Raw genomic sequence first — 72,089 nt, 5'->3', positions numbered from 1 at the left:
CAAGGGAATACATTTTTCCTGAGCTTAAAGGAGGTAATGTTTGAATATTAACCAGCTCTCTTGGGCTCCCCTTCCCCTCCAGGGTTGAAATTTTACTCATCAACCTGCTTTTTTTTCAGTTTATATTAGACTCTAACATGTTTTGGTCGCTACAGCCAATATTACTCCTAACCTTAACATCTACAACCAGTCATTCTTTGTTAATACCAGGTCCAGCACCACACTCCTCCCTGTTGGTTCTCCAACCACCTGCAGCAGAAAGGTGTCATCAATGCACTGCAGGAACCTTTTGGACTGTTTATGTTTCGCTGTGTGGTTTTTCCAACTAATATCAGAGTGACTGAAGTCACCCACAAGCACCGGGGCACTTCATCTTGAGGCTACTTCCAGCTGCCTGTAGAAAGCCTCATTTACAATGTCTTGTTTGGTCTGTAGTAAACACCCACAACCATAACACCCATGTTTCTACATCCCTTCACTCTTACCCATATGCTTTCAATGCTTTTGTCACCTCCCCCTGGGTTAAGCTCAGTGCATTCTAGTTGCTTATTCACATAAAGAGCAACTCCACCACCTCGCCTTGTCAGTCTGTCCTTCCTGAAAAGAACATAGTCTTCCATAACCACGTTCCAGTCATGGGAGCTGTCCCACCATGGCTGTGTAATTGCAACAAGATCATAACCCTGCGACTGCACCCAGGTTTCTACTTCATCCTGCTTATTTCTCATGCTTCTTGTGTTGGTATACAGACACTTCAGAGACTTAGAAGAGAAACATCTGTTACCATTGTGGGTGTCACAATATCCGCCATCCCCTACAGCCTCAACCCACAACAAAGTACGCTGTGTAAGTAAGAGGCTGCAGTTTTATAAGGACAGAACATTTGTCCACTCTTTTATCAGCATCCTCCAAAAACTGTCACTTTCAAGAGCTCTGCCTCTGAGTGGATTGCCCTACAGGGAGGGGGAAGAAAGTTCAAGAAAAGTTTAATCAAAACACTTTTCCCAGTGCTCGGCAAACCTTTGTGAAAGCTTCCTGTGCACAGGCAGATCAGTGATTAATTTTTCAGGTATGTACTTTTCTCCTATGTGAAATAATGTGCTATGAGGTTAAGTGCTCACTGAAGAACCAAGAATCTGAGCTTTCAGTTTTCACATTGGACTATGGGAAGATATGCTCTGACTGTGACAAGCATCATTGTACACAGTTTATACTGCTATTCTTTAACGCTCTCCAGTGTCATTAGCTTTCCAGCCATGTAGTCTGTGAGTAATAGGCTGCAATAGCAGCTAAAATTGACAAGTGCTTAGCCCAGAGCATGGATAGCATGTAATTCATAGGGTTCCTGAGTTAATTTCCAATACCTGTTTCATCAAGGCATACTGATAGATAGCTGCCAGCATCTTCTGGCTTTATCTGCAAATCCCTGTGTCTTTTACTGCCATCATTCTGGAGCTGCTGTCATCTTTATCTTTTTCTTTTCTCTTTTCTTTTTCTTCCATTCTGCCAGCTCCCCTTTCCTTTCCACTCTTCTTATTTTTCCTTTATTTTTTTCCCTTCTTTTTTTTTTTTTTCCTTTCCAGCATTCTTTCTCATACATTTACTCCTCCTTATTTCCATAACTTTAAATGAAGCTTACTCTCTAGGCATATCATTCATTTAGATTAGTGGCCCTTGCAGCTAAACGCAAGACCTTCAGATGTTATTGAAGTGCATTTTTCCATGTGGCCCTGTTTAAAGTGATGCTTCTTTAGGGACTGCAGGGTGAAATATGAAGTTATCTGGGAGAGTAAATCTGAGATGTTGGACAGATGGTGAAGCATCAGTGCATTCACAGAAATGCATTTCATTTTTATATAGAGGATGCTTTCAATCAGTTTCAGCCTGAGAAAACAGTTGCTCCTACTGCATCACTAGCATTTCATGTGTTGCTTTTTTTTGGTGGTGGTGGTGCTTTTTTCTTTGGTTGTTTTTGGGTTTTAGATCAATAGTTAAGTCAATAAAACCATAATTCATTTGAAATATATTTTTGAATTATTAGCATGTGTAGGGGAAAAGAAGCACAATTCAGGATCTTTACATAGACAGGAAAAAAAAAAGAAATAAAAATGTGGAAAAGAAAGAAATGTTGCCCGATGAGGACACAAAAGAACTTTTTGGTAAAAGAACTGTTTGGTAAAAAAATGTAACATTTTACTGTGGATTATGAAAACTAAATTCTCACATCAGCTATATTTCAGAAACATGAACTGATAAAAAAAAATGTTATTTATACTGTGCAGAATAACACTCATTCTCAAATATCTCTGGGTGTACTATCAATTTTAAAAGTGCTTTTGGAGTATATCCTTCCATAAAGGAGAAACTATTTTTTGAACATTTGAAAATCTTTTAAAACGATGGCTTCAGATAGGATTACAAAGACAGTATGTGAAGCTTCATTCTATCTTACCACAATTACTTTTGCTATGTGGCCAGCTAAGGTCTTGTGTTTGGTAAAGGAAATGTCTAACTTGCACAGCAAGTTTCTTCCTTTTCCTTTTTTTTTTGTTGTTGTTAACTTTTAATTAATCTATAGACAGTCCTCTCTTTCCTGCTTAGTTTTTGAAGACACAAAATCATATGGGTGAATGTTCTAAACCATTTTTGAAAAAACTTGAGAGTCAGGAGCATACAGTCTTTGCTTTCCATTGTGTTTTAACCTAGCTGATATAAATGTTTTTCCTATAGATCACAGTAATTTGCTGCTTTTTGTTTTATTGATGTGGTGGTTTGGCCCTGACTAGGAGCTAAATGCCCACCAAAACTTCTCTGTACCCCCCTTCTTAGATAGACGGGGAGAGGGAAAATATAACAAGAGGCCCATGGGTCAAGGTAGAGCAGTTTAATGAGGCCAAAGAGAAATAAAAGGCCCCATGTGCAAGCATGTTCAGCTGCTCTGTGGGAAGCAAGGCTTCAATATGTCTAATGGTTGCTCCATGGGATAAATGCCATTAGTCGATGCCCCCTACACTTCCTTCTTTCTCTTAGCTTTTATGTCTGAGCTGACATCATATGGTATGGAATACTCCCTTTGATCAGTTTGGGTTAGCTGGCCCACCTGTGTCCCGTCCCAAGATCTTGCCCATCCTTCAGCCTGCTATTGTGGGAGTGAAAGTTTGAAAAAGCACTGTCTTAGTTCTGTCTGAGCACTGCTCAGCGGTAATCAGAACACTGGTGTGTTATTAACACCCAGCTACCACTGCAAAACACAGCACTAGGAGAGATGCTGCAGGGAGGACTAACTCCATCTCAGCCAAACACAACACAGTGGTTTAGGGGGTTTTGTGGGTTTTTGTTTTGTTTTGTTTTGTTTTTTTTCTTGATTGGTTTTGGAATTTGTCGTCATTGTTGTGTTTGGGGGATTTTTTGGTCTATTTGTTTGTTTGGGTTTTTTTCCAATGAAAAGGATGGAGGTGTCCCATCATGTTTCTTTTCTGTGTTGCCACAACTACAGCATCTAAAGCTTTCAGTGTCTGTTATTGCAAGTCTGAGTGATATACCAGATTTTTCTGCTCTCCTGGAGAAATCAATACTTACAGGACTCTTTTGACAGTCATGTCTACAAATAAAGAGTTGTAAGAAGGATAAAAAAAGCCTGTAGAATTAGTAATGCGAAGGGCATAAACAGGAAGAGTGCTAGCTTCTAAGGGTGATCACCATTGCTGGACAGGTAGCTGCTAGCAGTCATGGGGTAAATGTGTCATTAAAATTTTTTTACCAGCAATACAAGCCATATTGACATTGAGGAGTTCTTAAAATAGAAATACATTTCAGGACTTTTATTATTTTTCAGTTTCCATAAGTCTGCCTGACTTTTAGCTAAATCCTTCCCTGCGGAACCTGTTAGGTTTTGTTCAGTGTTTCTAAGAAATAGCAGCATGCTTTATGATTATTTTGCCACTAGTTCTTAACCTGTATTTTTTTTTTTTACAATAAAAAGTTTTTCTTTTCACTATCAGGTTGTTTTTTTTTTTTTTTTGGCAGGGCCAGATATCACTGGTTTCAGTACTTGATACATGATAGAAATGGACTAAACTTAGATCACTAACCTATTTATCACATTCTGTGATTCTGTGATTTAGGACATTTTATTCTGAGTTTAAAGAATTTTGATTACATTTTAGGATAGCTCACCCAATGTCAAAGAATTTAGGTTTTTTCCATCAAGTGAACAGTGATGAGAAAAACACAGCCTGAAAGGTTTCCCATTCCTTATTTGGGTTGAGTCTTCTCATTAAATTTGTACTTACAGTTGGTGTGTTCAAAACAATTCCATAAACAAATACTGTTGATATTTCAATTGTTTATGAATAATTAAAAAAGGGGAAACACACCTGAATACACACATATACAGAGTGCACCCGGAGGACATTGGCTAAGTGAAAGTTCCTTGAATAAGTTCTTGTTCTTTTCAATTGTCATCGGTATGGAAAACAGAAGTGTTTGTGAATCTGAGCAGCCACATAAAATTATTTAATGGAAAACATTGAATCAATGAACCCAAAATAATTTCAGCTGCAGATGCTTAATGAATTTGCCCTTGGCTGTTCTGTAACTTGCCCCAAATACACAAATTTCATTCAAAGTCGTTGCATGACATATGGTAAAAGCAAACACAGACAGTCTAGTCTAGAATTATTTTTGTTTTAATCTAGTTATAGGGAAGCTCCCAGACCAGCACAGGGCAGTAGTAGCTATTCTAAGCCCTACAGAGATATAATATAGTTTGAGGTACTATGGAAGTCAGTGCATATCAATTCTGACTTGCAACCTGACAAACTAACCCATGAACAGCAGGTGGTGGGTAGCTATTTCATGCCCTGGAAGGCAGGAAAAATGATGGAACTTAGTATTTGAAGGATGGCTGTTCATATAGTTACATTTCACTGGATGTAACCTGACATCAAATGGTGGAGAAAGTAGAATGTCAGAAAACAACAGTTTTATAAAATGTATTATGTAAGCTATTTACAAGGTCACCTTAAGTTTCACTACATATCTACTGAGATTTCCTGCTTTGTCAAGTCATCATTAAAATTTCCTGTAGCTTCTGAAATATTTCAGCAATGCAATCCCTCCAAGTAGTGTTTATGTCACAGGTTACTATTTAAAGCCATCTGGATAAACTTCAAGGTGTCATTTTATTAGCTTATACTTAATTGATAATCAGTCTTTGTCAAGATAAGCAGTTTGATATAACTTAGCAGGGTAACAAAATCAGTTGCAAAGAGAACAAAGTTATTTTACTTGTGAACTAAGGTGTAGATATTACTTCCATTAGCATTTAGTTCTGTTTTGGCTAAATAAATTTCCCAGGTTTCCTCAAACCAGTTGTGGATAGACCACTTCTCCTTCAGGCTTTCATAGTGATGTTACACTAATCAGACTGCTGCCCCCTGTAAACTGCCCATTGAGTTCTAATGTAGATGTGAAGCAGTGTTTGGGTGAAGCAATATACATAATCTGAAAAAAAAAAAACAAATCCCCTGTGAAGTAAATCAATTGCACTTTCATTAAAGATTTGTGAAGATTTGTGACTATAAATTAGCATCTTTAATTTTCTGAATAACTCCTGGATAAAATTTTACATTTCTTTGAAACTTTCTACTGAGTGAATGTTTCAGAACAAATACTAAAATATGTTCAAGACTGATGTAAGTTTAGGAGTGGGTTGTTGGATTAGGATAGGGGTTAATAGAGGTCACCGCGTTATGGAAGAAGGCAAAAGACCGAGACTGCACTAAAAATTAAATTTTAACAGTTCTGATAACTAGACTTCAAGGTTGTGTTTGGAGTTGGTTAGGGATGGAGACTTGCTTTTTTGGAGGAAATGTGTTGGGAATGAGTTCACTGTGGACCATCAGGTCATGGTAAGGGATAGCAGAAGCAGCTGCATGGAAACAGATCTGAGTCTGAAAAGGAATTATGAGAATACAATCAAGATTTGGATTCCATCCTCTGGGGAACAAAGTACAAGTGTTAATTTTAAGTATGGGAGGGATACAAGGGTTTGATTTTGTTCCTATCATCCATGTAGTATGTGGTATCGATTTGGGACCACCTTTTACACCTACCTATTTACATTTACTATTTAGTGAATCAGAAGTGACAGAACATCAAGTACAGATCTGATCAGCAAAATCTACTCAACAGCACTAGTTTCTCAGTACTGTTAAATTTTGTCTAACAAGGGATTGATGGGTTAGGAATAATCTATGTAGCTAAATAGAAAACAACAAAGCTTATGAACCAGTTTATGAATCAGATTGCTGACTGTCCACACTAATTATGCCTCTCATGTTCTTCTGTTGTTGGGGATCTCAATAGGAAATTTCATGGTATTATTGGTGTATGACTCTCTGTGTTTGAATATGCAAAGGAGGTTTAAGAAAAAGTTATCATACAAAGTAAGAAGAATGCATACCATTGATTTTCAAGAAAATCATAGAATCATAGAATCAGTCAGGGTTGGAAAGGACCACAAGGATCATCTAGTTCCAACCCCCCTGCTATGGGCAGGGACACCTCACACTACATCAGGCTGACCAGAGCCTCATCCAGCCTGGACTTAAACACCTCCAGGGATGGGGCCCCAACCACCTCCCTGGACAACCCATTCCAGGCTCTCATCACTCTCATGGTGAAGAACTTCTTCCTCATGTCCAGCCTGAATCTCCCCACTTCCAGCTTTATTCCATTCCCTCTAGTCCTATCACTACCTGATATCCTAAAAAGTCCCTCCCCAGCTTTCATGTAGGCCCCCTTCAGATACTGGAAGGCCACAATAAGGTCACCTCGGAGCCTTTTTTTCTCCAGACTGAACAGCCCCAAATACTAACAAGGTGTCAATATTAAATGTCATATGTTTAATAACAGGAAAGTATGACCATTACCTTGTAGGTAGTTTTGCTGCTGTTTCCTACACACTACTTATTGGGCATGGCCTGAGCTGCCATATGCCCATTTCCAAGACTGTTGTAATAAGCAGAACAAGCTTCACTCAGAGGTTCTGCATGTGTATATTTTAAAATACAGTTGTTGAATTCAGTATCACAGAAGCCTGGATTTAAGCCAGAAAGCATGGATTTAAACCAGAGAATGCTGCTTAGCCTTGGGGATCAAAAACTAATACTTTCCATTCTTTGATTTAGTACATGTGATTTAGTACACGACATAACCTAAGATACCACTTGGAAAAGGTCAGGGTGGGACCCGGCAGCATTTCTTCCCACTCCCTGCTCCCTTCCTCTGAGGGTTAAATTAGAAGCATCCAGGGTCTGAATGGGTTACAGTGAGGGCTGTGGTCAGATTTTGAAAAGGGTTGCATTTACTGTACCCTTGTCAGAGGTCATTTGGTTAAGTTTGAGCCTTGGGCTGGCGGGGGTCGTGCAGATCATGCATATGTTTGGGTTGGGATCCATGTCAGCATGCCTAATAACCAACAGCTCAGACTACATATATTATCCACAGTCTTCTGGTCAGTTTTCCCTCCTAGCTTATTTTTATGCACAGCCATGCAACCTCACACAAGTTTATATTGGAGAAGTCCCATCCCTTCCTCTTATCTTTCAGTGTAACATCAAAGATGGCATAGCTTCAAAAGAAGAAAGTAGCATTTAAGGTCATTTTCTTCTCCACTGTCTGAAGATAGTGTTAAAGAGTGGAATTCTTAAACAGAAATATCTACTTTTGAAAAGTTTCTGTTCATGAATAGCTCAATGTTTATGGAAAGAAAATCACATTCTAAAAGGAATATAAGTTTTTCGAAAATCAAAGGTCTTTGTACATGCCTTTAAATTGGCATAAAGAGATTGAGATAGAGATCCACATGTACTATTAACCAATAATATACAGTATCATAGGAAAAGTAAATACATAAACCCCCAAAATTCTGATTGCCAGAGACACATTTCAGTAGACAACACCAGAGACTGATCCAGACAAAATGTTTTCTCAGATACACAAATGCAGATTTTCTGAACCGATCAATTGGCCAACTACAAATTAATGGATTTTTTTTTTTAATCTGCAACAACAACTGTAATTTTCTGCTTTAAAATTTCATTGTAGGAAATACAGTAACACTTCATCTGTATGGTTTCTATATCACAGGTATTGCTCCATGAAAGCATTATTTCTGTCCCAGTATTGGGAAAATATTAAGGAGTAATGTGTGATGTTCCTATGTAATATAACTTTTACTTCTGCTAGTGGAAAGAGGACAATATTGCATACAAATTAATATGGGCTCCCAATCTTTACTACTTCTCACCCAGTCCATTAAAATGATTCTTTCTTGGTTGCTTACAGAAGGCTTTTTTGCTTTTCTTTTTTCTTATATCTTTGCTAGTGTTGTAAGACTCAGTTCCTACTGCTCTGAGTTTATATTTTATTTTATTTATATAAATATAAATATATTTATTTTATTTATATTTATTTTTATATAACTATTTATTTTGTTTTATTTATATTTTATTTATGCATTAGACATGTTACCTGTGATTTTCCACTTGTTTTATCTATGGAAAGAGAGACATCATGGCAATGTAAGTATAACTGCTGTCCTGATCAGATACAGTTGTAGATATATTTCATAGCAATGTGGAAGTTCATGAAGCTTAAGTATTATGAACCAGGTTTGACTGGGAAGAGCTCTGATCAGGGATCCTAGCCAGAGGTAAGCAGAGCTGTAAGGATTTATCTTATTTCAAAAATGAGTGAGTACACTGAAATTAAGTCCAAATTTTAGTCTGTTTTGTTTTATTCTGGGCTTCTGTCTCTATTTTCAATAAGAACTTTGAATATTCCTTCAGAATAGGAGAGATGGTTTTCAGTTCTGAGGCAATAATATGCTTAACATCTGTAAAAATCACATCAAGCAGATATTCATATTCAGTACAAGCCAGCTGTATATAGAGAGATAGTATCAAGGTTTATGTTGCCTAAAAAGAGTAATTAAATTTTTTGATAGTCAGGTGAAGCTAACTAGCTACCCTCTGAAACCAATAAAGAGAGTTAGACTCTGTCATAAGGTGATTTATCCAAACAGTTTTAGACAGCTTACCTAGGCTAGAATGAACTGTCTTCTGAAGGTGTCTATCTGCCCATTTACTTTATAGAAAGCACAGATGACTAATTTAATCTCTCAAAGTCACTGCTCTGCAAGCTTGACTAAAGTTCAATAAAGTCTCTGAGCCTTTCCCTCACTTCTATTACAGGAATTGCACAGCAAACTAATTAAATATGTAAGAGCTTTGCAATATACACTTTTTAGCTATGAATTGACACTAACCAAACTTCTAAATACTCCAGGTGTTTGAAAAACTCCAGGGAAGATTTAAAGCTGTGTAGTACAGGCTGAAGTCCTTAAGCATTCTTTCTGTGCTGTGCATTCTCCCTCACGGTCCTCACATTTCATCGCTTTGACTGCGCAGTCATGTCAGCTTCCCCAGGTAAAACTAATTCAGCAACCACCTCTTTATGTGACCAGTCCTTTTGGATATATTCAAATAAATTCCTTTGACCAGATTTTTTTATACTGGATCTCAGCAGGATACTTTCTCAGAAATCTGTCTATTTTTCTGAAAATTAATTTGCCTTTTTCAAATATCTACCCTTGTCAAGACAAAAATATCCCTCCTTCTATCCTCTATGTCACATCTCCTTATGAGGCTACTGAGTAGTGGCTGCTTTCCTTTGTTGTTGCTTTCAGAAGTTTAACAAAACCCTCTTGCAGCAGTTGTAATGGAAACTTTTTAAAGCAACTTTCCTTCACAAGTGTGTGCTTCCTGATTTGTGAAGTATTCTGAAAATGTGAATGTCTGTCTCTCATTTTTAATTGTTAATGAATGCTTCATTTCCCTTCTATACTTTGATCTAGTGAGTGCTTAAGCATATATGGTATGGACTATCAAAGCCCTGCTCTGGAAGTTTTTCTCACAGGCAGATATTAAACTTCACAGATTAAACTCACAAAACACATCCATTTTTTGCACCCCTCTCACCACCTCTTTCAGCAAGCTCAAGCATCACATGAATCTGCTCTATCCTCAACTCCTTTTTTTTTTTTTTTTTTTTGGTGTTATTACTGTAGAGAGAGACCAGAGAAGCCAAATAATCTGGTATATGCTGTGATTTTGCTTACTCATGAGCACTATGAGGACCATAGGTATATGCCAGAGAGTTGAGTTAGATGCTGTCTTTTGAATGGGAAGGACTCAAATATCAATAAAATCATAGGAAGATTTGGATTGGAAGAGACCTTAAAGATCATGTACTTCCAGCCCCTCTGTGAGGGGGATGGGCACCTCTCATTAGATCTGGTTGCTCAAAGCCATATCCAACCAGGCCTTGAACATTTCCAAGAAGGGGACATCCACAGTTTTTCTGGGCAATATGTTCCAGTGTCTCAACACCTCAATAGTAAATAATTTCTTCCTTAGATCTAATCTAAGTCTACCCTCTTTCAACTGAAGCCATTACTCCTAGTCTTATCACTACACTCCTTGATAAAAAGTCCCTCTCCATCATTCCTGTAGGCCTCCTGTAGGTACTGGAACACTGATTTAATGTCTCCTTGGAGCCTTCTCTTCACTGGGCTAAAAAACTTCAACTCTCTCAACCTCATATGAGAAGTGCTCCAGCCCTGTGTTCATCTTTGTGGCACTCCTCTGGACTCGCTTCAAGAAGTCCATGTCTTCCTTATTCTGGGGGGGCCAGAGCTGAACAGAGTGTTTCAGGTAGGGTCTCACAGGAGTGGAGTAGAAGGGAAGAATCACATCCCTTGACTTGCTAGTCATACTTTTGATGCAGCCCAGGATACAATTGACATCAAACTGGTAAGAGTGAGATGGAGTTTCCCCTCCCCTTGCAATTTTAAAATGCTTTTCCTCAAGTTTGGCAAGCCTATAATCAAAGATGTTCTTCCCTTTCTCTGACAGATGGACCTTATCAGCCACCAGTAGACCAAGTTTCTCAAAGCTAGTCTCATAGTCCAAGTAGCTGAACCCCAGGCTGTGGCACCAATCCCATAAGCAATTATGGATTGTCAGTTTCAACTGGCCCTTTCAAACCCTTTCCCTTTGACCAGGACTGATGAAAAATACTCCCTGTGATCTGGATTCCCTTACCACTGCCCCTAGGACTCTGTAATCCTTCTTCATATAACTCAGAATACTCTTGTCTGTATCCCCTGTACTCACACGAAATGACAGCCATTGATAATAATCAGTGAATTGTAGTCTTGGTAGTCTCTTGGTGACATCCTTGATATGAACCCCTGGTAACCCACACACCTCTTTAGAGAGCATGTAAGGTTAGCAGATGGGTGCCTTTGTACCTCTTAAAAGAGAGTCACCTGCTACTATCACCTTCTCATTACCTCCTTCAGCTCAACCACATGTTGCAGGAGGTCCTTCAACAACTTTTGCAGACAGGTCTACTGCTTGTCCCAGTCCCTGGAGAAAAGTCTAGGCAATTCTTGCAGTCTCTGATCTTCACTGCACCCTGTCCTTTCAGCATCTTCATCTGGGTGGAAGCATTGGCCACTGCTGGGGCAAATAGGGCAGGCCCACTAAGTGGAACAGCAGCCTTTGCTCTCAGACTAGTGCCCACCATTCTGCCTTGAGGGTCAGGTAGGATGAGTACCCTTGAAACACGCCCGACTGCTGGTTTATGTATACTTCAAGCCTCCCCAGTCAGACAGTGGAATGTCCATCCTTCAAAGAGGTGCCTTTTTTGTGTGCCATTCCATGTGAACTGAAGCACTATGTCCTGGCTGTTACACCATGCCCTGTTTGTAGCTCTTGGTCACAGCACTCCTGGTTGGTTGTGCTCCCCACCTTTGTGGGGGGAGATGGGGCAGTCACCGTTACTCTTGGTCTCACCATACTTCATCAGCCACTCTCTCAAACAGTTAGAATAATTGCTGAGAAATTATTTGCTTGTCATGCAGTCTTTTCAAAAGTAGATCTCATGTTCATGCCTCTTTTATCTCAGGCAAACTCTTTCCTTTCTTGAATGTTAAAATTGTAGATTTCCTCCCTCCCTGATGTTTTTTTTCCTATTTTTCAAGGTATTACAATATTATCAGAAAATATAATTCCTGTTATGTCCCATGTTAAGCATGATGAAAAAAGAGAGAGCCCTGTCCTAAAGATCTACAGGCCAAGCTTAAGACAGAGGATGAGATTCACTAGGAGTCTTTGTGGATGTGTTGGCATGCAGTATCAGCAGCTTGAGAATTTACTTGACTTTCAAGAGCTACTAAGTTGATTAATTCAGATGTGCACGTCTGAAGTTGTCTCAGACAAATCCCATTTCAAATATCTGCATAAGGTGCTATACATTCTAGTTTTCCAGATTTTTCTTAAATCTATGGGTTTTTTAAATACATATATTAGTAAGGAACTATCTTTGTAATTTTTGCATTTTCATTTAACAGCTTATCTAAGTATGACCTCTCCCATCACTTCCATACTCTTTATTGTAGCTCAGCAGTTTTAATTTACAGAAAGCACAAGGACAGCAGAATTGCTCACATTTGGAAAACTAGGTTAAAAGAATCACATCTATAAATGATGTCTGCCAATGTCAGAAGTGGACTGGCTAACAGAAGAAGTTACTGCCTTTAGCTGTATTACAGCTGCTAAGATGCAGAAACTGTCCATGTAATCACCCCATATCTACACATTGTGAAGTAAACCAAGCAGAATGGAAGTGACTGGATCAAGAATTTTTCATTCATTTATATCAAGTTCTCTTTGTTTGGGGGCTCATTATTCTGAGAATCCACGTTAATTCTGATGTTTCTTTCCCAGTTGTTTAGTCTTGGCCTGAAACCTTAGATAGTGGTTTGTTTGTTTGTTTGTTTTGTAGTTTTTATTCCCCCTCAATAATCATAGAATCATAGAATGTTAGGGGATGGAAGGGACCTTTAGAGATCTAGAGTCCAACCTCCCTGCCAAAGCAAGATCACCTAGGGCAGGTCACACAGGAATGCATCCAGACAGGTTTTGAAAGTCTCCAGAGAAAGAAACTCCACAACGTCTCAGGGTAGCCTGTTCCAGTGCTCTGTCATCCTCACAGTAAAGAAGTTTTTCCTCATGCTGACATGGAACTTTCTGTGTTTCAGCTTATACTCATTGTCCTCTGTCCTATTACTGGGTACCAACAAAAAGAGACTGTCACCTTTGTCACCCACCCCTCAGATATTTATAGACATTAATAAGATACCCTCTCAGTCTTCTTTTCTCAAGACTGAACAGCCCCAGTTTTCAGTCTTTCTTCATAGCAGAGATGTTCAAATCATATATAACTGTGATGCAAAAATAAAATGGATGTGAAGTGAAATATCTAAAAAGTTTAAAACTGATCAGATCAAACAGTAAATGGAACCAAATATGTTGACTTTCTGTATATGCCTATCTTTGACACTGCATTTTATTTTAGCTGTTTTTTGAAAACAATTCTCTATAAATTATTCCCTTTTATACAAGAGAACATAGCATCCTGTGATGTTTATAATATCTTCTTCTAACCACATTTTAACATATTTTGATGGATCCAAAACAATCAGTCTTTGTCTATTCATTTTGTTGTTGCTGTTGCTTTTTCTTCTATTCTATTACTCAGTCTAATAGAAATATGAATATCAAAAAATCACAGAGTTGTCCAGGTTGTCAAGGATCATATAGCTTCCAATCCCCCTGCCATGGGTAGGGACACCTTCATTAGATCAGGTTGCCCAGAGCCACATCCAGCCTGACCTTAAAAACATCCAGGGATGTGGTTTCCAGCGGCTCCCTGGGCAACCTGTTCCAGTATCTCACCACCCTCATGGTGTAGAGCTTCTTCCAGACATCTAATCTAAATCTACCCTCTTCTAGCTTTGGATCCATCCCCCCCTAGGGCTATCACTACCTGACACCCTAGAAAAGAGTTCTTCACCAGCTTTCTTGTAGGCCTCCTTCAGATACTGGAAGGCCACAATAAGGTCTCCTTGGAGCCTTCTTTTCTCCAGACTGAACAACCCCACCTCTCTCAGCCTGCCCTCATAGGAGAAGTGCTCCAGCCCTCTGATCACCCTCGTGACCCTTCTTTGGCCACATTCCAGCACATCCATATCTTTCTTGTAATAGGGATTCCAAAACTGGACACAGTACTCCAGGTGGGGATTCATGACCTGACATAAAATACTGAAGAGATGTTTTAGTCCTCTGAGGAAATTTTTCCCCTTCTGCTGTTGTTTGGTGGAAACAGAGGTTATCAAATCTGTATAGGTTGTGCAGTACCAAAAAACTTTATAAATCTCAATGGAAATGTTAAATTGCATTACCTATTAACCCCTATTTGTGTCAGGCATATATACATATAAAAAAATACTTTAAAAGGATTGACCTGTACATTTAATTTCATTAGAAAATAAAGAATACACTTAATGTTATGTAGTTATTTTCTAATATTTAGGAATTTAGTTCAGTTGGATTTGGAGTGGTTGCAGATTCTAATATTCAACATACTGCCTTTTACTTTCTTGAAATTTACACCAATTTTCTAATACAATGTTAGTTTTAATTACTGAAATCTCAGGAAATGCCAGCTATGATCAGAACTCCACTCATAAACCTGATAAATAGGGTTCAGATGTTACACCAGTGCTCAAACATTTATAATTGCATGTTATACATCAAAGATTATTTTTCTGAATGTAAACATACTACTATATTCAATTGCAAGAGGTTTTATTATATATCTGAATGAGCTTCAGAGTTATAAATACTTGATTACATCACAAAGTGGAGTAAATGTTAGTATTATTTGACATGACATGGGCCAGAACAAAATTACTCTGGCTGGCTGTAATATTTATGTGTTTCTAGGAAAAGATCTAATTTCCTCAAGTGAAAAGACATTTTTGTCATTAATATGCATTAATAGTCCACTGATCTTAAATAAGATTTGCCTTGCTTTACCTAGAAAACTAGAAACTGTTCTGAACTTGTTTATCCAATGTCTGTTTGATGTCAACACACAAATGCTCCTGAGGGCAGGAATCAGATTGCAATTTTTCTATCACCCAGTTGAGCAACCAAGCTATTGGACTAGAAAGACATGTTCACTCCAAAAATCTCTTGTTTGGTTATAAAAGTAGAATATGATAAGTTACTTGGTTGAGGTTGAAGCTACAGATTTAATTTAATTTCAATACACACTAGCATCCTCACAGAAAAATCACTGAAGTGTGTCCTGGATGGGCAGAGTGTGAGGTTGACTACAATCTGTCTGAACAGTTGGGCCCAAAGAGTGGTCATCTGTGAAACAAAGTCTAGTTGGAGGCCAGCAATTAATTGTGTACCTCAGGGAACGATACTGGGTCCAATTTTGTTCAACTTCTTTATTAATGATTGGGATGATGACAAAGGATGTACCTTCCAGAAAGTTTGCTGATGACACAAAACTGAGAGAACCTTTGAGGGTCATACTACCATCCCGAGGGACTCTGACAGACTGAAAAAATGGGCTGACAGGAGCCTCATGTAGTTTAGTAAGGATAAGTGTAAAGTGCTCTGCGTTATGGGGTAATACCAAGAGATTTGAAAATGTCACCATCTCTTTAAGAATAAGAGATATAAAACACTGCCATGTCATTATGATAAGTGTTTTGAAAATAAGACAATAAATTTCCAGGTCATGAGTACAGGAGTTTTGTAACTGCTATTGTGGCCTGTGTACCATCTGTTTGGGCACATTTTAAAGGAGGGCAAAAGGGGGCTGAAATCATAGAACTTTAGGTGTGCTATAAGAAAATTAACTAATTTTAGCTTCTTAGGAAAAGAAAGTGCAATCAAGCCTTTCACAAAACTGACTACAGAACAGGATCACTTGCAAGAGTAACTACAACTGAATTACTAAACAACAGTGATCATCACTGTATACTTAGAACTGAAATAGAATTTAAACTGACTTTGGTAACTGATGTCTAAAAACTGATGTCTAAAAGTGAGGAAGTGAAGAACTCCAGAGAAAAAGGATTTAGACGATAGGAGGTAAATGAAGAACATAGATTTTCAGATAGCAGTAACTATCTAGTGTGCAATAATGTATTAAGAAGTCAATGCTTCTAGTCATACTCAGTCTAAATCCAGACTCTTAAAACATCATATCTAAGCAAAAAAAGAAAAAAAAAGAATTTGTTAAAGAATCATGTTTTTAATAAACATTTTGTTTGAACTGCAAAAATGTAATAAAAATATTTCAATTATTTAAAGTGATTTAATAAAATGTTTCAACATAATTAACTTGTTGCATCTTGTTTAAGATTAGAGATTTACTCTTCCAAATATTATGTTGCTATAAATCACGTCAGAGAATATGGATTAAATGCAAACAAAAATTAGAAAAAATTCCTGAGTAAGGATACTTTCCTTCAATCTCCTGCAGTATCCTGTCAGAAAATTTTTTGTCTTCACAGAAGTATTCCACAAAAATACAACCAAGATTCACATTTTCCCCAGAACTAATTGCAGAGCAGGGGTGTTTTCAGAAAATACTGAGTCCAAACAGAACATACTTTAACTAAACTGCTGAACACCACGCCACAAATATCAAACATTTTAAAGAATTTTCAGATTACTTAATAATAAATCTTTTTTTCTACACACAGTGTTTCTCTTTAAAAGAGCAAATTTTAATCCTTTTTGATATCTGAAATACTGGGCTTGACTTCAGTGTTGAAAAGAGATGAGAGAAATGTAATGTTGATAGTTCTGCTTTTTTGCTTCATATGGAGTAAATATTGATAGGATGACTCACTACCTCTTTTAGTGCTTGCAAGCAAAAGATGGAGCATCTTTATGTATTTCATGAAAATGATAAGCCTATGCAGCACAGCTGATTGATTTGCAGAAGGATTGCATGAGAAATAGTTGAAGGAGATTGACAAAAAAGAGTTTTAACGTCCTGGTTTTAACCCAGCCAGCAACTGAGCTCTAGCAGTCTGCTCACAACTTCCACAGCACTACTGCAACAGTTCCCCTCCCAACTCCCTCCCCTCTGGGTGGGCAAGGAGGAAACAGACCTAAGAGGCAGAGCTGAGATAAGGAAGATTTACTAGGGCAGGGATATCAGATATACAAAAAAAAAAAAACCAAAGTATGTAGCTGCAGGGGAACAGACAAACCTGCATATAGCCACAAACCAAAGCCAAAGGACAGCACCCTCACCTGAAAGTGGGAAAAAAGACAGAAAAACCCCTCAACAGGAAACTTTACAAACTATTCACTTCCAAACCCTTAAACTTCTTCAGCACTAGCCAGCCTTTTCATAGAATCATAGAATGGCTTAAGTTGGAAGGGACCTCAGAGATCATCTACTCTAACCTCCTTGTCGTGGGCAGGGATGTCTCTCAGATGCTCAAGGTCTCATCCAGACTGGCCTTGAACACCCCCAGGGAGGAGGCATCCACAACCTCCCACTACCCTCATACTGAAGATCCAGTCTAAACCTACTCTCCCTCATCTTAAAACCATTCCCTCTTGTCCTGTTGCTAGACACTCTTATGGAAGGTCAGCGTGGTATGGAATCTGCTCTCCCAAATTTCACTACACTACTGAGGGCATGGGGAGAGGGAACTCTGTATGTACCCTCCCTGTCCCTTCTAGTGAGGCCAGCCAGCTGAAACTGACACAGTTCTCAAAACCAAAAGCAAAGATTTTAGAAGCCTTAGATTAGAATGCATCTCAGGCACACCCTTGATATTTAAAAGTTTGATGCTCCATTCAGAATAGTTTTAGGCTCTTTCACACATCTCCAGACAATAATTCTTCAAGGCAAGTTACAAAGACACACAGGAAGAGTTGTGATTTGGAAATTCTGTCTCTCTCCATTGACCATATAAGAAACCTAATTATGTGGTTTAGATTAGGAATCTGACTTTCTGATGAGTAAGGTTGAGATGGATGCATCCTGCTGTTTGGATACAGAATTACCTCTGCCTTTTAGGAATGAAGTATTTTTGAAACCTACAGAGCATAACAAATATTATTTGTAAATGTAATAGAGAATTTGAATAGAAAATTTTATTTGATTTAGAATTATACTGTAGAATTCTAATACTCAAATATTGTTCCCTAATTAATTTAGTCTGGGATAAGCACAGACAGCCTGCAGCTTGCCATCTTTTGTTAAAATAAGCAGATGTATTACATAGCTTGATAATTTTCACTATATATATTTCAACACATTTTGTTATTTTCTAATATTTTTGTTTTTATTTATTCTTATGTTTTGAACATGAATCTAAATAATTTTTAAGATTACATCCTCAATTGACTGCATTTTTTAAAATATAATATGTCTCCTGATTATTTGATTTTTATTATTCTATGTCACCCTCAGGCAAACTAGGCATTGGTCTTCCTTTGTGTCTCAAACAGGCATTTTTATTTGTGGTGAGTTGAAAATTACACCCCAACATAAAGCTGACAGACTAGATTGGTTAGAAAGCAAATGAAGCCATGTTTACAAGCACAACTACAATCTAGAAATATAGATTGTGATGAATATGTACAAAATATACAATATTTACATTTATATACTATTTATAAACAACACAAGGACCCCCCTGGACAAAACCAGTGGGATACTAATAGCTTCCCCCTCCCTGTTCCCTTCCCTCCCCTCTGTTCATGGGACAAGAGAAAAGCAGAGAGAGCTGTTTGTTAAGTAACTTAGCCACAACAAAACAATGCAGCCAAGGTCAGCAAAGCCAGCAGAAGCCAGAAGCTAATATCTGCTAGAGCGAAGGAATGAAAAAGAGAGAAAGTTAGTTTATACACACTTTGTTAGATATCTGTCCAACGGGATTATTTAGACCTTATCATTACTTTCCTTTTTACACCAAGTGGTGAGTTATTTACATTCTACTACTTTCTGTTCAAGATCTGTGGAAAATTTTCTAGGCAGAGCCTAAAACTATCACATTAGTAGGATATATTTTCTCTGCTTTTCTCGGGATGCCTGTTATAATTCCTTAATGCTGCAATGAACAAATAATAGCTCAAAGTGCTGTCTCCAAAACTCAAGAAAGTTAGTCAGCCACTTGGCTCTTCAGACTGTTTGTTTTTTTTTTTCTTCAGTATGCTAATTTACAGAAATGGGTTAATGGTTTCACTGCTAATGCTGAAATTAGAATAAGTTGCTGCTCTTATTGCATTGAGTGACAGACGCCCCTCTGCAAAGAACAAGTTTGCGTGCCTTTTCTTTTTCTGTGGAATCCAGCTATTGGCTCTGCTGCTAAATGCCTGTATCAGCAAAGAACTTCAAAAAAAGCAGAGAGTGTATTCTGTCTTTAATCCCCAGAACAGAGTACTTCCATCTATCAACAAGAAAAATACACTGTGTAAAACCTAGAGATATCCTTGAAAGAACAAAAGATGTGGCTGTGGTTATTACTCTTGAATGAGTTTCAAATGTTTCTCTATCAAGAAAAGTTGAAGGTATCAAAGAATTTCAGAGAACTTAAAAGGTTGTCCTAGTGAAGTATTTGTGGTAGACAATGCCCTCTTTCAGGTTAGCTGAAAGGACAGGAGAAAGCCATTTACACTGCATTGGTATGTATCTACCTAAGTACTTAAACTATACCAAGTGGTTTGTTATCAGCTGAGATAAATAAAAGAAAATCAATAAATTGCTTTTCGGAGAATCTCAGATTCTTAGAATGAAGTTTACTTTATTTCAGAACAAAAGAAGCATTTCAATCTCTGATAACTTTTAAGAAACCTAGAAATGCAAAGATGACTGTTTCTATTTAATGTACCATGTAAGGAAAATGGTTCACCAATTATACTAAAACTGGCTGAAAGAAAGAGATGGTAGACAGGAAGACAATAGATGAAGGAGATAATAGAAGGAGGACAATAAACAAAGGAATAAGGATATATAATATGGAGGAACACTATTTCAGAGAAATAAGTACGACATTTCTCACGGGCTGTAATCCCAAAAAGCGTCACATGGTCATTTACTGCTTCTTGAGCTCTGTGTCTCTGTCCTCTTGTTAATTTTCACAAGAAGCGGGCCACAGTCAGGATAGCCAAATCAAACCAGCCAATGGGATATTTGATTTATAATGACATTATGTCATCATGCACAGATTGATTAGGCAGAGTGGGAGGCAGCAGGTTCTGGATGGTGAGAAACTGCATTGTATATCACTATTTTATATGTTATTTCATTAGAATTACCATTATTATTACCATTGTTTCTTCTGGTTTTGTGTTCTATTAAATTCTCCTTATCTCACCCATTGGGCTTTATCATTTTCTCTGGATTCTCCTTCCCATCACTCCATGGGATGTGGTCAATGATGCTTAGGTCCAAGACTACATCCCAAATAGTTCTAGGACATGTCCCTACATGTTCACCTTGAACACCCTCTTCCCTCTCCCTTCTGGAGAGGGGGAGAAGTCTGGGCGCCACCTAGTCAGGGCAAACAATCTCCCTGGGCCTGTTGTGGTAAACAAAGCTCAGGTGACATACTCATGTTTGCTTTGTTTAAGGTGAGTGCTCATACTGCATTTGGTACAACATCATTTCATTGGTTAATTACACTGTTTACAAGGGATGATCACTGGCAAATGTTAAATAGGGGTTGTTTTGGTAAACAAGTGCTCCATGCTTGTACCTGTGCCTGTTCACGTGTGTGTGCCTGTGTTTGCCTCGCACCTGCGTTGCTGAAGGGTCCAGTTTTGGCTGGTACTCGAACCGGCGTGTCCAAGTGCATCGCTGCAGATCACCACCGTTGCCTGACCGATCACCAAGCGAGGGAACAGTGGTAACCCCTGTGCACTGCCTGTCCTGGACTGCTACAGCCCTTCTGGAGTGGGGAGATTGCTTCGGCCAGTCCGGCATCTCCCCAGCCAATCCCCGTGGATTGCAGAAAAGGTCGCCCCAGCCTTGCAGAGAAGCCACTTTGCTGTGCCTTGCGACCCTGGTGACAAGGCTTCTCCTGTAGAGCAGGAAGCTCTTATGCAGCACACTCCGTGAACTGAGTTGCAAAAGCCTCCCAGGCTCCCCGGAAAACTCCCAGGATGTTTTTGTTCTGGGAGAAGCAGCAACCATGCAGCACAGCACCACGTGGTCGGTGCCATTTTAAATTTCTTTATTACGGCATATCCACACCAAAATTCCAGGAATACAAACGCAGTATCAAAGAAAGATCTCTCAAAGTTCTTTAGTTCATGAGTAAGCCAAATATTTCTTCATAGAGTTTCTGTGGAGGTTTGTGCCAAACCGCCTGTTTGTGGGCTTGCCGGTCCTCGACAAGCACTCACCCCTCTCTCTCTCTACCTCTTTCAAAATTGGTTTCTCTTTCTAAACTTCTTGAGCCTCTCAAGCTGTTCAAAGCACCCATGTAAATATATATACCGCAGAATTGGTTCTTCCAGCTGAATACTAGGACCTGTAAATATCGACCGTAAATAACTTGTAATATAGTATGTAAATAAATATTTATAAAATCTCTATATATATCTGCCGTTCATTTCTGGGCGAGAATTTACATTTCACATCATGGGGGTAAGGCAAGTGTGAGCAAACAGCTACATGGTGCTCAGATTCCAGCTGGGCCTCAGGCACAATCAGCTCTGAAATTTTGCAGAAGAACATAAGGAACAATTTGTAAAACCACCTATTCAGAGTGAACAGTGTTTCAGGACAGAGAAACCACCTACTCTGAGTGAACAGTGTTTCAGGACACAATCATATAAAATGATCCTGGTGGCACAGGAGTGATTTGTCATTCTTACATACAACATTGTTAAGAAAACAAACAAACAAATGAAGCAAACAACTTCCTCAAACAAAAAACAACAAAAACTAATAAAAACGAACACACAAACCAAACACACACACAAAAAAATCCAGCTAAATTATTGCAACTCATAGCAATTTTTAATACTACTGAAAGATTTGTCTACAGAGATATTTCTTGGAATATCTGTAATCTATGCTGTTACAGCTGTATGAACATTCTGTTTCAAATAATAGTAATTTTATTTGTAATTTTGTGCAATACATCAGCTTTGGCATACAGGATGTCCAATTGGGAACTAAGACTGATAAATCTATGTCAGAATAATTAGATCAGTATATCTATGCCAGGAAATATTTGTATGTATACAAGCTATCAATGCCAATAATTATATTTTAATGACATTCCCTAGATATTTTCTGCTGGATGTTTATATTGCACATGATCTTTCTTCTTGTTTAGAGGGCCATTATAAAATGGTCCACTTGAAGGTCTGCAGCTATGAAAGAGGATCAATGCCCTGGTAGCTGATGAGGAGTTGTGAACAGTCTTCAGCAAAGCACACAAGCAGGCTGAGATTGAGCCATACCACAGCACCAGTAGGAAGGAGTGACTGATAGCAGAGGGAGGCAGCTGTTGCAGGAGATGGGGACACCATACACCCACTTGATTTGCTTCCTTGGACAGCTACCCGCTTGCCAGGTGCTTGGGATGTGGTAGAGAAGTTACTGAGGCTTTTCTAGGCCTTGGATTGTCATCCCTTCCTGCTTTTCTTCATAGGCACCAACAATACTGTCAGGGAGATGTGGAGCATGTTTTAAGCGTGAATGTGTGACTCAGAGGGGTGACTGTGAAGGACATGGAGGCTGGAATCCCAAATGGTTTTCTTCTCAGTCTTGGCGAGAGTTTAAGGAGTAGATGCATCTTGTGGATTAGCAGCTGTTTATGTTGCTGGTGTCAAACAACAGGGATTTGATTTTTACGACCAGTGGACACTTTCTTAGGATCAGGAACTGCTAGGAAGAGGCAGGATACACTTGACAAAGTATGGCAAAAGCATTTTGATCAGCAGGCTGGCTAACCTTCTGAGAAGAACTTTGAATTAAAATGATGGAGATAATGATCCCCCCGATCAAGTAAGAAAGCAGTGGGCAGGAATGGAAAGCAAAAGAGTGCAGAATGGTCAGCACAGAGATGTGGTCAGACAGTTGACACAACTGGAGCTCTGCAGTGGATAGATATAGGCTCTTTGCTAAAAAGTGCCTTGGTGGTGAGAAGAAGGAGCTGCACATTATGTGAGAGAGAAGTGGGAATGCATGAAGTTCTGCCTAGGGCTGAATGATGAGTTAGATGAGAGTTGAGGCTGGGGATGCCATGGTTTAAGCCCAGCCACTTTCTCCTCAAGTGTGATGGGGGAAAGAATCAGAAGAGTGAAAATGTGAAAAATTATGGATTATAGAAATAACACATACAATGTAAGATTATACAGTTATACTTGCTCATGCAAAGAAGAATCCAATCATCACCTGGGCATTTTAATGAAATTTCATTTAAATTGAGTATTTGTAAGGATGAGCAAAATATGCATTGTTTGGGCCTAAAATTTGGTCATTTTAATTCCAAATTACTTTCATTTATATAAAGGAGAGATGCAACAAACTGTAGTGCTAAAAAATGAATACAATCTTGAAACTTAGTGATGGTGTCACTCTTTACTCCACACAGGTCTTGTAAAACCTCCCTCTTGTTAACTGTTATCCTCTAGTACAGACTTGACAGTGGCTACAGCTAATAAAAAGGGCCAGTAACCTTTCGGGAACCTGCAATGGAAAAGTCAAAATCCAACTGGGAGATTTTTTTTCTCAGTATCTCATAAAGAATGAATGTACTAAATGTCAAGATTTTAGCTCAATAAGAATTTAAAATTCATTGTCAGTCATTCAAAAAATGACCTGTGAATAGCATCAAGAAGGCTAAACTAAAGGAAAGCACAGTTCCCCGTGTCCTCACATTTTGTCTGACAAATGCCAATGAACAATTTAATGAAGTAACTTAGGTTCACATTTTCCAGATTTCAGTGGGTGGGCTTTGCTTTCTGCCATTATTGTCAAGGGACTTTTGGTGGAAAGAAAAGGAAAGTGGTGTTCTATTTCAGTTTTTTTTTTTTTTTTTTTTTTTTTTTTTTTTTGTTGTTGTAGCTCTTTGTATAGCTTGCTGAAGGATAAAGCTTGTGTTCTTCTAAAATTAACCCCTGTGGAAGATGACTTGTTTATGGGTGACCTTGAGGGAGATATGTTTTGTCCTTGAATTGTAGCGTGAGTGCTTTGATGGAAGGAGTAAAGGGGGATATGGTTTAATGTTTCAGAAAGTTCTTGTGTAACTTGTTAGCCAATAATACGCTTAGCCTGAGTGCATGATAGTAAGGAAGCAGCCGACTGAATTGATGACCATGCCTTGACTGTTTCGTGTGGACAACCTGGAAACATATTAAAGGAAAGTTGTACAGTTCAATAAATGTCTTCATTTGGAATACCTGCAGAGTCCATAATTATCTGTCATCACAAATCTCAGTGACTGGAAAGGAAGAAGCAAAATCATGTTGCCAAGAAAAGTCTCTATCACACATTCTGATCATGTATCTTTGGTAGATGAGAACATGATATTGGTTAGAAACTCTTCGTGTTGGAGCTCTAGCAATTTTCTTTGTTTTTTATAATTTTATCTTCTGATATTCATCTCTCCAAATATAATGAGGTAATGTTACGATATTGCCATGGTTTAAGCCCAGCCAACAACTAAGCACCACACAGCTGCTTGCTCACTGACCTCATGGAACTGGAGAGAGTATCAGAATTGTGAAAGTAGGAAAATATATAGGTTGAGATAAAGGCAGTTTAATAGGCAAAGTATATCCGAGCAAACCAAGGAATTAATTCAGCACTTCCCATCAGCAGGCAGGCATTTAGCCACCACCAGGAAAGCAGGGATTCATCACACATAACAATTAATTGGGAGGGCAAATGCCATCACTCTGAATGTCCCTACTTTCTTCCACCAGATTTTATTGATGAACCTGGCATCATATGGTATGGAATATCCCTTTGGCCATTTGGGGTCAGCTGTCCCACCTGTGTCCCCTCTCAAATTCTGGAGCACTCCAGCTTACTCACTTTTGTGGTGTTATGAGAAGCATGAGAACCTTGGAATCCGTGTAAGCATTGCTCATCAGTAACTAAAACAGTAGCACTGTTAGTAGCACTGGTTTCAGCACAAATCCAAAACATACTAGCTATGCGCCAGCTGGTATAAAGAAACTTAACTCTATCCCAGTTGAAATCAGCACAAACATTAATGAATATAACATTAATACTTGACTTTTTTACTTGTTGCAAATATGCATCCCTAGTAAAGAACTTATTTTACGTGTGCTGGTTTGGGGCCAGACAGATCCTCTCTTGCCCCGGGAGGGACAAAAGAATGAGACTCACACAAATGGATTGAAGAGTGATGGAAACTTTAAATGGAAAAGCAATTGCTGAAACTACAAAAAACTAGAAGCATCCCAAAGCATACAGAGTCCCTTACATAACACCCAAAAGCCTCCCAACTCTTCCCTTCTCCCCACCTGAGGGTCCACCCAAGCCCACAGGGCTCCTTCTTCCCCCTCCCACTGCTAGTCTAGTCTCAGGCTGGCCAGGTCTGAGACTGAGCCCCCCCCGCCACCTTTTCCTCCTGGCATTAGGCCTAGACAGGCCTGAGAGGCCTTCAGATACTCCCCCACCATTATTACCCAATAAGAGATCATCTCCCATGGGAGCAGAGAGGGAAGAAAGAGAGGGGGAATGACTTTGCAGATGGATTTATAGGGCACAGGATTTAGGTGTAGAAATACTCTGCTTCCTGTGTCCACCTTATTGGGTTGGACACTGGGGACACCGGAGGTGTAACTTATGTGGCAGTAACAGGAGGCACCCAGCCTGAACTGCCACATTACCACAGACTAGAATGGTTTGTCTGAGATAGACTTTCAAATCCAGTTCTTACTGGCAAAACACAAATCCATGAAATCCTTATAGCATTTAATATTGATAGTCTCAATATACATTGGTATTGAGAAATACATGTTGTATGACCTATTGACTTTAGGGTTTGTGCCTGCTCCCAGGAACTACTGGTTTCTTTTTCTAGTTCTGCTCATATCTTGGACAAGATACCATAACTTCTAGTACTTACTTACAACACCAAGTGACCAGGATGATTAGTTAATTAATGTGCCACATAATTAATGGTGTAATTCCATTTGCTCCAAGGAATCACATCAGGGACTAATTTGGTCCAGTGTTTCTACAATACTTTGAAAATATTGTATTTAGTGCTTGATATTAAATGTGAAGTGAATACTAGTATCTGTGATTTGATATTCAGTCAAATAATAAAGTCAACCATTCTCTGTGTATTTTCACTTGCAAATTTCTTAGTTTTACTGTGAAAAATTGGTTGAGGTTAGGAAAGAGGATGAATTGTTAAAGGAAGATGGAAACTACAAAGAAAAAATAACAATGGGTAGAAAATTTGAGATACATGGTAAGATAGTGAATGTAGGAAGAGAGGTATTCTTCCTATATTATTTTTCATACAGAACAGAGAAAAAACATCTTTGTTTTATAAACCTTAATGAAAAAAGATTTATAAAACCTGTTAGGATATCAAAGTGTAAATAACCAAGTACAGAAAGGAAAGAATGATGACAATAGAAATGATGTTCATGAAAACAAGTAGCTAGAAAAAGTAGTATAAGAACTAAGACAGTTTCTATAGTTGATAACTATCTATAGTTGATAAAATTCTGTAAGGAAGGAAGTTGTAAAGTACACTTAATTGGAAAAAGAGGGGCAAAGAAGGCAGGGTTGGAGATGTGTGTCTGTGTATTTATGTGTAAGTTTATGACAGCAAGAGAGGTGTAAAACCACCTAAAAGGATAAGTATTAGATAATGCTTTACCTCTACAAGGATTCAGAGTAACTTTTTTCTCTTCTCTCAAACTTTTTGAAGCGACAAAGCAGGGCAGTTTCTGAAGAGACATGGACAATGTAAACCACTTGCTGTTAAAAATCAATTTACTAAAGGATATGCTGGAACAAATCCAAAGCTGATTTGAAAATTAAAGGGGATATGATTGTGGCAACAGTGGCACCCTACAAAACTGGAGTGTTTGAAGAGGAACAGTATTGCTGTATTGATTGTTTGACCTGTATTGAAAAGGAAACATGAAAGTCAATGCTCTGTTAGGTACAAACATTGATAGCTGGAGAAGAGTCCTTGTAGTTGAAGTAAAAGCATGCTAGGGAACACCTTGTGCAACTCCACCTCCAGCTGCTATTTCTCCTTGAACAGGTCAATAATGGTAATGTGTATCCCTTAGGAAATAGGGCCTAAAGTTTTCCAGTTTCTTCCCTGCTGCTTGGCCTTTTCAAAGTCAGAGATTAAATCAGTGAAACAAGTGACTTAAAAAAAAAAAAAACAACCTTCAGCACTGAAGACAGACTACAATCACTGTCCTTAAAAATCTTTTCTTCACTGAGGTAATGATTTTTGAACAAATTATTCCAAACTTTCATCAGTCCAGGGCAGATTATGATCATAAGCAGCACTGAAACAGGCTATCACTAGAAATTGTGGTTGGCAGTTTTCTGAAGCAGAACCTAAATACATGTATGCATGTTACAGAAACATTAAAATAACACATACAGATGTATAGATAGATGCATAAACAGTATTGAGTTAATCATACTAACCGTGTATCTAGTACTGCATTTGATTTCAAGCAGAGCATGACACAGTAAACTGTTTGAGATGCTTCATATCACGTGCTCTAACAAGCAATAAATCGTTACATATATATTATGTTGTGTATATTTTAACTGCCAGGAAAAGGAAAATCCCATTTGCATAGACTTAACAGTGTTTCTATCAGCTAAACCTGTTACAATTCACTGCAAATTCCATTCTTCATGGTAAGCATCTGATGGTAGTATTAATTAGTAATTCCTTAGATAATATCTGGCTTAATTGTTGTGGTTTATGCTTGTTTTTCAAATTGTATAAGACAAGGTGCATGCACTGTAGTTCTATTTCATTGCTACACCATACTCCTTATACAAGCCTTGTGTGGAATTCTTTGGTTGTATAAAAATTCTCTTAGCAGATTTCCTAATCAGGCTGTATTGCTCTAAGGATGCAATACTAGCATTCACCTGGGTAATTATTGCAGGATTTCTCTAACACCTTTTCTCAGCATCATGCCTCTTACACTGTTGATTTTAGGAAATAATTTTAAGTGAGCAAAGGCTCGAGACCAGTAGAATGGCCTTTCTTGAGGATCTGAGTAATAATAAAGTCCAAGGAGTTTGCATCTGTGATGAAAAACACCAAAGTGTATCCTCAGGTGTTGCAGAGGCTCACTGAGCTGGGAATCGAATTCCTTGCAAAGCAGATAAAACAGTGGTGCTTGAGGCAGGATGAAACAAGATCTAAGAAAATAATCAGACCCCTAGAGCAAACAAACTTAGATGACATTTTCTGAACTGAACAAGGAACTCTGTTAAGTGATCATTCACAGCCATATTTATTGACAGGATTAAAGTAGAGGGAAACAGTTCATGGGGAGAGACTGTTTTGGACCATGGGGTCCTGCTAACAAGGAGCTAGAAGGAATGGTGACAAAACTGAAATTATGTGGAGCACAGGATGGAGAAATATATTCATTTGTGCTTTGACTGTGCCTGGTTCCTCCACATATAATTGAATGATACGTTTAATTTCACTGGATCCCTGGTCCTGATATTAAAAGTTATTCTCAAGTTTATTTCTTTAAGACATAGCTACTTCTGAGGCCTTAAATTTCTTAGCTTATAATGGTAGTCAAGATATCTTATCCACTCATCAGGGAAAATCTTTTATTTTCCAGTCCCTAACTGGCCATTTCTGAAGCTACATTTTGACCTTTTCTACATGCCAGGATTCCAGCTGCCAATGCTCTTTTCCATGTAAAAAACATTAGCCTGTCAAGCACAGCAGATCTGAAAATGCCTCTGACAGTGTGGATGTATTTAGACCTATAAATCTTTCTTTTCATGGCAGTTTCCTCCCATATTGACACTGGCCAACTGTCACCAGAACAGATTTATCCTACCAACCTGGAACATAATCATACCAGCCAAAATACATTATCAGCTTTTAAAATTCTTAGTGTTGTGCCTCTCCCAATGTGTCAACATTTCCATTTCTATTCAAGGTTCTTAAAATCTGCATTGTCCAGAAAGGGATTTCCTGCTGAGTGTAAGGCAAGCTTTTTAGGAGGTTCCTGACTTCTGCTTCACTTTGCAGGCTAGAAGTTGGTTTTGGTTGAAATAAAGGTAATTTTTTTTCATACCAGCTAGTATGGGGCTATATTTTGTATTTGTATTATCAATATGAGGATATTTTCATTAAAGTTAAGCTGTGCTTACACAGAGTCAAAGTCTTTACTTCTTATACTACCCCAAGAGCAAGCAGACTAGGGGTGCACAAGAAGTTGAGAGGCAGGTGAGACAATGGACCCCAACTGACCAAAGGGATATTCCATACCATTTGATGTCATACTCAGTAATAAACTAATGGGAAGGTTAGCAGGGGGGGGCTAGTGGGATACTCTCTGAGTATCAGCCCATTAGTAGTGAACAATTGTTTTCATTTACATCAGCTGTCTTTTCTGGGCTTTATTTCTCTCAGTTTTTTTTTCCTTTTCACATCAATATTATTAGTATTACTACTAGTAGTAGTAGTATTACTTACTGCTTTTTCCTCAGCACATGAATTTTCTTGGTTTTACTCTTCTGACTCTCTCCCATCCAACTGTGGGAGGAGTGAGCAATTGGCTGTGTGGTACTCAGCTGCCATCTGGGTTTAAACCACAACATCACACTCTAATCTGATTAGATGTGAGCCATCTATAAACTGATGCCACAAGGCTATGTTAGTATGGTATCAAGCCTGAACATACCTTTGAATTGTATACATCAAGACACACAACTGGGTTTTTTTGTGCCAATGTAGTTCCAGAGTGGACCTAACTTTTATCTAGCCAGCTAGAAACACTTGCACAAAGACCTTGCCTCTGTCATCTTCAGTAAAATCTTCTAAGCTGTGAGAAAAAGCCAGTCAATCCAAAGAATTACTATGATATTTGAGATCCAGGAAAGAATAAGAAAAACATTCCTTTCTGGCTTAACACGTTGAACACAGATTACTTGGGATGGGCATTTCCTTGTTATTACAGTCTTAGCTTATCCAATAAAAATACTTGTAAACAGGTTAGCAGTTTTTCTAGTCTCTTATTTCTTTGGTGAATGTCAAAACCACCAATGTCTTTGATATAGTCACTGGGAACAAACTCATTCAACATCTTTTGATACCTTGAAGATATGCATATCTGTCTCTACAGAACTTCACTTATGCATAGCCAAAGTTGAGCAATACAACTGTAAAACAACTGCATTACATTTACATCATATGTTCTGAAAAAGCAAGTTCATCTTAGGCATTTTTGGCCATAAGAAACAGCCTCTGTACATAGCATAGCAAAAACTGTGACAACAGTTAGTCTCTTATCTTTCATTACTTTCTGTCTTTTTTGAGAGGACTCACTTCTTAATATTAGGAGAACTCTGAAAAACAGCTTGTCTTAAAAGACCAAGGCCCCCTGAAACTACCAGCACAGTCTCCCTTTATCTTCAATAAACTGAGTGGAATAAAGAAAAAGGTCAAGAAACAACACATTGTCTTGGACAACTAATATCAGACATTGGAATAGGGCTTGTGCATCACCCTTGGACAGCCGTAGGAGAGAACGTTATAAAATTATAAAGTATTAAAACAGTCAGCAAACTGACTAGCAGAAATGTGGCCTCCTCCTGTTACTGTGGAAAATACTACTTAAAACTGCAGAGATGAAAGACCTTTTAATCTATTGAAGGAAGAATAAGATTCAAGTGAAATGTTATACAGAAACTTGTTATAATTCTGCAGGTATTTAGTTCTGCTTGTGGTGTTAATACCATCAAAAGAACCCTTGGAAACTAAAGTGGAAATGGTAAGAAACTGACTTTAACAAAATAAATATTTAACGTGTAGGGTGGCCAAATTATGACTTGTAGGTAGAATGTGACCCACATTCAGCAGCTCTGCAATGCAGCCTACAGCAGTTTTCTTACTTATTGGAAACATACAGCTTATAGACTACCACAAATCCCAGGACACGCCACTCCTGAGAAAACAGATACTCTTCTTATCCTTCCCCTGGCCTAGAACCAGATATCTAGCTTTAGGCACTGTATGCTGAGAGCCTCAGGCCCTCCAAATTATCACTGTTCCCCTCTTAAAAGTAGCTATTGGCTACTCTAAATAAGTTGTAACTCTCTTGTAGATTTGAAGTGTAAGATCTTATGGATGATGTTGCTTCACTGATGACACAGAGAGATCTTTTCTTCAAGATTCAACCTTAGTGAGCTTCTGGCTACATCATAGGGGAACAAAACCAAACCAAAACAAAATAAAAAAAATAACCCTGACCTAATTTCCCCTTGCATAGGAATGTTACCCTCCAAGAGCAGAAAAACACATTGATTAGTAGCTGTTGGTGATAAGGAACTATCTTCATAGTAAAAGTGACCCCAAATTAAGATACTGGTAACTGGCATGACAGTGATGCTTTGACCAGTTATAGTAAACATTAAACTCATTTTAGCCTATCACTTTCTTTCAGGTTAAATGCAAAAACAAACAAACAAATCCAAACAAACAAACAAACAACAACCAACACCAGTACAGGTTAGGGGCTGTCCTCTTGGATAGCAGCTCCATGGAGAAAGACCTTGAAGTGCTAGTGGACAGCAAGTTCTCCACATGCCCTTGTGGCCAAGAGAGCCAATGGTATGCATTAAGAAGGGTGTGCCCAGCAGGTCTAGGGAGGTTCCTCGACCTCTCTACTCTGTCCTGGTGAGACCGCTGGAATACTGTGTCCAGTTTTGGGCTCCCCAGTTCAAGAAAGACAGAGAACTGCTGGAGAGAATCCAACGGAGAGCCACAAGGATGATTAGAGGACTTGAACATCTCCCCCGTGAAGAGAGACTGAGTTCCCTGGGGCTACTTAGCCTTAAGAGAAGACTGAGAGGGGATCCATACATGTAAGGAACAAGGTGATCTCTAATTCAACCTCCGAACGTTTTTAATTCCCTATTTATAATTCTAGGATTTTCTAAAGTGAAGATTACTTTCCATGACAGAAATAGACCTTTGCTACATAAAAGTCATCAGTTCACATTTTAAGATATAAGCCAACTTTTAATTATAGAGTGGTAGTATAAAGTTTTACCTGGAGACAAGCTACCTCAGAACTTTCTGGTGCTCCCGACACCAACCTCTATCACAGAAGAGAACCAAGGAAGAAGAGAACCCGTCTGAGAAGGACTGTGAGATGGTGATAACTAAGTCAGTCATCTGAATACACTCTACTCAAACCAAGTAGCTGTAAAATTTCTAAGTATACCCCTTTTAAATATTTTAACACTTACAGCTATATTGTTTGACAAATCTGGTTTTAAGGAGATTTTATGTGCTGCAGTGGGCTTAGGTAAAATGTGGTCAGTAGACATAATTATTATAGTTATGGGCTGCTTAAATATTTTAATCTTCCTTACATGGTCTTGCTCTGGTAAAACCAAATTGTGTTTCTAAAATCCACCTAGATAGTGAAAGGACATGCAAAGAAAATTCCAAAAGATACTCTAGTTTTATCACTTTTAAACCCGTCCAGTTTTGCTTTCTTCTGTTTTCTGATGCTTACTTCCATTTTGTTTATCCTTATATTCCTTCTCTACAGTTTCTTTGTGCTTGAACGTTTGAAATGCCCTCAAGGTACTTATCCAGCCTTCTGTATTCAATTCAATTTCAATATGTTTGCAGATTTTACTCCTGAAATAATAAACACAGCAGCATGTGGTGAAACAATAAATTTTGCAAGCTTGTGGTGCATTCTGAAAAACTAATAGTATTGTAACTGATGTCCCTGACTCAAACAGCTTAGGATTTTAAAATCACTTCAGTTTTGTTTTGTCCATTTTTTTTTTCTCTTTGTATGATACATACTTGCATGACATATAATAAAAGCTTCTGAGTCTGCATTTATACACTGAAACCATATTTAGCACTTATTTATTGTAATAATACATTGTATTAGTCATTCCATATTTATACTACAGGAACAGTTTTTAAAAAAGAAATAGGAAAGTTATTGTTACTGCTCTTATTTCCAGTCTTCAGAAGCTCCCACTGTGCTTGATGTAGTTTTCAAATATGAAATAAAATGTCCTTATGTGGTCCTCATTATCATGGAATTTGATCACCTCACAAACACTGCATTTATCTTCACAACAGAGATTGCTTTGAGGTAGGCAAGTGCTATTATTTCCATTCTGTTTTTCAGGAATAAAGATAGTAATGTGAAGGTCAAGGTAACAAAGCAAAGCAGTTAGGCACCTAGCAATTCAGATGGGAATTTCTAGCCTCATCTTTAACTGCCTAAACAACCTTTGTGAGGTTTGTCTCACATATGAATTATTTATATAGATTAAACTAGTTGTATAGGCATTTCCTATCACTGAGAGATAGATATGTCTCTTGATATGAATGTCTAATTTTACAAGAGGGTGAATCAGTTCCCTCAGGTGCCTGGTTCTCTCTCTTACAGAGAGGCTGACTGGTCAACTTGAAATCGGTTGGTGGAAGTTAGATGAGGTAAATTCAAACCTAGATAACTTATTTTGAGATTGTGTGGAAAGATTGTGGGAGAAGAAGGCTCAAGAGGATCCTTTCTGAAGCTTCAAGTCTTTCAGTTGTGTGCTTGTATGATGGCCCACTACCTTCAAAAGAGTAACATTTGGATATAGAGTCTCTTTACATGGATCTATCTGAGGATTTAAGAACTGAAACGAAATACAAATTAACATGCATAGTGACTTTTGAGTAATTTACTTATTGATTACTTTATATACCAGGCATAACTTAAGCTAGCTGATACAGTGCATTCAACTTGAAGTATGACTTCTGTTTCTCTCCAGCATCATTTTGTAAACTTGGCCTTTGTCTTTTCTGAACTCAAATTATCTTTAAAAAGTCTTTACAGCACAGCATAAGACAGCATGGATAAAAGAATGATATTGATACACTGAAATACCACCATAAATAAATAAAATAAACTTGTGTCACACTGTTGTCCCAAACAAAAAACTACCGAAGAAACTGTGCAGCATTTTGTTTGATTTTTTCCCTCCTTGTTAATCTTTGAAGTTTTTAATATTTGAATTTTTTAATTGCTATTGATTTTTCATGGACAGAAATCAGACATAAAGGTGATTTTTTCCCCCTCCTTGTTAATCTTTGAAGTTTTCAATATTTGAATTTTTTAATTGCTATTGATTTTTCATGGACAGAAATCAGACATATAGGTGATAGCAGAGAAAAACAACAAAGAGAAGATATGTGTGCAATTTGATTCTATGTTAGACTACTAAGATCAACAACTAAAAACTTTTCCCAACTCCTAAACAGTGTATGGTTTTACTCTTTGATTTCTCTTCTTATTTTTACTAAAGATGTATTTTTTTGGAATTAGTTGTCTAATGCAGAATATTCAAAATAAAGGAAAATATTTGTTAGCAATTTTAACGTTGTTATAGTCATAGGCACACAATGACTGCAATTAGCATGGAATATGTTACATTAATAGTAAGTTCTATCAACATGGAGGGCTGGAACAGTGTAATCTGTATAAGGAAAAACAATGGGAGAAAGAGACTTTAGGAACTTAGGTCTGAATATAGGATATAGGGAGGCACCTCTTAGTGGTGATCATAGAATCATATAATGGTCCAGGTCAGAAGGAACCTCCAAAGGTCATCTAGTCCAACCTTCCTACAGTCAGCAGGCTCATTCTTAACTAGACCAGGCTGCCCAGGGCCTAATCGAGCCTCACCTTGAACATCTCCAGGGAAGATGCCTCAACCACCTCCCTGGGCAACCTGACATCCAATTTAAATCTGCCCTTCTCCAGTTTCAAGCCATTGCCCCTTGTCCTGTCACCACAAGTCCTTGTAAACAGTCTCTGTAAACAGTCCCTCTCCACCCTTCTTGTAGGCCCCCTTCAGGTAGTGGAAGGCTGCTTTTAGGTGTCCCTGAAGCCTCCTCTTCTCCAGGCTGAATAACCCCAACTCTCCAGCCTGTCATTGTAGCAGAGGTGCTCCATCCCCTTGATCATCTTCATGGCCCTCCTCTGGTCTTGCTCCATCAGGTCTGCATCCTTCCTATACTGAGGACTTCAGACCTGTACACAGTACTTCAGGTGAAGTCTCACCAGAACAAAGTGGTGGAATCACCTCTCTGGATCTGCTGGATCTTTTACTGCAGCCCAGGATGTGATTTGCCTTCTGGGATGCAAGCGCACACTGCCTGCTCATGTCCAGCTTCTCATCCATCAGCACCCCCAAGTCCTTTTCCTCAGGGCTGCTTTTTAACATCTCCTCCCCCAGTCTGTATTGATAGTGAAGATTGTTCAGGCCCAGGTGCAGAACCTTGCACTTGCTTTTGGTCAACTTCATGATGTTCACCTGGTCCCACATCTTCAGTTTGTCCAGGCCCCCCTGGATGGCATCCTGTCCTCCTGGTGTATTGACAATACCACTCAGCTTGGTGTCATCTGCAAATCTGCTGATGGTACACTCAGTCCTGCTGTACAGGTCCCAGTACAGACCCCTGAGGGACACCAGTTGTCACTGCTCTCCATCTGGACTTCAAGCCACTGAGCACCACCCTCTGGGTGCAACCATTCAGCCAATTCCTTCTCTGCTGAACAGTCCACCCATCATATCTGTATCTCTTTAACATGGTGAGCAGGAGGGGGGGACTGTGTCAAAGGCCTTGCAGAAGTCTAGATAGATCATATCCATAAGTCATCCTTTATCTACTCACAGAGTCACTTTGTCATGGAAAGCCACAAGGTTAGTCAGGCAGGACCTGCCCCTGAGACAGCATGCTGGCTGTCTCAAGCCACCTCCCTGTCCTCCATGTGCCTTACCATGGCATCTACGAGGACCTGTTCCATGATATTCCAAGGCATGAAGGTGAGGCTGACAGGTTGGTAGCTCCCAGGGTCCTCATTTCTACCCTTTTAAAAAAATGGGTGTGATGTTTCCTTTCTTCATGTCCCCAGGGACCTCACCTAACCACCAGGATTTCTCACATATCATGGAGAGTAGCCTGGCAACCATATCAGCTCATTCCCTCATGACTCTAGGATGCATTTCATTGGGTCTCATGGGCTTGTATATCTTCAGGTTCTTCAGCTGATCACGCACCTTATCTTCACTTACAGTGGGAGGAACCATATCACCCTGGTCTCTGACTTGTGGTTCACCAACACAAGAGCAATGAGGAGAGGGATTGACAGGGAAGACTGAGGCAAAAAAGTTGTTAAGAATCTCAGCCTTCTCCTCGTCCTTTGATACAAGTTCACCACTGCTGGTCATCAGGGGGTTATGCTTTCTTTAACCCTCCTTTTCTGGTTAATGTCCCTGTAGAAGCCTCTCTCGTTTTTCTTTATATCCCTTGCCAAGTTCAGTTCCAGCTGTGCCTTGGCCTTCCTGACCTCATCCCTATGCAGCCAGACAATGTCTCTATACTCTTCCCAGGATGCCTATCCCTCCTTCCATTTCTGTGTAGCCCCAACTTACTCTTTAGTTTGACCAGGAGGTCACAGCTCAACCATGGTGGTTTTTGCCCTCCTTGCCCAATTTCTTACATGTGGGGATTGAGATCTTTTGTGCTTGATAAAAAGCATCCTTAAAGAACTACCAGCTCTGTTCTACTCCCTTGTCCCTGAGGACCATTTCCCTTGGGGTCCTATTTAGTAATTCCTTGAAAATCTGGAAGTTTGCTTTCCTAAAATTTTGAGTCCTACTGCACTTCTTATGGGTTTCATACTCCTTAAGACAGTGAAGTGCATTAGCACAGGATCACTGCAGCCCAGGCTGCCTTCAACTTTGACATCCCTGATGATTTCACTCACATTTGTGACCAACAGGTCCAACAATGCATCCCATCATGTAGGGCTGATAATTTCTTGTCTAAAGAAATTGTAGACTGAAAACACCTGTGGGGATATTTATCTCTTAGCACTGATTATAAAGAATGTTTAGACTGACAGTTTCCAAAACATCATCTCAAAAAGCTCTCAAATTTAGGTAGGAGGATCTGAGGCCCTGGGGTATGATTCATCAATATTTACAATGAATAACTGAAGAAGAACTGAGTGAAGAAAAGTATTCATTGAACTGAGAGAAAGAAAATAGTTCAACTTTCAGTCAATAGGTGTTCACTGGATAACTAATCCAATAAAAAAAAAGTAATTTCACTCGCTCTGAATATTTTCTACAGAAAGCTTATCAACAAAAACATTTATCCTGTGCTGATTAAATTGTTCTAGATTTCTGCTGGAATTTGGATGAGGTTGCATCAGATAAATTTAAAAGTTCCTGGGGAACATTTAGTCCTGCTGAGCTGATCTTGCTTAAGTTTCTTTTCAGGGATTTTAAAAGGAAAAGGACAGAAGTATAGGAAGACTGTTATCTTTAACCTGTATAATGGCTGCAACTCAGTTTCTGTAATTGCAGGTTTGGAATAAATTTTTCTTCTGTCTTGTTGACAGAATTATTTTTACACATGGATTTCTTACTTGAAGTTTTCTCTAGTTATTTCTAGAAGCATTTTAGGACAAAGGGACAACGAACAAGTGTTCAAATTGTTCTTGGATTGAAATATTTGATAAAGTTCCATCACAGATTATCCTATTTTTTAATGGTTGCTTTCATTTTTTATCTAGCTCTCTGTAAAACAGCAGATTGACTATAAACTGCAACTGATGGGCTTTAAGATAGTTAGTATGTAGATGAGATTTGAGACTCAAATTGAAGGACTCCTACTCCCATTGAATTTCCACAATGTAGAAGTTATATCTTTTTAATGACAAAGTACTCTACCTTTGCTCAAAGCACAAATTGCTATCATTTAAATTATTATTGTTGCTATTGCAGTTTTATATCAGGGCTCTATTTTCATTTTAACAGGCATGTTCACTGATCACATATATACATGAAACAAAGGTACAGTCCCTTTACAATCTAAATGCAATACAGGTCTAGTTCATCTATAATAATTTCTGTATCTTTAAACAAACTATAATATGTATTCTTTCCTATCCCTACACAGGTTTTTAAAAAAACAAATTCATCAGATGTTATCCTTTCCTACCATACATATTTTTCTCACTTAGCTGCTATCTGATACTTCTGTGTTAGTTTGTCTAAAGTGACAAACAGTTTAATGAGCATTTTTAATTTATGGGGCTAGTGATGTGTGCTCACAAATTTTTTGTTGTGTAAATGCTGATTGTCTGCAGATGCAGTTTGGTTTTGTTTGTCAGACAGTGGATGTATGGAGATTTTTGCTTTGCACTGTTTGTCACCTATATTACACTTCAATATATCTTTCAAACAATTATTGTCTTTCTGTTATTTCTGATACATGCAAATATGGATATAAAGATAGATATAGCATATATATCTATATACCAGCATATATACCATATATACCAGCATATATATAATATTTTAAATATATATTATAAATAAAATTTTGCAAGCCAAAGAATCAAATTTACAAAGGTCTTACTACTTTCATTTAGGAGCTCACAATCTTTCTTGCTAACTGATATATGCAAATTTTAGAAATATATCACAGAATTGGCCAAAACATATCACACATTGGCCAGAACAACCCCATGCAGCACTACAGGCTGGGGACAGAGTGGCTGGAGAGCAGCCAGGCAGAAAGAGACCTGGGGGTATTGGTTGACAGTAGGCTGCACATGAGCCAGCAGTGTGCCCAGGTGGCCAAGAATGCCAATGGTATTCTGGCCTATATTAGGAATGGTATGGCCAGCAGGAGCAGGGAAGTCATTCCGCCCCTGTACTCAGCACTGGTCAGGCCATATTTTGAGTACCGTGTCCAGTTCTGCACCCCTCAATTTAAAAAAGGTGTTGAGTTGCTTGAACATGCCCAGAGAAGGGCAAGGAGGCCTGGAGGGGCCTGGAGCACAAGCCCTATGAAGAGCAGCTGAGGGAGCTGGGGTTGTTTAGCCTGGAGAAGAGGAGGTTCAGGGGAGACCTTATTGCTGTCTACGACTACCTGAAGGGTGGTTGCAGCCAGGTAGGAGTTGATGCCTTCTCCCAGGCAACCAGCACCAGAACAAGAGGACACAGTCTCAAGCTGCACCAGGAGAGGTTTAGGCTGGATGTTGGGAAGAAATTCTTTACAGAAAGAGTGATTTGCCATTGGAATGGGCTGCCCAGGGAGGTGGTGGAGTCACCATCCCTGGAAGTGTTTAAAATAAGACTGGAAGGGGCACTTAGTGCCATGGTTTAGTTGATTAGATGGTGTTGGGTGCTAGGTTGGAATTCATGATCTTGAAGGTCTTTTCCAATGTGGTTAATGCTGTGATTCTGTAAATGTGAGAACAGTTGAGTTTGGAAGAGATGTCTGGGGATTGTTTGGTCCAGCTCTTTTGCTCAACCAGGGCCATTTAGAGATGACTGCCCAGGCTCAAGTTCAGGCAACCTTTGAATGTCTCCAAAGAGGGAGAAGAAAAAGTATTTTCTGATGCTCACATGGCTCCTCCCATGTTTCAATCTGTGCCCATTGTCTCTGGTCCTGTCACTGGATACCACTGAGAAGAGCCTCTTTCTGTCTTTGTAACTTCCCTTCAGGTATTGATATACATTAGGAAGATTCCCTGAGCATTCTTTTCTCCAGGCTGAACAGTTCCGTTTCCTCTCCTCATATGACAGATTCTCCAATCCCCTAGCTGTATTTGTGGCCCTTTTCTGGACTCTTTCAAGTATGTCCATATCTCTCTTTTACTGAGCAGACCAGGACTGGACAGAAGACTCCAGGTGTTGCCTCACCAGTGATGAATAGAGAAAAAGGATCGCTTCCCTCAACCTGCTGGATATATTCCTCCTAATGCAGCCCGGGATGCTAATTGTCTTTGCTTCATGGGCATGTTTTTGGCTCATATTCAAGCTGATGTCCAAGAAGACTGCCAGGTCCTTTTCTGCAAATCTGAAAAGAACCTTGTTCTCTAAACTTTGAGTTATTTCTTGAAGGTATCTGCCTTATTCTATTAGTTGTAGTAAAAAATAACACAATTAGCATGTGAAGTAATGTGAGGTGCTTTCAGGTGCATAATCTAGAAACTGTCAGAAAATGTTAATCTGTAATGAAATAAGTATTTTGCAACAGTTTACTGGGAACTTACTTTAAAGAGTACCTTTTCCATATCTATCTTGTAATACTTCTTAAGATCTGAACTAAGAATGAATTTATAAACTAGTCATGCATTTCTGAGCTATTAGTGAGATATTATTTCTCTCTATTTTCCTGCATAGAAAAGCTCTAAATGCAAGAAGTACTTACATTTCTTTTTGGAGTAATATAGGTGAAACAATACGGTGGTGACCCAATGTAATGAGCTATAATGAAGATATAATGAAGGGCCTGAGAATTCAGAAGCTTTCCCTGCAGATTTATAGATACAGGCATTGACTAGATCTATTTGTGTCTGAGGTAGAAATGGATGTGGAAAGTCAGCAGGCAGCATCTTCCTCAGGGAGTGGAATCCTATCCATGTCAGAAACCTCAGCCCAGAAATTTTGAGCAAGGAAACTGTCAGCTCCTGTCTGCTTCTACTTCATTTAAGAGAACACGACTTGGTACCTGTTCCATAGACGTAAATCGGAAGGCACTAGAAAAGTACCTGACTGGCATCTGTTTCACTTCATGGTGGAAACTGAACAGTATGACTTGGATGCTACCTGTCCAGGATCAACAATATGTAAGTGCATAAAGTAACTTAGTATACTGGTTTGGTTCAATGTTGCAAAGAGTTGAAAAGGGTCTTGAGAAGGAGAAACAAAAAGAGAAGAGAGGATATTGTTACTGAGGTTTTCATGGAAAGAAAACAGCTAGAGATGAGGTCGTAAATCTCAAAGTAATGTGGATCTTCCCCAGGCGACATAAAATGATAAGCCTTAGGAAAAAATTACAGGCTGTTAGGAAGATTATTTTTTCTGTGAAATGCTTTGTTTTTAAGGAAACAACTATTTCTTTACTGGGTGTTTGAATGCCTTATACTGAGACCGTGAGTGCTAGTGATATCACTCTGAGTATATGAAAACTTCACCGTGAGAGAAGAGGCTGCTTGTAGCTTGACTCCCGCAGGTATGATTCAAAGGCACCATCTAGAAAAATTCCCACTACTATATGTCTGTTGATTTTAGTCCTCTGACTGCCCAAGTCAGAGAGCTGGAGGCAATACATCTGTTTGCCTATGTTTCACATATGTGAGACCCCAAGTGTAGTGCTGGAAGGGAGGAAGCAAGAGGGAAAGGGAAAGAAATGTGATTCAAAACTTGAGATGAGACTGAAAACTGGCCAGACTTCAGAGTGTCATATTACTTTATGCATGAGATAAAAATGTAACAAAAAGATCAGGAGCTTTCCAAGTTTAACCTTCATCAGTGGCAAAGTCTCCTTCTTTGTCAACGATAGTCTATCTATCTGAACACTTTGTTATCATTAGCTGAGAACATGCAAACTCATTGATTCCTAACACATGGGTTTATATTGGATCTTTTGTGGACCTGCTGAGGAAATCCACTTTAGCAGATCTCTTAGGATAACAGTTGTGAGTTCATTTCTGGACAGTGTATAACAAAACTTGTAGAAGAAATGTATTTAAATCTCAAAAGGTTTATTTGTAGAACTGAACACGTCTTTGATTGTGACTCAGGGATTACAAATAGCATTTCACTTTGTCAAGATGCAGTGGTGACAACTACATGGACTGTTACATCTTCATGTGAGCAAACACATTAAACAGTATTTATAAGAGGCATGCTAGAATCCACTACAATATAAAGACAAGCACATTTCAGTGTAACTTAGAATGATAGAATTAGTCAGGGTTGGAAGGGATCACAAGGATCATCTAGTTCCAAACCCCCTGCCATGGGCAGGGACACCTCACACTACATCAGGCTGACCAGAGCCTCATCCAGCCTGGACTTAAACACCTCCAGGGATGGGGCCCCAATCACCTCCCTGGACAACCCATTCCAGGATCTCACCACTCTCATGGGGAAGAACTTCTTCCTCACGTCCAGCCTGAATCTCCCCACTTCCAGCTTTATTCCATTCCCCCTAGTCCTATCACTACCTGATAGCCTAAAAAGTCCCTCCCCAGCTTTCATGTAGGCCCCCTTCAGATACTGGAAGTCCACAAGAAGGTCACCTTGGAGCCTTCTTTTCTCCAGACTGAACAGCCCCAACTCTTTCAGTCTGTCCTCGTAGGAGAGGTGCTCCAGCCCTCTGATCATCCTGGTGGCCCTTCTCTGGACATGTTCCAGCACCTCCAGATCCCTCTTGTAACAGGGGCTTCAGAACTGGACGCAGTACTCCAGGTGGGGTCTCACCAGAGCTGAGTAGAGGGGGAGAATCACCTCTCTTGACCTACTGGCCACACTTCTCTTGATGCAGCCCAAGGATCTGGTTGGCTTTCTGGGCTGCAAGTGCACATTGACAGCTCATGTTGAGCTTCTCGTCCACCAGCACCCCCAAGTCCCTCTCCTCAGGGCTGCTCTCCAGCCAGTCACTGCCCAGCCTGTATTTGTGCTTGGGATTGCCTCGACCCAGATGCAGGACCCTGCACTTGGTCTTGTTGAACCTCATGAGGTTGGCTTGTGCCCACCTCTCCATCCTGTCCAGGTCCCTCTGGATGCCATCCCTTCCCTCCAGTGTGTCTGTTGCACCACACAGCTTGGTGTCATCAGCAGACTTGCTGAGGGTGCACTCAGTGCCACTGTCCATGTCACCGACAAAGATGTTGAACAAGACTGGTCCCAGGACTGATCCCTGAGGGACTCCGCTTGTCACTGGCCTCCACTGGGACATGGAGCCATTGACAGCCACTCTTTGGGTGTGGCCATCAAGCCAGTTCTTTATCCATCTAGTGGTCCAGCCATCAAACCCATGTGTCATCAGTTTGGAGACCAGGATGTGGTGTGGGACAGTGTCAAAGGCTTTGCTCAGGTCCAGGTAAATAACATCAGTCGCTCTCTCCTCATCTATTAATGTTGTGACCACCATAGAAGGCCACCAGGTTTGTCAGGCAGGATTTGCCCTTGCTGAAGCCATCCTGACTGTACCCAATCACCTCTTCACTATTCTTCTCAGTAGTGCCTCCAGGAGGATCTGCTCCATATCTTACCAGGCACAGAGGTGAGACTGACTGGCCTGTAGTTCCCTGGTTCTTCCTTCTTACCCTTTTTGAAAATGGGAGTAGTGTTTCCCCTTTTCCAGTCTGTGGGGACTTCCCCAGACTGCCATGACCTTGTGCCTACTGACGACGGTTTCCATTCAATTTTTATTAACAATTGCTTATTACCTGAGTCAAGTAAAATTTGTTCGTTATTTTATCAAAATGTGGACAGGTATTTTTCTAAACTGCTTCTTAAAGACTTTTTAACCATCTTCCATTGTTTAAGTACTCAAGGAAGTTATTAATGAGTACTGCAATATTGCACAGATGCCATGGTACAAAGTGACCAGAGGGAAAGAGACAAAGCTAAGTGGAATTCATTGGAATAGGTGGGGGGTCAGGAAAGAGAAACAGTCAAGGACAATTTTACTTAGACAAATGAATAGGATAAGATCTACAGCCAGGAAAACAAATGAGGAGTCTAGGAAAGAAATAAATGAGCAATAAAACAAAACCCCACAAGGCAAAGCCATGCTTGTGATGAAGGGATCTGGCAGTATATTTTAAAGGCACAAGAGAAGAAGAATTTTTTATACACTTTCACCTACAAGGTGGCACAAAGAAACCTAGCAGTTGTCTGCTCTTAAGCAGGCATTGCACCTATCCTCAACTTTTTATTAGATCATAAAATTATCACTAAGCTTCTCATGAATTAACGACTTTGAACTGTGAAAGTTAGTTTTCCAGTGATGTATCTTCTAAATAATTCAAGAGTAGTCTTATGTCTCTATTTAAGCCAACAGCAGTTATGCAAGTGATAGGATTACTGTGTCCTACTGCAGACAGAAAACAGAAAAGATTTCATGAGGTATTAGAAAATATAGTTCATGCTGGAGTGATGAAAGAACAAACAAGGTGTGGGATGGATTATAATGATACTAAACCAAGAGACAACAGACAGAAGTTGTGGCCTGGGAAGTTCAGACGTTTGTAAAGTATTATCCTGGGAGGGTTGGGGATCACAGGGGAAGATTACCCAGTGAAGATGTGCTATCGCCATCCTTTGGGTTGTGCAACACTTATTGAGTCTAATTCAACACTTATCTACTCTATAGATAATGACAGTCCTGCTGAGAAGGGAAGACTGGACTAGATGACCTCCAGAGGTCTGTGCCAATTCTCATTTCTCTTGTTCTGTGACTGTCTACTTCTATGAAGTCTTTTCCTTTGCAATAACTGCTGCTGCTGCTGTGATGCAACAGTCTCCAAGTAAAACACAATGGCAAATCAAAGAAATGGAAGAACACACAAAAGATCAGCAGCAGAATTTAGGGATATTTACCTAAATCCCTGTGATTTTACCATATGATATACATCTGAAGAGTGGGTGTTTTCAGAACCTCAAATAGTGCCCCATAGTATATCTTTTGTAAACAGGGCAAGCCAACAGCAGAGTGCATACTTCTTATGTACCTATCTTATTTCCTGAGGCAAAAGTGAGAAATTCAGCTTTTGTATCCTATTCATCTCTCCTGTCTCTTCTCTATGGTTAGCATATACCTCTCTGATTTCTTGCTGTGCTTCTTGCTGAGGATCCTGATTCTTTATGCGCAACATGCTGTCCTCCAAATACACTACAGCAGTAGCATTAGTCACTTCAGGACAAAGTGCTCTTGGATACAGCACATTGTTTTCTTCAACAGACAAATAAAATGGATAGTATAGCTGAGACTGCTTCTGCTGTGGCTTTTAATGTCTCTGACCTCTTCCAGTATAATTGGAAAGCAGCACGTACATAGTGCCTGAGTTACCCTTTGTATAGACATTTTAAAAACATGCATTGCAAGTGCAAAATAGCACCAGACTGATTCTGGGGAGTGTGGAATTGTGGGGTGTAATTTTTCATAGACTTTCTAAATACAGTATATAAGGAATTATTACTCCAAAAAAATGTATCAGAAATAATATTTTTTTTCCTTGTATTCTTTGTAGTGATTCAGAAACCATCTGAGATGGAGCTACTGAAAGAATGTGACAGGTTTTGCCAAATATCATCCATACTGTATTCCATGGTAGATTAGGCAAGGTATGAGAAATTTCTTCATGCAATTTCACTAACACAAAACCTAACAAATGCCACAAAACTTTTTAGACTTTAGTGGGATGCTCTAGATTGTGACTTTTTACTTTTGACTAGTTTTGGCATGTAAAAATACTGCATAGCCTAACTGGGTTTTTTATATTCCCACAGACTGCTTTTTCTTTGTCCCTCAATTTCTTTACGAAAGCCCTAGAAAAATCTTCTCTCTTCACAGTGAAGGCAGGATTCATCTCATCTAACTTTGGCTGCTTAAAAGTTAGGCATCAAGTCTAAGCCAGTTATTAAGGTTACAGTCTACAGCTGAGAAAAAGTGATCATGAGAGTTATTCATCCCACAAGTCTTGGACAGCTATTTCAGAATGGCATGAAATTTCCTCTGGGAGTGCCTGCTTATTTCCTCTACTGACTACATATGGTGCTGCTCATTCAGCTTCAGAGAAGGAAAAGTTAGTTGCAGTGGGTCCTTTTCTAGGCTGCATAAGATCACTTCCCACCACCAATTTCAGTGGAATGAAGCCTGATTCATGTGTGACTGACAATATTTAAATGAAAGAGTTTAAATCTCTGGTGATGCAACCATGCTTAATGTTTAGAATTCGTATTAAAGCAGTATTTAGCAAACATCTTATGTTTGCTGTGGTAAATGCCTTATTCAGCTTAAAACCTGAGACATGAATATGAAAAAAATTGATTGCATTTTTTAAACTGTACATAAATTCTTCCCCTTTTTTGGGTAGACACTATGGAAAAGTCACTTTTCAAGATATTTGTAGTTGGATATTCTGCATAAAACTGATATAAAGTGGAACAGCGTAAAATTTATATCTTACAGAGATATTCTGCCAAATTGGGTAAGTAGGGCAGGGTCTATCTTTTGTTTGTGTTTGAATTGTGTCTTAAGTATCATCTGTTCTCTATGACCTTTCCCTGGGACTCATAGGTACTGCCGTAATGTGAATCTCCTTAAGACTAACTGTTATTAGCTTTTCTGGTCAGTGACTCATAAAATCAACATTACATTAACATATATACAGAAGCACACTCCCTTACAAAAAAGAAAAAAATCACAGCCTCTTGTGTTCCATCTTTAAATAGAAGTTTCACCTCTAAAGAAACTCTGCATCCTAGATGCTAAATTATGGCAACAATGTGGAATTTACAGGTTGTATAATTTTTTTTTCCTGATTTTTATAGTTTTTCCTCAAGGTTAATTTTCAAGTATTCATAAATATGTTAAGTGTTAAAACAGTTGCATGCAAAGATTTAATACTAATAAAATAAATATAGAGGCATGATTATTTAGATATCATTAATAATTATATCTAGGAGGATCTGATCTAACATCTGAGCTGATGCCACCAACACCTTTGTCTTAGAACCTAGAACTCTACTTTGGAAAGTTGGATTAATTTTTTTGGACAAAGTTCTTTTTATCTCAATAACTGCAGAGTACTACTTCTCAAAATAATATTTCTTTACTTTCATTTGACTGGGCTGTTTACCCACAAAATATTTTTTAAGAATAGGAAAATGTAAAATGTTGATTTATTGTTTCTAAATAATGTCTTCTTCTGAAATTTCATTCAGTTATTAAAATAACTATATACAAGTTCACAAATAGAACATATATATACATATATATATATAAATATATATGTAAGTGGATCATATAAGTATTAAATTTCAAGCTAAGCTACTTCTTTTCTTTGCAATCTGCTTTTAAATTTTGAGGGTTTGGCCTAATTAAATAATATTAAGTATTTGATGTTCTACTTTTAAAAAACTATTTAAGTTCAAAATATGCCAAGTATTTGTCTGGATGAAAATCATCTTGTGATTACATCAAGAACTGAAGTGTGTCTGAACAAAAGATAAGATCACCTCTGCTCACCACTGAGACAGCAGCTGCCCAGGAAAAGGGGGATGGTGGAAAGACCCCTGGAATATGCAACAGAGATAAGCACATCCTGGACAGATAAGCCCAGGGGTGTGTGAACAGGTGGGAGGCAAAGAGGGGGTGAAGGCCTGCTCTGGCACCAGACCCCTGTAGGCACAAGACCTCTCTGGAGGCAACACGTTTACTCAGATGTATAGGGGTTAGGATGGGCTAGGAGGAAACTGCGATTAAAAAAACTGTATAAAAAGCCCTAAGCAATGCCTGCTTGGGAAGAAAAGAATTCCACTGAAAACACACATGCCAGACCCTGCTCTGAGAAACAAAACATCGAAGGAGGACACAACCCTGGATGTCTCCCCACACTGTCCTCCTGGATGGAGACACCACAAGCTGGAAACATCACAGGTCTTGGCAGCACCCCCGGACAGAAAGGACAGCACAAGCCAGAAAGGATCTCTCTCTTTCTCCCCTCCAGTGGTAATATAATTCCTTTCCTGCTCTGTCTCTCTCTACATTTTCCCTCTCCCTCTCTCCCTTTTCTCCCTTCCTTTGTTTTGTTTACTTTATTCTTCAATAAATAGCCTCATTTTTTATATTTGGCCTTGTTTGTGCCTTAATTTCACAACACGGGAATATTTTAAAAAGAACTTGAGTCTCTCTCCCAACTTCTGGACTGAGACACTATTCACTTAGAATCACGTATTATGATACCTAAAGGGGAGGAAAATAAGGCAGTGGCCAGTTAATATCCCTGTGGTGAGATGTGACTCAGAGAGAGTCTGCAAAAACATGTTTCTCTGGCTCTTAACAATTCCTGGACCAAATTAATTTTGCCAAAGAAATACTTGTGTTTCATTAGCATACCTTGAATGCTCTCTGGTTGTTATGCCAAGTGATACACTGGACACTGACATGCGTAAACTAATTTCTTTATCCCTTATGAAGTCCATCTTTGTCCCTAGACACAACATAAATCTTTTCCTAGATTGCTTATTCTTCCTTCTGATTTCTCGATATGGATTAATGGATTCAGTTCTGTCATAGAAGGTACAATGTGTACTCTACTACTAAATACTAAGATCTCCCGGTTAAATATGACAAAGAATATTTCTTGTCCTTTTTTTGTCATGCTAACAAGGAAATCATAGTTAAATGGGAAATATAAATCAAAAGATTCTACAATTTCTCCTCTCTGATTTACATCACAGTGAAACTTAGAGAACACAAGATAGAAACTTGATAACTGCAACTCCATGAAAGCTAGTTGAGGGCTAGACAGATCACTGTCTAATATCAATATTATTGTTCTGTGGGCTTAGATAACACAGAAAGGCAGATGGTTTTCCTCTAGCAGGGAAGAAAAATAAATATCTTGTTCTCTGTACTTATTACCATTGTCTTATATTATGTACAAATTCCCAAAGGTTGGGTAGCAATGAAACTAGAAACTAGAGATGAAAAAGACTTAGTCCCATCTGAACAGTGCTCTCTATGACAGATAAAAAGAAATACAGGTGGAGGAATTGGAAGCAATTTTTGATCTCTTTGCTAGAGGAAGAACCAAACTATATATTTATTGAGCTGATGTTGGGGCCAAGTCACAGATGACAAAGAACTGTTTCTCCTAATAGTTTCTTTATAGCTGTAAGAAACTATTTTGTTCTATGCTGTGGCAAACAACAAAGGGATCAGAGATTTTATATTTATCCCAGAATGCCTGTTCAAGGCAAAAAGTCTTATTTAATTTAATTTTCAGGTGGGACATTAAAGGAGGAAGACGTGTACTCCTAGTGTTGTTTCAAAATGCAACTAAATTTGTCAGTGTACCTACTTAGGAAAGATGCAATCTGAGACCACCTTGAACAAAAACTACTACAGAAACACTGGTGTCTTGGTAGCATCATAATCTACAAGTTGTTAGAGCTAGGTTTATACCTGTCTACCTGTTCTCCCAGCGAATCCTTGAATATTGCTCCAAGGATAGTTTCTGGGATACTCTCTGAAGAGGTATTGTCTGTTCTGAAAATTCACGGAGTGTTCCATTAGTTTGAAGAATTACTGACATTTGCAAACAAAATAAGGTTGGAAAGGTCATAGCATGCAGTGTGGACAATTATGTATTTAGCATGCACTATTTTGCTACCATATTTTGGGCCTTTTGAAATGTTCTCTTGGTAGTAGATTATATCATCTGATAGGCAATACATGTACATGTCTTGCCTGTCAATTTGCTTCCCTTAACTAGACTTGGATGTGAGTAAGTAATGAATAATAGATGTAACACCATTCAAAATCTGTCATGACGTACTGGTGCTCTCACTTAAATCCTGCTGATCTTGGTGCCTCTTTCTGACTCACAGTTTGTGTTTTCTGAAAAAATACATCATTTAAATAGGGGGAAGAAGAGAATGGGAAGAGTCTTGAATAATTCTTTGCTCATCCCTTACTTTCTAGGGTTAAGCTCTGCTGTAAAAGTTACCATTTTGTTGGTTACTAAATTACTGCATTATCTTTCCAGAGGCACACTACTCCGTATCATGTTTCTGCAGATTTCCCTACCACTCTGAGACATGTCCACGTTCCAAAAGCACTTATAGATTGTGCTAAGGGCTTTAGGACATAAAAAATGTATTCTGTGACCTCTGATGTGCATATGTAAAAATTCATGAGCTTTAGCTTGAATGAGTACTGTGTGGGAGGTAAGCAAGCTGCTGTTACAGGGGATGCTCACTGAAGCAGACTCTCATAACAGCATGGTAAGATGACTAGTGCCTTGTAAGAGGACAGGGACACAGACTTCCTATATCTTTTTTCTATGCACTTTTTTTCTTTTTTACCAGTGAGGCCTAAGAACCTGGAACAGTTTGTGATTATTTAACAGGAAGAAACGAATTAAAAATCAATCAAAAAGACTTGTTCCTCTTTCTTCCCTTACTTTCTGCCTATACCCAGCTAGTAATCAAGCTTGCTTTTTTCCCCCTGCCTTTTCAGTCTCTTTCTTTCTTTTTTTCCCCCTTCTTCACAGAAACTGTCTGCAATAAGCTTACCATTCTAACCCTACAGCATTAACATTTCACAAGTTTCACTAAGTGTCAAAAAAACAATTTTGCATACGTCAGCAAAACCTCAAAATACGTCTTCCCTGTCTGAGACAGAGGAAAGTTAACAGGTTCAGGTTGCATACTTTCTCTGTATCTTCTTCAGTTCATACTGAAATGATTTCTTTTCCCTTATTTAATATTGAAAATGTAATTCTGCTTCTTCGCTAATTTTTTTACCAAAACTGAGTTTCCAGACATAAACTGAAGTAATAGAATCATGTACATTTTTTTCTCCTTTTTTCCCCCTTGTGGCAACTCCTGTGGCTTTTTAACGTGGTGTGATCTTTCTCTCATTATATTCCTTTTTTTCCCAGTCTTTCCTCATTACACCACCACTTGCCATCCTGACACTTTATCACCTAAAGTCTATCATCCACAGTACAACAGCTGCTGACCACTCTTCTCAAAGAAAGAAAAAATAACCATAAATTCACATCTTCTTTTTTTTTTCTTACATTATAAATACAGCATCACTTAAAATAACATTCATAATTATTTATCCCCTGGTATTTGTCCCTTGATTCCTTTTCTCCAGTTTGCAGTCTGTCCTTGTGACAGTACATTCTTTGATCACAAGGAAAATTTTGATTGAAAGTGTGCACTTCAGCAAATTTATCTGAAGTTTGTTTAAAACCAAAATTGTTCCCTCTTGGGAAGGCTGAGACCTCACTGGATTCTGGCAATTTTGATTCCTAGTCCGACTCCCTGTACTGTGGCACACAGATTTGCACACAAAAGCTAACTGCAGAAGTCATGCTGGCAGAGAAATAAGCTTCTCAGTTTCCCCTTCACTATTCTAAATGAAAGCTCTGCTTTCCTTAGCCTGAAGTGTCTTTGGCTCCTCATTCAAGCTAGGAGACTCAAACTATGCTTGAATAGCGGCACCTTTTGTGCAGGCTGCTTTGGGAACCAATAAACCAATTTTCCCTGCCCTTGATTGGTCTCCTGAGGAGCACAGCGTGTTCCCAGCCATTTTCAGATGCCAAAACTGTCATGACAAAGGCAATTAATATGGTAACAAGAGAGTTAGCATCCAAAACACTGTTTCCTGAGGGGCTTGTCACATAAGCTGTGGAAAACATTAGAAACAGTTACAATCTGCATTTCTTTCCCCAAATGCAAATTTTTGCGAACCCTTGTAATTGCCCACATCTTGTATACTTTGCAGTCAGGCAAAGATCAAAAGCCTGATTGAGTCAGATACAGAATATATTACTCTTCATAGCAGCTCACACCAGTAAAGGCTGCCTTGGAGAAGGAATAAAGGCAAGGAGCAAAAATCAATCTGGCAATGGAATAACGTGTATGTCCCAAATTAGCATCTTATCTGTATGTTCCTGGGAGAAGAGTAGCCAAACTGGATGTCCACACCTGGTTCAGACATAATCAAGGAGTGTCAGATTATTGTATCATGTTGACTGTTGGCTTCATTATTTGACTGTGTAGTAAATAAGTTGTTAAACACATTGGTTCAGTTTCTCAGCTGCACCCATACACACTGGACACAGGTGGTAAGACATAAAGGACCTATTATTGTATAACAGTTCTGGGGATGATTCCAGACCTAATTTTCTGAGTCTAATTCCAAAGAGCCATTATGTTCAAAGGGCTCACTGTAACACAGCAGTATTCTTAACCATGCCATTATAATCCAATCAGTATTGTAAAAGAAATATCATATTTCCATTTCATATTCTCTCTCTTGAAGAGAGTCTTGATCTGGTTTGTTAAATTTAATTTATAGTCCATTTATGCCACTAAAGTAGCACAAAGACTGGGATCAAGAATGTGACCCATTTCTGTGTCAAACATAATTGCATGATTTAATAAAAACATAGTAATATAAGCAATATTTTTTTCATGGTGTGGGATAAAAATGGTTTACCTATGAATCCACGTAAGTCTCCAAGGCTTTAACAATTAATTTTTAAACCGTGTATATACATTCATTTATTTGTTTGTCTGTTTATATGTATGTATGTAGTAGTTATTATTCCTTTATTGGGCTAAAGTAGAGCTTTCCTAGTCCCTTGGGTAAATATGTAATTATGCAGCCTTAGAACACTAGGATGTGAAGCTTTTCAGCCTACAATTAAATCCTTCTATGCAAAAAGTGAATTATGTATGTAATAGACTTGACACTTCCTCATTCTGCTCAAAAAAAAAAAAAAAAAGTGGAAACCAGATATTAATTTAAATTATGTAGTTTATTTCTGATTCTTCCATTCTGAACAGTATGGAAAACTCCACTTCCTCTCTCAAAAACTTCTAGGCTCCTGTGTAGGTTCCACATTTGCAAAAGAAGGACATTTTTCTGGTCAATAGTAGCATGATTGATAATTTTTTTAAAAAGCTCTACATAGACAGAGGTGTGGTAATAGAAAAATGGACTCAGGACAAAATGACACCACTCCAAAAGTGGCATTTTTAATACTAGTGTTTTCAGTTAAAACAAAACAAACAAACAAAAAATAGCACAGTGAACTGCTGATGCAAATTTTTGTGCCGATGACATACTGAAAATATTACTCTGAAAGTGGTACTGCCAAAAAACTAGAAGCTGTAGTCTCTCTAATTCTTCAGTAGGAAAATAAAAATCTATATTTGCATTATAAAACTTGGTTGTGAGACTTTCTTATGCTGTAGGCATATGCTGTCTTTGTAAACTCTACATTCAGTCATGTAAAAGTTTAAGGGAGAGAAATCAGAAGCTTATACAGAATCACAGAATATATCTGGTTGTAAGAGACCTCAAAGATCATCCAGTCCAACCCTCAACCCAGCACTGATGGGTCAGGAAAAGGAGCAATGTTATATTCCATAAGTAATTGAGCTGGGTAAACAATAGAGCAGGATGGCAGAGGGTACCATGGTACATTTTATCAGGCATAGATGTACTCAATGATCCTTTAATAAGGTGTCCATCTAGCCCGTTCAAAAGTTGAATTTCTCTCTGGATTTTCCTGTTGCTCAAATATTATACTGTGGTCCTCTAGCATATGGGGCACTTGAGTAGCACCTTTGTATAGGTACCTTGCAATTTAGAAGTCTCTTTTCCCCTTCACTTTCTTCATCTAAATCTCAATGCTGTATTGTAGAAGACTGAGCTTTTGATTGAGGAACATTAAATTCTTTGTTTGTATGCATAGGATGACAGCAATCTATGACTCTCTCAACTAATAATTAATGGATTTTAACTGAAATAGTTATGCAGAGAATGTTGTTCATGCAAATGATATTGGCTACTTCTTTTTTTCACTAGTTAATTAAGAAATGCAGCTCCTTCATCTTTTTATGCAAAATCAGAGCCATGAATGCATATGATAGAATTTCAAAACAAAAGGATTAATTTATGAGCTTTGATCTGCTTTTATAGCCTTATCAGCACACTGTCACCTTCAAGTTCTAGCAGTTTCTGAGTGCCTGGTCAGCAGAGAACTGACAAGGCAGGGGAAACATAGCAGTCTTCATGTTCCTTTTGAACTGAATATTCTTCCATCTTTGTTCCTCTACCAGAGTGGCTAATTGCAACATCTCAGTAGCTGAGACACCTTCCATAACATGCCAGTATTGACCAGGTGTTGATTTCGGATTAGTATGGGCATGGTTAGTAAATCCCCTTTTGATTGTCACCTAGAGTTTCCACCTGAGAAATTGCATGAGTAAAACTATGTATAACAGAATTACAATGTGCATATGATATTTCCTGACATATAGTTGGCATGATAACTTACTACAGACATTCTCATCGAGTCAGAAATTTCTCTCTTCTTTTCAGAAAAGTATTCTAAGAAAGCTAGAATGAAAGTAGAACCAAACTTACTATTCCCACAGATATATGACACTATTACACCTCAGTAGGTGTGGCACAGGTCTGTAGCCAATTCTCTCATCTCTTGTGGCAAGAGTTACCTCATCAAACATAAATGTCTACGGAGAAGACAAAATGTCTACGGAGCAGACAAAATGTCTACGGAGCAGACATTTACATCTGATCTAGTCACTGTGGACTACCTTTATAGTCAATGGTGAGAAGGCAGCCTGAAATGGTGATTGATTCTGTCCTAAAGTAGCTATGTGGAACAGGGCAGATGAATTGCATCCTAAAACTACTTATTTCTCTCCAATGACTATAAAGGGAGCATGCAGTGATTAACTCAAATGTAGATGCCTGAAGTTAAGTGAGATAAATACCATCCTAAGTGACTTGTAGAGTTTTACTCACAAATCTTTCTGTCATGAGAGGATCTGTGCTTGGTTTACATCATCAGTACAAAGCGGAATCAAAGTTAGAACCATCAGATACAAATGGATACCAGAATCCATGTCACAAAGAAGCAACAGCAAGTGCTCCTTGATTTTCTTATTGGATGGTGATAGTTTGATATACTTTTCTAGTAGGAAAGGTCTTCAATCTCTGTGAATATTCAATACAAAATAATAACTGCCTCTAGAACAGTATAAATCCAGTGAAAAAGTCTGTTGAGTAAGTTGTACTTGTTGTGGTTGAGGGAAGAATTATTAATGACCCTCACAACAATAATAAATGATATAGCAAACTGGTATTAATAAAAATAGTAATCCTTTATCAATGAAATATGCCAAAACTCGTTGAATAGGATCGTTGTACATTTGGAATATATATTTACAATGGGAATGTGCAGTCTAAGGGCAGATATAAATTCAATACAAACTAGGAGGCAGTAACTTGGAAAGAGAAGGTCCCCGAGAGCAGATAGTGCTCGATTACAGCCGGGGGAGTCTGATAAGAACCTTTAAACCCAAAGGGCAATGAATTAATTACTCACAGATAGTTCTACCCACACGGGGATGTTGCTGCTGCTGTGTGAGAGTTTACGGCATGGCCCCAGGCTGATCTGGCTTCAGCGGACGGCAGGCAGTTAAAAACGCTCTTCGCGACAGACGCTTGCTTGGTTCCTGGGTAAACTGAGGCATGGCACGATTCTGGTGGCAAGGGGAAGCAGGCTAGGTGGATTGGGCTTCTGGGCTTGTGGCTTCTGTGTCTTGCTGTGTATGGCTCGTGGCTATATCCCAGGCTCTGGACCAGGAACTCGAGGCAGGGCAGGGCAACTTGAGGCACCTTCTACGAGATGGTAGAAGAAAGGTTTGAAGCAAGGCAAGGCAAGGGTGACCTCCAAGTCACTTAGAATCAACCAGGTTGGAAGAGACTTCCAAGATCATCCAGTCCAATCGATCACCGAGCCCTAACCAATCAACTAGACCATGGCACTAAGTGCCTCATCCAGTCTTCTCTTGAATGTCTCCAGTGATGGTGACTCCACCACCTCCCTGGAATATGGCAATATGTTTTTAGCTCAAGGCAGATGGTCCATTTGTGTTAAATATTGTATATATACATCTTGCCAGAGATCAAGTGGTCCAACGGGGCACTGAAGTTGACGTGTAGCTGCCCGATGGAAAGGTGTTCTGCCAAGCTATAACCATAAAAAGGAAGAAACAAAACCTTGTGTCTGGGGGAGCAGTGATCAGCTTACATACTCTTAGCCCAGATAAACGTCTTGTTTACCAGACAGGCAGGAGTCCTGTCCCCTTTGTTCTTTTTCCCGCGTTGCCCTGTTTTTCTGCAGGAAGGAGGGGAGAGAAAGGGACCTTGTTAGACATCTTAAGGCCTGTTTGGGTTTGTACAGGGTAATGTCATGGATCTACCATGACAGTACTTTAATTACTTTTTGTCCTAGAAAGCTTCGAATTACACAATTATATTGACTTGTTATCCATCAAAAAGATAAAAGAATACACAGCATTATTTCTAATAGAAACTGTTATTTGCATTCTGTTACTTGTCAAGTATTACATTCAGATAGAAAATTCAGGAAAAAACAGAGGAAGAGCAATACTTCTAAGATGCTGCATATTTTCATCACAATATGATTAGAATTGAAATACAGAAGTCCACATATAATGTGTTTAACTTCTAAAACTCAGGTCATGAAAAAAAAAAAATAAATGTATTGAGTTGGCTGAGCTGGAGTGAATTCTCCTTAGAGCCATCTTTCTACTGCTGTATTTTTTAGCTGGGTGTTGATAACACAGCAGTATTTGGGCTACTGCTGAACGAGCACCCAGGCTGTGCTTTTCCAACAATTCCCTGCCCCAAGAGTATGCTGAGGGGTGAGGAAGATATTGGGAGGGGGCACAGATGGGCCAACTGACCCAAACTGACCAAAGGGGTATTCCATGCCATATGACATAATCTCAAATATATATATATATATATATATACACTAAGTGAAAGAAGGAAGTGTGGGCATATTCATCCATGGTATCTATCCTCCAAAGCAACTGCTATGCATAGGACCCTGCTTCCCTTGAGTGACCAATCACTGTCTGCCAATGGGAGGTAGAGAACAACATCTCTGCTTTTGCTTCTGCACATAGTCTTTGTTTGTGCTTCACATTATTAAGTTGCTCCTATCTTATTACCAGTCTTTTGTTACATATTTGCCTCTCCCCTGTCCATCTAAGAAGGGGAGTGATAGAATGGCTTTGGTGGCTCCACCAGCCAGGGCCAAACCACCATAAAAAAATAAAGAATTGTAACCGAGTGTTAACACATGTTCCTTCAGGTGTGTTTTTCTTTGTTGCCTGTAGACACTCAGAAAATACTAAATACTTCTGAATTTAGTAGTGACTTTGTGCTTTGTATCTACAGTAAAGGTATGTATTTTGTGAAAGGCTAGAGAGGACAGGAATTTGCTAAGTCAACATGATTTTAGTTATCTACTAGAATATTATTAAGAGATTCTTGGTTTATGTTCATAAATTAATCCCCGATCAAAAAAATAGACAAACCAGTATTTAAGATTTTTGTTTTTAAAGTTCCTAGTGCTTAACATTTACAGATTTCAGGAGTCTGGATTTTGCATCATTTTAGAAGCTGGTAATAGAAAACATAGGCTAAGACCATAATAAAATGCAGATTTACCATACAGTACTGAAACTTACATTCTTGCCCTAAATATTGAAATTCTCATATAAAGTTTTAGAGTGAAGCATGACTATTAGAAGATTAGAATTAAAAAGTTAGACATGCAGAGTCAGGCATAGTGGCTCAGAAGTGAAGGAGAAAGAACTGGGAATCAGACATAATAAATCATGTAGTATATTTACTTTGCAGAATGCAGGTACAGGATTGATGGTTCTCTAATGCTGCTGCACACACTGCTGACACATTAACTGATGCTCTGACTTTGCATGCTCGTACTGAGAAAGAATGACTTGCTGCCAGTGGTAAGGAAAAGCTTGTAGAAAATATTTGTGCCTATCAGATTGAGGCAACTTTATACACAATGCAAAGGACTCTTATCCTTGACAAAGAGAAAAGACATAGATCGTTTGCTGGTGAGATGTCAAAGACCACTTCTCTGCATGATGTAGTACAATCGGCAGGCAGAGCATGTGCACAGCAAGGTGCTGGGGTTGCTGATAGTCCATCTAGATGTCCTCACCATGTAACTAAAGCAGAAACATTGTAGATGTTTGAAGAAGATGGAACTTCAGAAAAGCTCTTCAAGCCTTAAACCAATGTCTGATTCATTGATACATCTCAGACAGGCAGGTACTGAAAATCCAAAGCTCCATTTCCTTTTACAGTGTCATAAAATGATCAAGCTGCTCTACAAGCATACCCAACAGTCGTGAGATTTTCTTTTACCAGAGAAGAATTACATTTTACAGGCCAAAAAAAAGGCAAAAGCAAAAGAAAAGTTCGTTTTACTTGGAAAAGTGCAAGAAATTATACTTTGAAGATTTCTCTAAGGTTATTTGGGGAGTAGTATATATTATATGAGTGTTTGTCCATTGACAGAGAAAAACATGACTATTACTATGGTCAGTATATATTTTATGAAGAAACTGACTTGAAATCATTAATCATTACTTACATACCAGAGTAACTCTAAAAAATTGAGCATGCATGGACCATTAAGTGACAAAGGCAGAATTACTGGGATAAAGCTAACTAGATTTCCTGACTTCCCTAGTCTGAGCTATTTAAATCACATGTGGAATATATATTCATGGTTGAAAAAAAAGATCAGATGAGCTTGTCATAGCAAGTAGCCTACAATTTGTCATTTCATAGCTGTTAGGACAATTACACCTTCCAAATTACTAGCTGCCAAAACTGTCCTTAAGATAATGGTGAAGGGTAGTGAGCTCTGTGCACAGCATATCTTTGAACAAGAGGGTATATTTCTAACTTTTCTCCATAATACAGATACAGATCAGTGCTGTTAAGCATATTCCTGCACATCTGATTTTGGTGAGAGAAAAATTCTAAGTTCAATGTTCAAAGATAAACTCTGAATAAGGATAAAATCTAAAGTAATTTTTTTCTGAAAAATTAAAAAAAAAAAAAGTAATGGATAAAGGCAGGGAAATTACATGGTGTAAAGTATGGACAATGTTCTATTAACAAAACCCAAATGTAGTATTATTTGGTCTTTCCTTGTTAAGTGAAAGATACTCAAAAGAGCTGTACCTCAAGCCAGAAAGCACGGAATAGTACTCAACAACTCAGCCTTTCTGATTTTGCTTCTTGCAGGAATAAGTTCAAGAAAGCAGTGTTCTCAAATTGTCAAGATCCACAGTGCTAAAAATAGCTTATTCTTACTCAAGCCTTTTGATGAAAATCTTGGGAAGACATAATTTTAATTGCTGGAGTGCACTTGATAATTCTGATCATTGTAAAGACTGTTACATTTATATATCCAGCACAAATAATGATGCATAACCTCCAGTTTAATCCTGAGATAATGGATGCCTTACCTTAACCAGTTACCATGCAAGTGTCACTGTAAATGTTGTGACTTGTGAGCCACTTCAGTTATTTAATATCCTGATCTGTGAACACAGAGGTAAATGAATATTCCCACATGGTTTCTAGACTCTGTCTCTTATCTTCTTATTATTTGTTGTTACACTTTCAGGGGAAGAAAAAAAAAGTGAATAGTAACCACACATTTGTGTTTGGATTGGTTGGTGGAGAGTAATGGCACAAATTTAACTATGATAGGCAAGATGGAGTAATTACTAAAAGTTCTTTTGTTAGTTCAATCTAATAAGATCTACATGACTTCAATGTCACAAATTGTGTGGCTTCCAGGTACCTGGCCCTGTGTTTATTCTTTTCTTGAACACTGGGTATATATTGACCTGCAAAACCCTCTACCTAGATTTTTGGTTGTTGCTTTTAGTCTTTAGTGGGGTATTATTACACTATGATATTCCTTCTTGTGTCAGTGTGAGCTGAAATTCCCCCCACACCAACAATAACCGGGCTAGCTCAGTCTGGAAGTGAATGAAAGCTGTATTTACAAAAGCAGAATCTACAATCTATGATGAAATGCAACGAATATGTACAAATATACAAAATTCACAACATTTACAAATATATACAAGCAACAGAAAAGCACAACCGATCTCCCTTTGCTTCCCCCCAAAGGGGACCCTTCCCAAAGGGGCCTCTCTCTCCCAGGAGCTTCCCCCCCAGACCCCCGTTGGACAGAAAGCAGAGTTAGTTAGAGCAGAAAGTTGTTAACTTAGCTGCCAAGGTCAGTACGTGTTATCTTCAGCCAGAAGAGAAGAAGAAACAGCAGCCAGACAGCCCAGCAACTGCCCCGACTGCAGAACGCAGAATGTGCCGAATGCCTACTTTGTTTTGGGTAATAGTTCTTAAACATTTCTATCTATCCAATGGAAGTGTTTAGAACAATCAGTATTTTGCTTTCTTACACCCAATAGTGACTTATTTACACTCTTTCACTTTCTCTGTTTTGAATTTTGCAAGGTAAAATTAAAAAGACAGTTTCAAACCATCACACTTCTATGTATGTTACCTTAGTCATTGTCTCACAGGCAGAAATGTGAAAGCTGGATAATGACTTAAAGATTATATGGTCATACATTAAATGAAATTATTGGATTGTATTTTGTTATTCTCTTGTTAATTATTCCATATAAATAAACAAGGAAGAAGTATGTGTTTTCATTACACATACCATCTCTCAGAATAGTTTTACTTATACCAAAGATAATGATCCTACAAGCACCCTGCAAAATTAGAGAAAATAAAGTTTAGAAACCACTCCTAAAGATCTTAGTCCATATTAGGAACAGAAGAGATAGGTATTAGCATTTTCCAAATGGAACAAAATCTCTTTCCCTTCAAGAAGATCTTCACCAGAATAAATGAAAAAGAAGATTCACTATGAACCTTACCAGTGTAGATCAGATATTTGTAACTCTTCATGCTTCTTGTAATATTCCCACACACAATGTAAGCAATATAGTCTGATTGAAATTTCTGTAGTATAACTATGAAATGGCTAGAAAATTTCACTGGATGAGAAATTGTTGCTGTCCACTGTAGTGAACTGAAACTTCTGTCTGCTAGGCTCCACAGGGAGCAGTTCTGTAAAAGGCTTCTGTAGAACAGAAAGACAAAGCACCATTCTGAACGTGGTTCAAATGAGCAATACAAGCCAATGAGCAATGCAACAAGTAATCATCTCACATTTCAGAGGAGATTTAGATGATCATGATATGTATTAGGAAGAGCATTCTAATGAAATGGTGATGATACAGGCATAGTAGCTTATGTTGCCCAGGAAGGTTAAAAAATGTTAAAGACCAGGCTACAAATCTGTTAGGAGTTGTATAATAGATCCTGCATGAGAACAGATTAATAGATCAGGTGAATCTTCAAGATTTGTTACAGCCACATTTTCTGGGATTCTGTAATGATCTTATTTTTTTGTGATGCTTTCTTCATCCTAAAGTATGTATACAGACTTTAAGAGCAAAATTGGTTGAGGACAGTGAGTGGGAATCCAAATTGGTCAACTGATGAAAGTCATCCCATCTGCAACTGGAACACAATGACAAAAGCTCTTTCCTTCAGAAAGCTACCATGGCATTTGACACTGTATCTTAAACCCATCTACCATGTAGAAGAGATTTATGATTTAAAGGTGTTGCCTCTGCAAAAGAAACCAGCCATAATCTCATGTTGGACTTCATCTATCCAATGGATCATGTCCCCTGATATTTTAAGACATCAAAATCCCACTCCTTTATCCTTTTTTATCACAATAGGCTCCTCACTATGTCTTTCGAAGTGAAGGTTCCATCACTGCCATTCATATCAGTTCTCCTTTGACCATTCTCACATCTCTTGAGTACTTCAGGATTTCTTGGTTTTTAGTTTCTCATATCTTGACCATATTGAATGACTGTCTTTAGTCCATTCCTGTAGCTTTACTGATTTATAAAAGCCTGTAGTCCAGTTAAAATGCATTGCTTTTCATGCAACATTTTATAAAAATCTGATGCAAGAAAAACAATACACCGAAAATAATTTGGAAACTGTCATAGAGTGGCTTAGATTGTAAGGGATCTCAGAGATCATCTACTCCAGCCTCCCTGCCATGAGCAGGGATGCTTCTCAATCAGACTCAGCTGCTCAAGGCCTCATCCAGCCTGGACTTGAACATTCCCAGGGAGGTGGGTGAGTTTAAATTCAGGATGCACTACTTCATTCAATTGTAAACCATCTATATTAGCATCAGCCTCCATGTTTCAAAAAAATAGCCATACCATGTTAGCATAGAATTAAAAAAGTTAAAAGTAAAAAGTAATGAGCAAACAAACAAACAAAAAATGACCAAAGAGAAGGCGAACATGAAGGTGAAGGACAAACTAAAAGCGAAAGAGGAAAGGGGAAAGGAAAAAAAGAAAAGGCAGGAAAGGGAAGTAAAGGTAAATGGGGGAAAAAAAAGTTAACAGGAAGTGAAAGTAAAAGCAAGAAAAAAAAAAAGATAAAAGAGTGTAGTTATAAACACACATTATTGTTTTTTTCTGAAGAAATAATACAGACCTGTTGTGGGATACTGTTCCTTTAGATAGCTTTCCAGCTTGTTTCACAACGAACAAAGTTAAAAAGGAGAATGCTGACATTAAATAAATTCCTCTCCAATTTTTGGACAGAAGAATATGAAGTTAGACTAGATTGGTTTGTCCTTTTTTTTTTTTTTTTTTTGAGCCAGCTTGTATGCCTGTAATATTCTTAGAAAATTGTGCTATATGTGAATTTTCTTCCCAGAGCAGGAGGAAAAAACAGTACACAAACTGTAGATATAGCTTCACCATCACGGGCTACAGAATAACCAAATTTCAATCTCAGTTAAACTGGTTATCTTTCCATTATTTCTTCATCTATGTGCCTCTTGTTCTGCTGCATGCAATTTGCATTCCTGATTGCACTCTTATCAGCTCTCCAGTACATAGATATTGGTTCCAAACTTACTGTAAATTTTTCTGACTGGAAAAAAGGCAGTAACAAAACAATGAGTTGGTTGAAGAGTAACAGGTCCAGTGAATCTGTAGTGAGTTACCGCAGGCTAACAGGTTAGCAACAGTGCTGTTACAGAGTGGTTTCCAAAGAATATTTATGGTGATAGGCACTTTATATATATAAATGTGTATCTTATATATATATATATATATATATATATATATATCTATCTATATATCTACACACACACCACACACACACGGTCAAATGCACTTAGATTTCTGTCCTGGAAGAGGAATTAATGAACCATCTAAACCTGTTTGGCCACTGCCCTTTCTCCTCCCTCCCTGTTTTACGGTCCAGGTTTGAGGTTGAGAAGCCAATAGGCAGGCATCGTTGAGGCTGCCTGGGGGGATGGAAGCTGGACTCCATGCCTCACGTTTCACATAGACAGCTGCACCTGTCAGAGGCTAGTCGAGAAGGCATGTGCAGTTTGCCTGCCATACAGCACTTTGAACTGATTTGCTATATTTGAAAAGGTAATCTGCCATTGGGCCGTTCAGTTTTCAAAAGGGGAATTTATAGGGGATGATTCAAGAGCCCACACCCTGTTTGTTAGAGGGATTCTAGGTGGTGACAAGCACCCACTTTGTGCTTGTCTTCAGAGCGATTACCTGCTATTGTCCTAGTAGCATCATGTTGGGTCTCGGGCCATACCACAGCAGAGTGCTCTCTCTCTCTTTCTTTCTTTCCCTCACTTCTTGCAATTTTGGGATTTGTTTTGGATTTTCCCTGCCTTTTGCATTACAAATTGCAGCTCCATGTATCTCTTCATTCGGCAAAGGTTTTGGTGACTAGAAGCTCAGCAGTTCATGAATAACTAAAGCTAATTTACTTGGTTATTTCTAAAGTTTACAGACTGTTTATCTGTGGCTTAACTCCACAACAAGGCCGAGGGGGTCTGTCCTGCCTCCTGAGGTGGTATAGCTGTTTTATTTCATGTTATAAGAGCTTCCAGTTTGTTCCTCTGTATTCTAAGTTTCTGATTTTCTAGACTGTTATTCCATTGTTCATTAACGTCCTATCATGTGTAATCAACCTATCATCGACTGGGCAAACGAACCTGGATCAAATTAGCTCTGAAAAATAATTTTGATATCTAATAAATCATATTCATATTTTATCATATTTCTGGCTTATAAATTTTATCATAAACTATATCAATTTCCCAGCAGAACCCAGTAAATATCAGCTTCTTGCTTTCCTCCTTGCTTTAACAGATTACTTCAGAGGTGTGGTGGGTTGAAAATTCCCCCCAACATTAAATTGCCAGACCAGCCCTGTTGGAAGCAAATGAAGCTGTATTTACAAGCAAATCTACAATCTACAATGAAGTGCAATGAATATGTACAAAATATACAGTATTTACAATATTTACAGGTATTTACAATTTATAAACAACACAAGAAACTCCCTGGCCAAAAAAAGACCAGGGGAGCTAGTAGCTTTCCCTTCCCTGCCCCCCTCCTCACCCTCCTGGACACAAAGGGACAAGATAAGGAGCAGAGAATTGTTTTGTTATGATATTCAGCCTAGCTCAGCAAAGCCAGCCAGAAGCAAGTGTCTCTCAGAGCGAGGAAGGTGAAAAGAGAAAGTTTTCATTACTAGCTTGCTAGTTTGTTATCTATCCAATGGGATTGTTTAGAACTTATTGTTATTTTCCTTTTTTACACCCAATAGTGATTTATTTACATTCTACTACTTTCTGTTCAAGATCTGTGGAAAATTTTCCAGGCAAAGCCTGAAGCTACCACAAGAGACACAGATGTATGCTCTCCAAAGTGTTGATACCATCTCTGGTTCCTGTATAATAATTAGTTACTCGTATTGCCTTGGGGCCTTGCAGCAAGATTCAAATTCCAGTTTAACACTGGTTGAAACTATTGGGTATTTCAACTTAATGTCAGTAAATTAAAACCAATAAAGAGAATTTAGTCTTTACTCAGACAAAGTGAAACTGTGGAGTCCTCTGCCTCAGGGTATCAGTGGAAGGGTGGAGTCACCATTCCTGGAAGTGTTTAAAATAAGACTGGATGAGGCACTTAGTGCCATGGTTTGGTTGATTTGATGGTGTTGGGTGATAGGTTGGACTAGATGATCTTGAAGGTCTTTTCCAACCCGGTTAATTCTGTGATTCTGTGATCAAGGTAGTTATAGAGGCTGAACTTCAAAAACCCTGTATAGTTTTATGGCATCTGAAACTTTCTACTAGTTAATATATAAAAGCAACCTCACATCCTGTCATGGGACTTCAACAGATCACATTACATATTAGGAAATATTTTCTATTTGCATGTCCTACTTTACCTAATTAGGTAGATATATCACAGGATATTTTCACTTTTTTCAGCTTATGCTGTTACACAAAACCTTGTTCATCTTCATAGACAGAGACTCATTTTTTCCCCCAATTTACTCTGCTGCTGCTTGAAATAAAGTTATTCTGTGTTCTGTTCATCAACCCCAAAACTGACTACAGACAGTTCGGTAAAATAACAAGCAAGTTTCATTCAGAGGAAACATTCATTTAGCCAACCATCTACTTTCATATTTATTAAAAAAAAATAACACTTATAACATAAATGTTTTAGCAAGTATTGTAGAAGCATGTTACTTGGAATGTAACAGGTATTATACATGGTTTGCTTTTGTTAGGTTAGTCATTGGATATTCATACGTCAAGGGCAGAAAACATGTCACTAGAAGTCATGCTTACATGATATAGATGGGAAGATATGCCAAACATGCTAGTTTACCTTTATACCAGTGTTCTGTTTTGAACCAAAGCACTCAGCTTTTCCTCTTGCAAACATATTTCTTTTGGCACTAATTTGAATGATGTTTAAAGAGAGAATTAGAAAATTCTTAAGCCCTTTGGTTGTGAAAACGGCAGCTCAAAGAACTTCGAAAGGTTTCATGGTTTAGATCTTTAAGGAGAAAAGAATTGGAATGCTGGACAGTTTCAGAGCAGTGCCTGATTTTGAAATTGAACTTATTAATTGCCTGCTTGAGATAATTAAAGCATTTGTGCTCAAAATAATTGGTGTCATTGAAAATAAAGGGTTTAACCTTGGCAATAGATTCAATCTGTCTGCTCCAATTCATTCCTGCAAAGAAAAGAGGAATCATGTGTTTTTTTTTTCCCCTCTCTCTTAAGTTTGCTAATAATTAGTTTAAACATTCAACAGATCAGCTGGGTAATGGATGTGTATAGTCTCATTGTTCTGCTTTATATGACAGGACTAGAAGTGATGCTCTTTTTGAGCCTAGGGTTAGTCACAGTACTGCTTTGGAAAAGAAAGAGAAAAAGAGGTTAGTTGTATCATCTGATCACATTTTAGCTGAACTTGGATGTTACAGATCTGAAAATTCATCTAACTTGTATATTTTTAGATTTTGTCTCCTCAGGACATGAGAGGCAAAAAAAGATCTATCACTGTTCTGAATTTCACTTTCTTTTATTGAGGGTAGAATCACCTGTAGGTTTTTGCATGTCACGGAATGGTTGAGGTTGGAAGGGACCTCCAGAAGACATCTAATCCAACTGGTCAGATGCATCCTTTATGATACAGAACAGCTGACACAGAATTAGATGTCATACAAGAGATTTTAAAGCTTTAAGTCCAAATACTGTAGTGTCTGCACTGAAAGGAAAGAAAATCTTTAGATTTCATAGTTGACTTGGCTGAGGTGACCATTTCTTTTTATTTTTTTCTCCTTCTTCTTGCTTTCTGGAGAAACATCGAAGTCTTCTGTTACCAAAATGTAGGCAGTATATAACTATCTAATAGAAGAGGTTGTACAGTTCAGAGGAAAAATAAATGATTGTTCAAGAGAAGGAAGACTCGTTTTCAGTTCCTTTTAATGCTTGAAGGTGTTTCAAACATCTCTCAAATTAATAGTGCTTTTGTAGACAGTATTCAAAATTCAATAATAGAATAGTATTTTTTCCTCCTTCTTGAACTCTGTTACTGAGAATAAAGAGAAAGTTAAAATTTGACTAGGCATTCTTTAGAAGTTCACTAGAGGAACATTCAGTAGAAACAATGTCTCTGAAATTCTTAATCTCTAATTTGGGGGTTCTGGTCTCCACTCATTGTCCTACAGATTGGTTAAGACTTTGTATGGAATGGAAATTAAAAATAGCTGATGATCTGACCTTAGCTTTGCTCTTTTTCTATACCTTTGCTTGCATTTGGTTTTGCAAAATTCACATCACATGGGAGTTAGAAACAGTATAACAATAGTCAGTAGTTCAAACATTTTTTCTTTCATAATCATAAAACTTGTGTTTACATGGCCAGTATAGAAGAAATGCTGCCTTCGATATAGAATATAATCTTATATTTTAACACTGAAATACATCTCCTGTATCCTTTTATTCTATGATGAATAATCATGTAGTATCAGCAGTTGTCTTTAGGGAATATTTTATTGCCATTGTTTTTTGTATAAGTACTGATCACCCTTGCACCAAAACTATAACACACCTTAATTAGTCCAACTTGTGGAGACGATATCTGCAAACACACCTGGCAAAGCCCTGATGGACATACAAACTTCCTTCCTTTGCTTACTGACAAATAGGAAGAGCTTCTTTCTCCTATGGAGAAAGGGAACGGCCTGTTTTTGATCCCTCAAGCTTCCTGGTATTATGACAACAGCTCAGCCAATATTCTCTAGCTATTCGCTCCATCAGTCTCTACCACTGGTCATAACAGTGGCTGCAGCTGAATGACAGCAGGCAACTTCAAGTGTCTTTTTCCCAGTTCTCAAGAGTTTGACTAAAAGTTGCATTGGCAACATTGAAAGAAATAAAACAGGGAAAGTGAAGGGGGGGAGGAAAAAAAAGAAAAGAAAGAGAAAATGAAGGGAAGGGGAAGGGGAAGGGGAAGGGGAAAGGGAAAGGGAAAGGGGAAGGGGAAAGCGAAGGGAAAGGAAAAGGAGAAGGAGAAGGGGAAGGGGAAGGGGAAGGGGAAGGGGAAGGGGAAGGGGAAGGGGAAGGGGAAGGGGAAGGGGAAGGGGAAGGGGAAGGGGAAGGGGAAGGGGAAGGAAAAGGGGAAGGGGGAAGGGAAGGGGAAGGGGAAGGGGAAGGGGAAGGGGAAGGGGAAGGGGAAGGGGAAGGGGAAGGGGAAGGGGAAGGGGAAGGGGAAGGGAAAGGGGAAGGGGAAGGGGAAGGAAAAGGGGAAGGGGAAGGGGAAGGGGAAGGGGAAGGGGAAGGAAAGGGGAAGGGGAAGGGGAAGGAAAAGGGGAAGGGAAGGGGAAGGGGAAGGGGAAGGGGAAGGGGAAGGGGAAGGGGAAGGGGAAGGGGAAGGGGAAGGGGAAGGGGAAGGGGAAGGGGAAGGAAAAGACATTTTTTTAGAGTAGAATGTAATTTCCCACACAAGGGATTAGAAATCTCAGCCATGAGAGTTCATTAGGTTCATTGAAACTTTATATCTGTCTCCCTACAAAGGCATATACTTGCTGATATTTAAAACCCAGAAAAACAGTCCAGTTCCTAGAAAAATCTACTATAGGTAGGAACATGCATAGGAAAGGGAACAAATGGGTTTAAATTACGTTGGGGGTTGGAAGGGGAAGGGTCATGAACTCAATCTAGTCTCACAAATGCAAAAAAAAAAAAAATACTTTTCACAGCTTCATTTATCCTAAGAATTCATGAGATCTGCCCAGGCTCATTATAGTGAAGCAGCAGAACAGGAATGATGTGATATGTTACTATTATTTCAACAAGAGATGGCACAAACCAAGTAAAACATGTAGAAATACATTATTTGAAGTGAAGGAATTATTCCTTTTCCTTATTCCTTAGCATAATACAGATTGAAGAAAAACCTTTAAAGCTTATATGTCTGTAAAGCCAGTTCTCAGTAATCTCCATCAATGTCAGCTTCCACTCAAAGAAATTTTACACTTCATATTGAAATTCACATAAATATAAAATGTATATGCATATACACAAATTTATGCATCTTCATATGCATGCATACACAAAATTATACAGTAACCCTTCCCATCCACCTGTACCTTTTTTTGAAAAGTATTTATTTTTGTAAAATTAATGTTATTATTAAGGTGTTGTTTTGGTTTTGATGTTTTTGGGGTGTGTTTGTATTTTGTTTGTTTGTTTTTGTTTTGTTTACAAATATAGGTTTATAGAATATAGTATTTGAGAATATATTCTTCGTCTTTACCAAAGGCTTTCAATTTTCCTTCTCAGCAGCATCTTTTAAGAGCCTAAGATGATAGAATAATGAGAAAAGAAATTATTCTTTTTTCCTTTTTCAGAAGTGAATTCATGTCCATGGAATGTGCTAGATTTTAATGCCAGAAAACCAAGTCCTCTTATACACTACATGTGCACTGGAGTTGCAATCTTAGCAATGAGAGTGTGAAGCACTCTCTCTGAGAAGCCTAACTGTGCACAAAAGTGACCAGTGCTAGGGAAAAGAGAATACCTGAACCTCAGTGAGTTTCTTGGAAACTGAGATTTCAGCATCAACAGAATTTCTGTCACTTTGTGAAAAAGAGCTATTATTTTCGAATCAAAAGAAATGGATTTTCTACATTTCCCCATAGAACTGAAATTCTTAAGCATCCCTTGCCATCCTGATTACATTTCAGATCCCCCCAAAATTATTTGGTTAGTTTGATATTATGGTGTACATCATGGTCTTCCAATTATTTGAATTCTTTATCAACTCGGTTTCGTATACTGCTAATGTTTTGATCCATTCTAACATTTCAATAAAATAAAGTAGTTCTTTTTACATTGGCAATTTCTTTTTCTTCCTGAAAATATACTTAAGATTAAGGTGTCTTTTACTATAATAATTAATAATACATAAAAGTGATTTTTTTTCCAATGAAACCATTTTCCTTTAATTCATTTTTTCACCAACCTTACAACCGAGCTAAATGGATAGCAGTAACTGGATTGTGAAGGAGTTAAAATTAACACTAAAGGTCTACTTCACATCTGTCTCTTAAGAGTTGCTAAGTGTGGACCAAAGGCAATTGATACTAACAATGGTTTTAAACCAAGTAGTCCACTGAATCTTTATGCTCAGTTTTGTAGAAATGATGATCTGTTGAAGGACCTGGTGGCTGATGTTGGTGGCATTCCTACAGCATCTCTAAGACGAACACCCTGAACACAAGTTTCTACTTATGCTGCAAGAACAAAAGGCCCATGACCATCTTAATGTTTCATTAAGCACTAGATAATGAACAGTGTTGAAAATAGAAAGCTGATCTGCACATAGTAGTTTTGGTTTCCCTAAAGTGTACATATGATAAATCCTTCTCAGCAAAAACAGACCATATACCAAAAGATCTTGTGGCAGGTCAAATCTGAATTCCACCTGAAAAACAATGGCATTCATAAAAAATTGAAATAAAGACAAGATTTCTTGAATTTTTCACTTTTCAGTGTGAAAATTTTCAGATTATAATTAAGAAGCAAAAGAATGTGATAAAAAATCATGGTTCTGTCCCAAGCTGTGATAATACTCTACTTCAAATTTCTAAATACTATTCCATGTTACTTAGTGTTTCTGCAGGCAAAAGTAATGATAGTTGTCTAGTCTGCAATGTGTTTTTGTCACTTAACACACTGTTAGACTTAAAATATTAGCATCAGAAGGTGGCACCTATGAACATCAATGGTATTTTCATCCATATCTCTTGGAATGAGAGAACCAAGCAAATGTACTCAGAAGAAAGTGTGAAAGTATGCATATACTTATACATGAGTTTGCACCACAAAGTGCCAGTCCTTGTCAGCTAACATAGGTGTATGTGAGATGGATGACTGAAAATTCAATCATATAAAAAAGACCATTGACCATTGTTGTTCAGTGTGGTAAAACCTCCATCTTGATATAATTGTATATTCAATATTAGGCAAAGTTTGTTTAAAAGAATAGTTTCAGGAAAAAAAATATGGCTTTTTAAAAACACTGTCAAACTCTCGACAGCTGTGTAGAAGGATCTGTTAATAATCTATGTCCAGCTGGTTCAGACTGTTGCAGTGTTTAGGAATTTTCGTCACTGGAAATGTATTCTCCATGCAGAATTATCGCATACATGTCTTTGCATATAAATAAGGTTTTTTAATAATTCAAGCATAAAATATTGTAACTGTAGGAGCAGGAAGTGGGACTATAAAGGTGGATGGCACAATCCCCAAGTAAAGAAAAGAGAGACTGGAGGAGTTCAACAGCTTCCAGGATTTGCTTTAACAACTAGATGGAACACTGTTCCTAGATAAAAGGAAACATAGCTGAGTGTTTGGTCCAGAGAGGAAGCAAAGACTGCCATCCTCCTTCCTGATCTTAATTCAGCCTTTCTGGCTATTCTCAGAATGGTATGTCATTCTGTTCTTTCTGTCCTTTCCCTTCCCGTCACTGGGATTTATGTGTCATCTTACTGTCTCCACAGTGCCCTGTCTCCACCAAGACCAGACTGGCAATTAATCCATATTAGAAGCCAGTAGAAAACAACAGATCAAGATTTGTACAAAGGACTCTAAAGAGCACTGAAACTCATATCATTGCCCAAAGCTTCGACAAGACAAGGCACTGTTCTCTGAAGTGCTAGATGTGAGTAGCTATCTCCACAAACTGCACAGGGAGCAAACTGCACAGCTGTGATTTTGGGCTTCAGAACTTTAGCTCTGCCAGTTGTGTATGTATATTACTGGTTATGCATATTATTGTATATACATGGCAATTAAGCACATAGAGAGACACCTTTCACAGGTTCTATAAATAATTTTCTCTCAGATGGGATTGTGTACTGCTCTGATCACCACACTGTTTAAATGGGGCGTCTAGCCATCTGTCTGGAAGTTAGTTTACTTTGCAATATGGCTATGTCTGCAAAAGTACTGACCCTGTTGCCTTCATCCACTGCCATTTTTCATGCATACCTACATGCAACTGATAGGAATCCTTGCTAGGCTGTGCAGGCATGTGACAAATCCTAAATAGACATGCCATTAGTGTTTTCTTTCACTGCTCTGATATGAGGACTGATTGGTGTAGAAAGGGTTCTGTGAGCTTGCTACCTCAAGCTGAATTTCATCCACTAAACTTAATTACTGTATTTATGTCTTTCTACAATTACACATTTTCATGTGCATAACCTGCAGAATGCCACACTAAACAAAATCCAGGAATAACTAACCAAGATCCAAAAAAGGCTCATTTGGCAGAAGTGTTAATTATACACTTAAGCAGAAAGAGGCATTTAATCCAGGAACCTCCCTTTC

The sequence above is a fragment of the Indicator indicator genome, chromosome 1, assembly GCF_027791375.1.
Source record: "Indicator indicator isolate 239-I01 chromosome 1, UM_Iind_1.1, whole genome shotgun sequence".
Classification (NCBI taxonomy): Eukaryota; Metazoa; Chordata; class Aves; order Piciformes; family Indicatoridae; genus Indicator; species Indicator indicator.
The sequence above is the reverse complement of the archived record's forward strand: the minus strand, read 5'-3'. Positions refer to the sequence as shown.